Consider the following 72,089-nt stretch of genomic DNA (forward strand, 5'->3'; position numbering starts at 1 on the left):
GTATTTGTGACCCTAAGCATGATGTCAGTCTCCCTGGTATTTTTGTTGGAAAAGGGATGCATTCGAATATATCTGAAAAAAGGACTAGAATCTAATTATGGAAGTGCTCTGTGTACATTTGTGCATGGTACTTGCAATGGATGTGAGCAGAAAGACTTGGAAGAAAGACGATGGCATATCCCTGGTGAAGGAATCAGTCAATGCTAAGTTCTTCTTTCTCTGAGCCTTGCTCCTTAAAGATTTTCACTAGCCTGGGATCAGAATGACAACAAAAGAGTTTGACCAATGATGAGCTTTGGATACTGAAACTTCAAGGGTCACAGAGACTACGAATAGTCTGTCTATGACCACACACTCAATAGCCTTGCCCAGGTCAGTAGGTAGCACACCTAAAAAGAAGAGATCATCATTTCTTCACAAAAGCCTGGTCTTTCTGCGCTCCTTGAGTACAGCACTTCCATTTTTATCCTTTAATCTCTGGAGAACTTAATCTCACTCCTTAGTGCTAGCACCCAGGTAATCTGAAGATCCCTAGTTTATGTTTTCCAAATTGGGAGAGATCTTTGTCTAACAGTCCATTTGGGGGCAGCTGTAAGGTAGGTATTCGCAGGAGATGAACAGAATGGAGTCACTTGTGAGACACATGCCTAATTGTCCATCCTCTTTACATACTTCTTTGTACCTTTGCACCAGTACTTGAACAGCTCTCATTATGCTAATATCCTACCCTGACCCTAAAATTCCTGGAACTTGCCCTTGTTCAATTTTGAACGTTCTAGATTTTTCCAAAATTTCCTTTAATGTTTTTTGAGAGCAGAGTTGTACGCTGATCTTCTTCTTACTTTTTTATATATGATTCTTAATATTCCTTTTGGTTTTCACTCTGTTACCTGGTTATGAGAACTATGTGAGAAGAAGTGTGTCTTAGACATCTAGTGCTGCTATAACAGAAATACCACAAGTAGATGGCTTTAACAAAGAGAAACTTATTGTCTCACAGTCTGATTGACTAGAAGTCTGAATTCAGGGTGCTAACTCCAGGGGAAGGCTTTCTGTCTGTGATGCATCTGGAGGAAGGTCCTTGTCATCAGTCTTCCCTTGGTCTGGGAGAATCTCAGCACAGGAACTTCAGGTCCAAAGGACACACTCTGCTCTTGGTGCTGCTTTCTTGGTGGTATGAGGTCCCCGGTTCTCTGCTTGCTTCCCTTTCCATTTACCTTTTGAGAGACAAAAAGTGGTGCAGACCACACCCCAGGGAAACTCCATTTACATTGGATCAGGGATGTGACCTGGTAAATGTGTTACAATCCCACTCTAATCCTTTTTGACATAAAATTGCAATCACAAAATGGAGAATACTGGGATTCATGGCCTAACCAAGTTAATACACACATTTTTTGGTAGGGGGACATAATTCTATCCATGACAAAGTGGAAAACTATGCAGATTAAAAAAAAAAACAACTTTTTTTTATACGCAGATATCACAGGCTAAATCAGCCATTTACCTGTTTCCCTTTATTGATCGATGAACTATTTTAACAGGCACAAAAGCACAGAACAATAGGAGAAATACCCACATATATGTTTCCAGAATTTAAAAAATGCTGATATTTTGTCATAACAACTATCTTCTTAAATTAATACAATAGTATGCATAAAGAGGATTTTTTTTTTTATTCCTGCCCATTCTTCTCCTTTGCTTCCCAGAGGCAGCTATAGTCTTGAATTTGGTGATTTTCTAGGCAGTAGGATATTCAATAATTAAAATTTGAGGAATGAGGTAGTGGAGGAGAGAGGAGGCCTGAGAGAAAAAGAGTGAAAGAGGAAAGGAAGAAGGAAGTGGAAGAGAAAGAGAGAAAAACAGAGAGAGCATAGAGAAAGGTTTGTGATATTCATTTTGTTTCACAAGATAGATGTGAGACTTCCTCTAAATAAGCACTCCTTGCATATCTATTACGTGTATCATCACCTCTATTTTTCTCCATCAGACTCATCAGCAACATGGAATCAGAACACTGAACATGGGAAAACCAAGCAAGATTCCTCCCACCTGGTCCTCTCAGAGAATCCAGTATGGCAGCCCCTCCTCTTTAGGCTGTTCCCATCCATGTACCCTGTCGTTGATCTTGAGAACCTGGTCTTCATCCTGGACATCAAGTTGAATCTTACCTCTGCTCAGTAGTAGCTGTTTGACATTCGACAATTTCCTTCCAAGCTCAGTATCATCATCTATAAAGTTGGCATAAACATATTAGTTCATGTGTTAGAGAAGGTTTGAGACACCTCAGCTTTATCAGTGACACAAACAGGGTCAAGCATTAAAAACAATTATCACTCCTAACAAGAGTCTCAGAGGTAGAATAGGTTCAGGCACAGAACTACAGTGTTGCATTTTCTCTCTTCACACGTTGGCTTCTTGCTGAGGTTGTTCTCCTCATGATCACCAAAGGCTGCAGCAGCACATAGGTCATCTCAGAAACAATAAAAGGACAGAAAACTGACTGCCTCTATTTGGTCTCTTTGTAACAGAGAAATAATCTTCCCAAGGAATCATTTAGAAGACAGCCTATACTATCAGCCTGGTATGGGACATATGAACCTTCCAAAACTAATTACCAGCAAGAGAAATTTCATCACTATGGGAGGCTTAGACTAAACCTCTTATTGGGAAAGTCTGATGTGGAGTCAAGCATCATAGTGACTACAAGTGCTTACTGTAATGTCACTACCTGTCTGTCATTTTGTTGTACTGTGATGGCTTGCATGTTGCAACAATGCTGAAAGTTATGCCACCAGTATTTCAAACATCAGCAGGGTCACCCATCATGAACAGGTTTTAGTGCTGTCATTTTGATGCCTTTTTATGTGTGTTGTTGACAATTTCATTTTTCCACATACTTTTTTGTGCTGAGACGTTTTTCTTAGTAAATTGTGAGATCCTCATTTTCATAGTGTTTGACTTTATGTTAGTTGAGTCGTTACGTTTTTCTTGGCTTTTATCTTGAGTTATAGAGTTGTTATACCTTTTTGTGCTTACCTTATTATTTACCCCTATTTTTCTAAGTAAAAGCCTAACTTGTATTGTTCTATATCGCCTTGTATCACTCTCCATATGGCAGTTCAATGCCTCCTGTATTTAGTCCCTCTTTTTGATTATTGTGATCTTTTACCTATTGACTTCCATGATTCCCTGTTATGTGTATTTTTTTTTAATTAATCTAAATTTGTTTGTTTTTGTGATTTCCCTATTTGAGTTGATATCAGGACGTTCTGTTTTGTGTCCTTGTGTTGTGCTGATATCTGATATTATTGGTTTTCTGACCCAACAATATCCTTTAGTATTTCTTGTAGCTTTGGTTTGGTTTTTGGAAATTCTCTAAACTTGTGTTTGTAAATATCTTAATTTCGCCTTCATATTTCAGAGAGAGTTTTGCTGGATATATGATCCTTGGCTGGCAGTTTTTCTCCTTCAGTATTCTGTATATGTCGTCCCATTCCCTTCTTGCCTGCATGGTTTCTGCTGAGTAGTCTGAACTTATTCTTATTGATTCTCCCTTAAAGGAAACCTTTCTTTTCTCCCTGGCTGCTTTTAAAATTTTCTGTTTATCTTTGGTTTTGGCGAGTTTGATGATAATATGTCTTGGTGATTTTCTTTTTGTATCAATCTTAAATGGGGTTCGATGAGCATCTTGGATAGATATCCTTTCGTCTTTCATGATGTCAGGGAAGTTTTCTATCAGGAGTTCTTCAACTATTTTCTCTGTGTTTTCTGTCCCCCCTCCCTGTTCTGGGACTCCAATCACCCACAGGTTATCCTTCTTAATAGAATCCCACATGATTCTTAGGGTTTCTTCATTTTTTTAAATTCTTTTATCTGATTTTTTTTCAGCTATGTTGGTGTTGATTCCCTGGTCCTCCAGATGTCCCAGTCTGCATTCTAATTGCTCGAGTCTGCTCCTCTGACTTCCTATTGCGTTGTCTAATTCTGTAATTTTATTGTTAATCTTTTGGATTTCTACATGCTGTCTCTCTATGGATTCTTGCAACTTATTAATTTTTCCACTATGTTCTTGAATAATCTTTTTGAGTTCTTCAACAGTTTTATCAGTGTGTTCCTTGGCTTTTTCTGCAGTTTGCCTTATTTCATTTGTGATGTCTTGAAGCATTGTGTAAATTAGTTTTTTATATTCTGTATCTGATAATTCCAGGATTGTATCTTCATTTGGGAAAGATTTTGATTCTTTTGTTTGGGAGGTTGGAGAAGCTGTCATGGTCTGCTTCTTTAAGTGGTTTGATATGGATTGTTGTCTCCGAGCCATCACTGGGAAACTAGTTTTTCCAGAAAATCCGCTAGAAAAAAAAATGCAGTCAGATGCTTATCAGAGTTCTCCCTCTGGCTCAGGCTATTCGGATGTTAATGAAGCCGCCTTGGGAGGGTGGGGGAGGGAACAGAGATATAGGAGAGTAGTACCTCAGAATATAGCCAGAGTTGCTTGTCTTGCTTGGAATGACTATTATATCTGAGGTTCCCACGGGGCGCGTCACCTATGTGTGCTGGCTGTGTGGAGATTGCCCCCGGGGGGTCTGGCCCGCTGGCATCACGGTCAGATCCTCCGCTTCCAGCCCCACGCCCAGCGTCAAGGCTCCCCTACTGGGACGGTGCACTCTCGACTCCAAAATCAGTCGCTGCCTCCCGGGGACTTCTCGTCCCTCTAGCCGCGTTGCTGTGCCGCCCCCGAGAACCGGTTGGGCCCCCTCCCGGGGTTAGTTCAGGTGGGTGGAGCAGCTCCCTGTGCTTGTGCCGTGACCGAGTGTCCCGGCTGGGACGCTGTTCTCCCCGCTCCAATACCAGTCGCTGCCTCCCGGGGACTTCTCCTACCAGCTGCGTCCCACGCCACCTGCGGAACTGGCTGGTCCCCCTCCCGGGGTTAGTTCAGGGGGGTGGAGCAGCTCTCTGTGCTTGTGCCGTACCTGACTGGTACGCTGGCTCCAGGCTCTGAAAACAATCGCTGCTTCCCTGTATTAGTTCGTTCTCTGTCTCTAAATCTGTGTTTGTTGTTCAGGGTTCGTAGATTGTTATGTATGTGATCGATTCACCTGTTTTTCCGTGTCTTTGTTGTAAGAGGGATCCGAGGTAGCATCTGCCTAGTCTGCCATCTTGGCTCCGCCAACCACATATTCATATTTTATATTGTGCAAATTATCAAACAATATCATTAATATACTCAAGTAAAATTTTGCTGAAGATGACTCAAAAGTGCTTGCAGCAGTACATCAACAGGGACCTGCCAGAAATTCAAGCTGGATTCAGAAGAGGGCATTGAACAAGGGATATCATTGCTGAGGTCAGATGGATCATGGTTGAAAGCAGAGTCTGCCGGAAGGATGTTTACCTGTGTTTTATGGAGTATGCAAAGGCATTCTGCTGTGTGGATCATAACAAATTATGGATAACATTGTGAAAAATGGAATTCCAGAATACTTCATTGTGCTTATCAGGAACTTATACTGATATCAAGAGCCAGTCTTTCAAACAGAACAAGGGGATACTGTGTGACTTAAAGTCAGGAAAGGTGTGTGTCAGGGTGGTATCTTTCACCATACTTATTCAATCTGTATGCTGAGGAAATAATCCAAGAAGCTGGACTATATAAAGAAGATGACATCAGAATTGGAGAAAGACTCATTAACAATCTGTGTTTTGCAGTTAACACAACCTTCCTTGCTGAAAGTGAAGAGGACTTGAAGTACATACTGATGAAGATCAATGACTACAGCCTTCAGTATGAATTACACCTCAACATAATGAAAATAAAAATCCTCACAAATGGACCAATAAGGAACATCATGAGAAATGGAGAAAAGATTGAAGTTGTCAAGGATTTCATTTTACTTGGATTTAGATAAACACCCACAGAAGCAGCACTTAAGAAATCAAATGACGCATTCCATTGATCAAATCTGCTGCAAAAGACTTGTTTTTAGTTTTTATTTTGCTTTAAGTGAAAGTTTACAAATCAGTCAGTCTCTCATACAAAAATATATACACACCTTGCTATATACTCCTAATTGCTCTCCCCGTAATGAGACAGCACACTCCTTCCCTCCACTCTCTCTTTTTTGTCCATTCGGACACCTTCTGACTCCCTCTGCCCTCTCTTCTCCCCTCCAGACAGGAGATGCCAACATAGTCTCATGTGTCAACTTGATCCGAGAAGTTCATTCTTCACCAGAATAGTTTTCTATCCTGTAGTCCAGTCCAACCTTGTCTGAAGAGTTGGCTTTGGGAATAGTTCCTGTCTTGGGTCAACAGAAGGTCTCCAGTCCAATCTTGTCTGAAGAGTTGGCTTTGGGAATAGTTCCTGTCTTGAGTTAACAGAAGGTCTCAGGACCATGACCTCTGGAGTCATTCTAGTCTCAGTCAGACCACTAAGTCCAGTCTTTTTTTTGTGAATTTGGGGTCTGCATCCCACTGCTCTCCTGCTCCTTCAGGGGTTCTCTGTTGTGTTGGCTGTCAGAGTAATCATCGGTTGTAGCTGGGCACCGTCTAGTTCTTCTGGTCTCAGGCTGATGTAGTCTCTGGTTTTTGTGGTCCTTTCTGTCTCTTGGGCTCATATTTATCTTATTGCTTAGTGTTCTTCGCTCTCCTTTGCTCCAGCTGGGCTGAGACCCATTGATGCATTTCAGATGGCCATTTGCTAGCATTTAAGATCCCAGAAGCCATTCCCCAAAGTGGAACGCAGAATGTTTTCTTAATAGATCTGACTCTGGGCCTTTGTTAAATGTGAGCTTCTCATGTGCAGATGGATTTAAGTCTGGATCCTCAATTCTGTTCCATTGGTCTATGTATCTGTTTTTATACAAGTACCAGGCAGTTGTCACTATTGTGGCAGTATAATAGGCTCAAAATCAGAAAGAGTGAGGCCTCCTACCTTTTTCTTCATTTTCAGCAATGCTTTACTTCTCCGGGGCCTCTTTCCCTTCCATATGAAGTTGGTGATTTGCTTCTCCACCTCATTAAAAAATGTCGTGGGTATTTCAATTGGAATTGCATTGTATGTACAGGTCGTTTTTGTAGAATAGACATTTTTAAAATGTTAAATGTTCCTATCCATATGCATGTGAAAGCTGAACAATGAATAAGGAAGACTGAGGAACTGATGCCTTTGAATTGTAGTGTTGGCAAGAAATACTGAATACACCATGGACTGCCAAAAGAACAAAGAAATCTGTCTTGGAAGAAGTACAGCCAGAATGCTCGTTAGAAGCAAGGATGGTGAGACTGCGTCTTACATCCTTTGGACATGTTGTCAGGAGGAATCAGTTCCTGGAGAAGGACATCATGCTTGGCAGAGTACAGGGTCAGTGGAAAAGAGGAAGACCCTCAACGAGGTGGATTCACACAGCGCGGATGCAACACTGAGCTCGAGCATAACAATGATTGTAAGGATGGCTCAGGACCAGGCAGTGTTTTGTTCTGTTGTGCGTAGGATCACTATGAGTCAGAACCGACTCGATGGCACCTAACGACAACAACATATCAAGAGAAATAAATTACAAGTGATTGGGGTAGCAGAACAGAGGAAGATAACACAGAATACAGACAGAATTGTTGAATGTTTGTTGGCAGAAAGCTTCTCTGATATCAAAAAAGATGAGATGATACCTATACAAAAACCTCACCAAACCCCACACTAGGTAGATTCCAAAAGAAAGTCATAAAGACATGTTATAATCAAATTTGTCAAAACCAAAGATAAAGAGAAAATTTTAAAAGTGGCTAGGAAAAAGCAAAAAGTAACCTACAAAGGAGAGTCCATAAGACTAGCCTCTGACTATTTGTCAGAAACCATGTAGGCAAGAAGGCAAAGAGATGACATATATAAAGCCTTGAAGGAAAAAAAAAAAAAATTGCCAGCCAAGACTTACATATCCAGCAAAACTGTGTCTCAAACATGATGGTGAAATTAAGGCATTTCCAGATAAAGAAAAGTTTAGGGAATTTGCAAAAGCCAAACCAAATTACAAGAAATACTGAAGGGAGTCCTCCAACTAGAAAATCAATAACATCGGATAACAACTCAAGAGTAGAACATAGGAAAGGATAACTAGTTATCAACTCAGATAGGGAAGTCATAAAAATAAATCAAAGCAAAACACTAAAAATACGGAAACAGAGATGGCAGTACATAAGAGATGACAACATTCAAACAAAAAAGAGTGACTAAACAATGTAGTCTTGGATCTTTCATATAGAGAGAAAGTCAAGGTGATATAAAGAAATAAAAGATTGGTTTAAACTTAGAAAAACAGGGGTAAATATTAAGGTAAACACCAAGGAGACTAACAATCCTACACATCAAAATAGAAGAAATTAAAAAGAACAAGAAAAACATAAAGACTCAGCAAATAAAAATGAACAAAAATGAAAAAGATGAAAAGAAAATACATAAAGAAAAATGACTCAACACAGAAAATTAAGTGGAATCGACTCGATGGCAACCAGTTTGGTTTTCGGTTTTAGCAAGGTGTGTGTAAATTTTTGTATGAGAGACTGACCTGATTTGTAAACTTTCACTTAAAGCACAATAAAAATTAATTAAAAAAAAAAAGTGGGCAAAGGATATGAACAGGCACTTCACCAAGGAAGACATTCAGGTGGCTAACAGGTACATGAGGAAATGCTCAGGATCATTAGCCATTAAAAAAAAAAAAAAATGCAAATCAAAACTACAATGAGAAACCATCTCACTCTAGCAAGGCTAGCATTAGTCCAAAAAACACAACATAATGAATACTGGAGAGGTTATAGAGAGATTGGAACACTTATGCACTGCTGCTGGGAATGTAAAATGGTACAACTACTTTGGAAATCGATTTGGCACTTCCTTAAAAAGCTACAAATAGAAGTACCATACAATCCAGCAATCCTATTTCTTGGAATGTATCCTGGAGAAGTAAGAGCCCTCACATGAGTAGATATATGCACACCCATTTTCATTGCAGCACTGTTCACAATATCAAAAAGATAAGAACAACCAAGGTGCCCAACAATGGATGAATGGATAAACAAATTATAGTATATTCATACAATGGGATATTACACAAAGATAAAGAATAATAAATCTGTGAAATACTTCATGGATGAATCTGGAAGGCATTATGCTGAGTGAAGTTAGTCAGTCACATAAGAACAAATATTGCAGGAGACCACTATTATAAAAACTTGACTAAAGGTTTAAACACACAAAAATACATTCTTTGATGGTTACGAGGTTGGGGAGGGGGGAGAGGGGTATTCACTAACTAGATAGATAGCACACAAGAATTATTTTCACTGAAGGGAAGGACAATACACAATACAGGGGCAGTCAGCACAATTGGACTAAACCCAGAGCTGAGAAGTTTTTTGAATACAACCAAACACTTTGAAGGACAGAATAACAGGGACAGGGGTCTGGGGACCATGGTTTCAGGGGACATCTAGGTCAATTGGCATAACAAAGTGTATTAAGAAAACATTCTGCATACTACTTTGGTGAGTGGCCTCCGGGGTTTTAAAAGCTAGTGGGCAGCCATCTAAAATGCATCAATTGTTCCCAGCCAACCTGGAGCAAAGGAGAGTGAAGAACATCAAAGACACAGAGAAATATGAGCCGAAGAGACAGAAAGGGCCACATAAACCAGAAACTCCATCAGCCTGAGACCAGAACTAGATGGTGCCTGGCTACCTCCAATGACTGGTCTGACAAGGAACACAACAGAGAGTCCCTGAAGGAGCAGGAGAAAAATGGAATGCAGAGCTAAAATTCTAGTGAAAAAAAAAACAAAACCAGACTTAATAGTCTGATTGAGACTGGAGAGACCCCAGAAGACATGGCCCCCAACTCTCTGTTAACCCAGAACTGAAACGATTCCAAAGCCAACTCTGCAGATAAAGATTAGATTTGACGATAAGACATAAAATACTACTCGTGAAGAGAGTGCTTCTAAGCTCAAGTAGACACATGATATGAAATGGGCAGATCCTGTCGAGAGAAGGAGATGACAAGACAAAAAGGGACAAGAGCTGGTTGAATGGATACGGGAAATCCAGGGTGGAAAGGAGGAGTGTGCTGTCGCATTACAGGGAGAGCAGCTAGCGTCACATGACAATGTGTGTATAAATATTTGTATGAGAAACTAACTTGAACTGCAAACTTTCACTTAAAACACAATAAAAAGGGGGGAGGGGACTATGACTGGCAGATTCTACTTGAATGGAAGTTTTCAGTAGAAGTTTACATTCTTCTTTTTGAAGCCACTATGACTTCTTATTTTTTTATTATGTCATATGTTTGAAGTGAATGAGTTTAAGATGGTGAAGAGTGACATAACACCATCTTATCTCAAATTGTTTTTCATATAATATATTGAGAACACAGTAGATTAGCAACCAGAATTCATATGGAAACAACATGTAGTAAAATAAATTGATAAACACATGAAAATATTGAATTCATTAAAGCCTTTTAAGTGAATATTCACATGGAACACCATCTTCGTCTATTAAATAATGGTTGTCTTCTAGCTAAATCTACTCAGAGTATAGATAAACCTGCATACTATTGCCTAGCCAGTGATATTGTGATTTCTCACAACTCCATTAAAAATCAAGAGCCAAAATATCAACCCACATTCCACGAATGTGAAGAAAAATGTGTATCAAAATGATAGGGACACAACAAGAAAAAAGCTGATTATGAAACCCTAAAAAGGGAGTAACAACTCTATCTATACTGATCACAGTCAGAAGTTATCACAGAGAATAGCTTAAAATATGCTCCATGAAAATACATAGAATAAAGATTAAGGATCAAGGGATATTCAATGCCAGTTAGAAAGTAACAATGCTACGTATTTGCATTTTACTATAATGCAAATTGAATCAGACTTTCTAACATCATTGGTAAGATAGAGATGCTTTCGGTTGTACTCAAAGAAGACTGCAATGCTATTAGAGAAGTATGGTATATCCATGTCTGCAAGGTATGTGACTTGGAGGTGAGAGAAACAGGTAGAGAGAGGTAAATGGCTTGCAGCTGGTCTGCTAGGGGCTGGGAACCAGCTACCCTGCATTCTACCTTCTATTTTCTTAGTCTTTAAAGATTTGCAGTGTCCTAGGATCAGAATGACAGTAGAAGTATTTGGTTAATGAGGAACTTCGGATATTGAGCCCCCAGGGACACAGAGGCTACAAATAGTCTACCTGTAACCACCTCACTCACTTTAATAGCCAAATAATATGCATGCAGACATGACCATTTTGTATTCCTCTCCCATCAAGAAGCAGTACTCCACCCACAGATGATCCTCTTGCCGGGAAGCCTGGTGCCTCACTTGGTCCCTCTGCCTTTTCTAAGGAAAGCTCTTCCATCTACATCATCCAACATCCAGGACAGATGTCAAGCATCATTCCTTAGTGATACCAGCCAGGTAACCTAAATGCCTTAGTTAATGCTTGGAAATGAGGACAGGTGTTTTAATACAGGTTCATCCAGGGGAATGATGCATGTGAAGATAGTATGAGCATGAAATGATTGGAATCAAGTCACCCTTGAACTTCTGCCTGTCTCCCATCTCCCTGACATGTTTCCTTGTATCTTTGAACTGATAGTAAGGAGTTGTCATTCTGCTAGTGTCCTCTCTCTCCACAATGGCAAGGATCATTTTCCTCCTGAATAGAAGCTTGCCCTTTCTCAAGCAGGACGACTGTTTTAAAGTTCTGACATTTACTAACATTCTTGTGGTGGTGAAGAAGGTTTATCAACATCACCTTATCTTCCCACCCCTGCTTCTTAACACACATTTGTATTACAGGTTTTCCCTGCTATCCGAAAGTATTCCTATGAATCCTTTCATAAGCCAAAATGGCGCAAAGTGAAGAAGCAATTACCATTAATTTATACAGGAAAAATTTTTGAAGGTTCCAGGACTCAAAACATAACCCACTAAGTCATGCCAAATAACACATATAACCTAAAGTAATGCTAACATATAGTGTTGACATGCACATTTCAAAGCTATCGCAGTTTAATGCCGAGTGTATTTTTCAAAGAAGGAGCTTTGGGACAGACTCTCGTCACTAGGAGCTCTGCAATGCCTCCTTAAAGGCTCACTGCAAAACACTGGACGCTAGTTTGGATTTTCACCTTTTTCTGCAAAAGTGAAATCCAACTTAAATGTCTTTCACTTAGTGAAGAAAACAATTACTGATGTGGGTATTTTGTAAAAGCAAAGTGCTAAAACGTGAACATTTCTGTTGCCCAGCTCTAATTTCTGAGGAAAGCAGTGGAATCCAAGACAGTCTCACCAGGCTGCCTCCAGAGTCTATTTTTCTCTACAAAATTACCAAGTATTTAAAACGACAAAGAGAGCAGAAGGAGTATAATTAAAAAAAAAATGACCACCCTCTCACCCTTTCCAAAATAAATAAATGTTGATTCTCTGCTCTATCAGCTTCTGCATTTTTAAATAATAACCAAATAAAATGCATGCAGACGGTACCACCTTTGTGTTATCCCCTCCCATTCCTCTCATTCTCATCCCAAGGTGCTGCTTGCCGACCTTTGAATGCAGTTACCTCATCCTTTCCTTCAGATTCATCAGCAATATGGGACCTAGAAACCAAACAGGTGTTTCAGAGTTTATTCTCCTGGCACTGACAGAGGATCCAGAACTGCGGTCCCTCCTCTTTATCCTGTTTCTGTCCATAAATCTGCTCACAGTCCTGGGAAACCTGCTCATCATTCTGACTGTCAGCTCTGACCCCCACCTCCACACCCCCATGTACTTCTTTCTTTCCATTCTCTCCTTTACTGACATCTGTTTCAGCACCACCACGATCCCAAAGATGCTGGTGAACCTCCAAGCACAGAATCAGAGCATCACTTATGAAGGATGCCTCACCCAGACCTGCTTTGTGTTGGTTTTTGCTAGTTTGGAAAGTTTTCTCCTTTCAGTAATGGCCTATGACCACTATGTGGCCATTTGTCACCCACTGAGATACACAGCTATCATATATCTCCGCCTCTGTGGCCTGCTGACTCTAGTCTCCTTGCTCATTAGCATTTTGGATGCCCTGTTCCTCAGTCTGATGTTGTTGTGACTGTCCTGCTGCACAGATCTGGAAATTCCTTACTTCTTCTGTGAAGTTGTTCAGGTCATCAAAGTTGCCTGTTCTGAAACCCTCATCAATAATATCATCTTATATTTTGCAGCTAGCATACTGGGTGCTCTTCCTTTCTCTGGAATCATTTTCTCTTATACTCAAATTGTCTCCTCCATTTTGAGAATACCTTCAGCAGGTGGAAAGTAGAAAGCTTTTTCTACCTGTGGGTCTCACCTTTCAGTTGTTTCCTTATTCTACGTGTCAGCTTTTGGCGCAACATTTACACACTCTTCTAGAAAGACTGCAGTAGCTTCAATGCTGTACACTGTAGTTACTCCCATGACGAACCCCTTCATCTATAGCCTGATAAACAGGGACATAAAGGGAGCCTTGGGGAACGTTATCAGGTGCACACCTGCTTTTCAGTGATTGTATTATGTACTTTGGGTTGGATTTCTAGATTGAATCAAAGTGACAGAGTCACAGATGGCTACCACACACTCAGCTATCATATTCGGACATCGTGCTTGGAGACACAAAACTGACTGTCCGAGGACCTGTTGTTAATAGATCTTTCCATAGAATCATACAGAAGACATCTCCTTCCATTTTATCACTGAGAATAACATCATATATCCCTTTCTAATGAAAGTTTTGTTTGGGGAAAAGAATTGCTATGAGAGCTTTAGACTGACCATGTAAAGAATATTTTCTGTTGGGAAGTTAATTCCTATAACCACTAAAAGCACTTAATCCAATGCCTGGCACAGGATACTCAATCAAATTTAGGTAGGACCATTGTGTTCTGTATGTTGCTGTAATTTATACGGCGTATTATTCCTTGTTCTCATGTATTTTACACTTTCTTCAGCAGTTTTACTGGTTTACCATTATTCTAATATCCATTAGCACGTTTTACTCATCTTCGTAATTAAATCAAATGAATGAATATTTGTTGAGTAGGCAGGGTAGAGTTGGTAGTCTTTTTTGGAACCACATTTGCTTTGATCCTTAAAAAACCAAAAACAAAAAATACTGATGAGAGTGTACATGAGATTTTCCTTTTCTCATTCGTCACCTTATGTTGCAGTTTTTCTTTCTCAACTCTGGTGAGTCCACACAGAGGCTGGTTAAAATTAATTTAATCATTAAAGTCTTAGTGGGTTGTCTGCACTCTTAGGAATCTCATGCAAAACTTTGTAATGTTTTCTTACGAAGAAAACAATTTTTCTACAGACATGGACTTTATTCAAGGAAGAAAGAGAGTAAAATGAAATGGGACCAAAGGCTAGTTGGCAAACTTAAGAAGGTTAGTTTCCCCACAATCACAAAGAAGCAGGGCCATCAGTCAGAATCATCTCTTTGGTGTTGGGATGACAACAAGACAGATCTTGTAGAAGAATTAATGCAGTGCCGGAGATCCTTCTGTTCTGGTCATCATTAACGGTGGCTGTGGGATTGCAATCAGCACTAAACCAGGAGGTCAGCTCCTCACCAGGCGTATTGTAGTGCAAAGCTGTCTCCATGTACGTTCATAAAGCACTTGCAGAGATGAGTCACCTGAGACCTTGTTTGTAGTGCTGTTTTCCATACCTCACCTAAGAACTACTGACTTTGATATCTGGGGAGACATCTGAAGGATGAACATTCTAAATAATTACTTCTTTGAGATTTTGATGCAGGCTGAAGTTTGAGAAGAATGACTTTAATATTAGAAGATGAAAGAATGGATTTAGAATCTAGAATATGAAAGAATCTGGGAAGTGAAATCTTTTAAATTTTACATATTATTAAAATATCACGTGCAAAGTACTGTATGAAATGTATCAGTAGTTCTTAAAGAATAGTAATATAATGAGAACTCATATACCCATGTCCCAGGTTATGAAATAAAGTAATGACATCACCATATAATCCAATGAATACTCTCCCTGTACCCTCCCAGTGGCAAACACTATCCTGAATTCTATATTTATCTTTTTCTCTGAAGTTCTGTTTTGTTGAATCTTATTGTTATGGATTTAATTATGCCTCCTAAAAAGATAGGTTGAAGTCCTAACTCCTGTAAGTGTGACTTCATTTAGAAATAATACCTTTGAAGATACTATCTGTTAAGATGAGGTCACACTGGAGTATGTTTGAACAGAGCAAGGGGATACTGAGTGATATAAAGTCAGGGAAGTTGTGTGTCAGGGTTGTGTCTTTCACCACATTTATTCAATCTGTATGCTGAGCAAATAATCCAAGAAGCTGGACTATAGGAAGAAAAGCATGGCATGACCTTAGGGTTGGAGGAAGACTCATGAACAACCTGTGCTGTGCAGATGACACAACCTTTCTTGCTGAAACTGAAGAGGACTTGAAGTGCTTATATGCATACATACATACGTACATACATATATATATGTACTCTATACCATCCTAGTGGGAATGAAGTGGTGTCTCATTGTTGTTTTTAATTTTTTTTATTGTGGTAAAATATATATAACAGAAGTATACCATTTAATCTTAAGTTGTAAAATTCATGACATTAATTACATGCATTATGTTGTACTAACATCATTAATCATTTCCAAAAGATTTGCATTACCCAAAAGAGAAACTCAGTACACCTTCAGCAATAACTCTCAGCTTCATTTCCTCCCATCTACTGGTAACCACTAATAGACTTTGCTTCCTAGGCATTTGTATGACTAGGTGTTTTATATAAGTGGGATATAAGGAGCCCTAGTAGATCATAGGAAACCCTGGTGGCTTAGAGATTAAGAGCTACAGCTGTTAAGGAATAGTTCAGCAGTTTGAATCCCACCAGGTGATCCTTGAAACTCTATGGGGCAGTTATACTCTGTCCTATAGGAAGTATAACAATTCCTACGAGTTGGAATTAACTTGACCATAAGGGGTTTGATTTTCTTTTTGTGGTGGATCATAAAATATTTATCCCTTTGTGCCTGACTTATTTCATTCAGCATAAAGATTTCAAGCTTCATCTATGTTTCAGTATGTATCAAGACTTCATTTCTCTTTATGACTAAATAGCATTCCATTGTATGAATACACAAAATTTTGCTTATCCATTCTTCTGTTGACTATGCAAAGGCATTTGACTGAGTAGATCATAACAAGTTATGGATAACATTGGGAAGACTGAGAATTTTGGAACACTTAATTGTGCTCATGAGAAACCTGTACTTAGATCAAGAGGCAACCATTCGAACAGAACAAGGGGATGCTTTGTGGTTTATAGACAAGAAAGGTGTGCATCAGGGTTGCATCCTTTCACTGTACCTATTCAATCTGTATGCCGAGCAAATAATCCAAGAAGCTGGACTGTATGAAGAAGAACTGGGCATCAGGATTGGTGGAAGACTCACAAACAACCTGGTACTTTTGTGGGAAGAGGGATGTCTTTGAATATACAATCAAATTACATAAGTGTTCTGTGTCCACGTGTGCATGGAACTTACAATGGATGTGAGCAGAAAGACTTGGAGGAAAGTGGATGACATATTCTTGGGGTAGGAATCAGCCAGTGCTAAACTCTTTCTTTGAGCCTTGCTTCTCAACAATTTTCTCTGCCCTGAGATCAGAATGACAACAAAAGACTTTGACTAATAAGGAGCTTTGGATATTGAAACCTCAAGGGCCACGGAGACTACAAATAGTCTGTCTATAACCACACACTCAACAGCCTTGCCCAGGTCAGTAAGCAGCACAACTAAGAAGAAAAGACCTGGTCTTTATGTTTTTCTGTGCTCCCTGAGTACAGCACTTTCATTTCTATAATTCAGTGTCCAAGGAGAACTTAATGTCACTTCTTAGTGCTAGCACCTAGGTAATCTGAAGTTCCCTAACTTATGTTTTGCAAATAGGGAGAGATCTTTGTCTAACAGTCCATCTAGGGGCAGCTGTGAAACAAGTACTTGCAGAAGATGAGCAGAATGGAGTCATGTGTGAGATTCCTGCCTAATTGTCGATCCTTTTGACATGTTTCCTTGTACCTTTACACCAATACTTGAACAACTGTCATTCTGCTGACATCCTACTCTGACCCTAAAATTCCAGAGGCTTTTCCCATCTCAAGACAAACTTGTCCTTGCTCAATTTTGATGAATGTTGTAGATTTTTCCAAAAAAATTTTAATATTGTTTTGAGAGAGCAGGGGTGTATGGTGATCTGTTCTTACATTTCTATATATGATTCTTAATACTGCTTTGTAGGGAAGATCATTGGTATTCATTCTATTATCTGTTTATAAGAACTCTGTGGGAGGAGGTGGAAAATTAGGCAGAACCCACAGGCTAAATCAGCCATTTACCTATTTCCTTTCATTGATCAATGAAGTATTCTAACAGGCACAACAGCACAGAAGAACAGGAGAAATACCCATGTATTTATGTTTCCAGAATTAATAAATTGTGATATTTTGCCATAACAACTATCTTCTTAAATGAACACAATAGTATGCATAAAGATGACGTACTCTTTTTATTCCTGTCCATTTCCCTCCTTTGTTTCTCAGAGGCAACTATAGTCTTGAATTTGGTAAGCCTCTAGGCATTAGGTTATTCAATAATTAAAATTTGAAGAAGGAGGTAGTGGAGGAGAGAGGAGGGCTGAGAGAAAAAGAGTGAAAGAGGAAGGAAAAAAGGAAGAGGAGGAAAAAGGAAAAAGAGTGAGCATAGAGAAGGATTTGTAATATCCATTTTGTTTCACAGTATAGATGTGAGGCTTCCTCTAAAATGACGGATCCTTGTATATCTATTATGTGTCTCATCACATCTATTTTTTCCATCAGACTCATCAAGAACATGAAATCAGAAAACAAAACGTGAAAAACAAGCAGGATTCCTCTCTCTCATACTCCAGCACTGCAGCCCCTCCTTTTTAGGCTGTTCCCATCCATGTACCTAGTCAATGATCTCAGGAACCTGATCTTCATCCTGGACTTCAAGTTGAATCCTACCTCTGCTCTGTAGTAGCTGTCTGACCTTTGACAATTTGCTTCAAGCTCAGTTTCAACATCTATAAAGTTAAAAAAAAAAAAAAAAAAAAGTTGGCATAAGTATATTAGTTCATGTGTTGGGTAATGTTGGAGTTGCCCCAACTTTAGAAGTGATACAAACAGGGTCAAACATTAAAAACAATTATCACTCCTAACAAAGTTTTCAGAGATTGGGAAGTCCAGGTATGCAGCTATAATGTTGCATTTTCACTCTTCATATGTTGGTTCCTCCCTAAGGTTGTTTTCCTTATGGTCACCAAAGGTTGCAGTAGTACATAGATCATTTCAGAAAGAACAATAGGAACAGAAACCTGACTGCCTCTATTTGGTCTCTTTGTAGTGGAGAGATAGTCTTCCCAAGGAATCATTTAGAAGACAGCCCATATTATCAGCCTGGTATGGTACATATGCACCTCCCAAATCTAATTACTTTTAAGAGAAATTTCATTACCTTGGGAGGCTTAGACTAATTCTTTTATTAGGAAAGTCTGATGTGGAGTCAAGCACCATAGTGACTACAAGTGCGTACTTTAATGTCAATTCGTATTACTGTGGTGGCTTGTATGTTGCTGTAATGCTGGAAGCTATACCACCAGTATTTCAAACATCAGCAGGGTCACCTATTGTGGACAGGTTTCAGTAGAACTTCCAGACTAAGGCAGACTGGGAAGAAAGTCCTAGCAATCTACTTCTAAAAATCAGCCGATGAAAACATGATGGAGAACAGAATATGGTTCTGGATCTTCAACTCACTTACTTTGAATGCCTCATCAGAAGGGATCAATCACTAGAAAGACATCATGTTTTATAAAGCTGAGGAACAGCAAAGGCCAGGGAAATCTTCAAGGAGATGGATTGACAACAGCCACTACAATGAACACAAACATACCAAAAACTGTGAAGGTGGCACAATATCAAGGAGGATTTCATTTGGTTATACATGGGGTCCAATTAGTTGGTGCTGACTCAGTAGCAACTAACAGCAACAAATACAATGCCTGCCACCTAAGAAGTATTCAATGTGCTCAATGAATGTGAGCCAACACAACTTTATTCCAGGTCTGGCTTTCTCATTCTGCTCCTTTCTTTTCTTTCCTGCTTTTTTTTTATTTTCACATATTAGAAGCACTTGCTTCAGCACTTAGCCTAGCAGAGCAACTTTAACTGTTAATCCCATTTGGAAGTGCCTCAGAAGAAGAGCACTTCTGTACCCAAAGCCAAGCCTCCTCCTAGGTTGCAACCAATGACGCATCAACACACCTTTTAAAGGCCTGACCCTCTTCCTCAAACTAGGATAACTCAAAAGGGCCATTTCAGTTCCAGAGCTCCCTGCAGGGTCAGCAGAGGCTAATCTTCCTCTGCCCAATTCTTCTCCCTTCCTTTCTCTTTCACACGTGCTGATCCAAGAAGTACTCCCTAAGAAATCTTTGGCATCCTAATCTTCTTCCCAGGAAACCTAACCTGATGCACTAAGAAAAGCATGACTGGAGGAGGTGAAGCCAAGATGACGGAGTAGTCAGATACTTCTTGTGGTCCCTCTTCAACAAAGACACACACACACACAAAAAGTAAAGTGAATATATATGAAAATCTAAGAGTCCTGAACATCAAAGACAAAGTTGAGAAACCGGACTGAGCAGCAGGGGGACAGACAGTTCAGAAGTAGCTATGAGTTGCCAGTCCTGACCTGGCTGGAAATGGCACCCTGCAGGCTGAGTCAACAGGCACAAGTGGAGAGGCAAGCAGTGACACTTGGGACGCGTTTTCCACATCAGAAGAGAGTGCTCAAACCTCCAGAATCAGCAAGAAAAGGTGATAAGTTGGCAAAAGATAAGTACAAGATTTAACCAACTGTATGATTTTAAAAAAAGCTTTTTGGGAAGTACCTCTTTCCCGTTTATCTGCCCTTTCTCCACTCTGCTCTGGGTCCCCGGCCAACTTCAGCTATCACTGCACTCCTTGGGCCAGAAGTAGGACTCGTTACGCACCCCAGCCATTCTCCTGGCTTTGGAGAGGGAACAAATTAACAAACAGGAAAAATTAATCTACCAGTTCCCCTAAGCTGGGAACTTGGGGCAGACATAGCCCTTTACCTAGGCACAGGCATAAGGGGTCCAAAGACTTTGAATGCCTTTCACCACTACATAGAGCTGTGTGGGCCCATTTCAACAGCGTAAGCCCTCATAAGCACAGTATAACAGGGTGTATTACTGAAGTCTACTTTCATCTGTATCTGTCATAAGGGGGAGTGGTAGGTTCATGACATTTGACACCGCCCTGCCCTTTAAGCACAGTCCTCACCTACCAACATCAGGGGCCTGAGTACTGGTGGCTCCACTCACTCTACTGAACCACCCATGACAGGGATGCAAGACTAAGTGGTAACTCCTAGCCCTTACAGCCAGTAGTCTTGAGTGCCCATAGTCTGGCTGCAAAACCCACCTACCTACATACTCTAGGGAACAGGAACACACCTTCCACACAGACACTCAGCAGCAGCAGTCAGCCCCCTGCCTTGATGAGCATATGACCCTTTACTACAGCCAGATACCTGTGCCTGCTCCACCCACTCCTGCCCATCTAGGACTGTAGGTGAGAATCTGCACTACACACTCGGTGACCAACGACAAGAAACCTAGCTGAATCCACCCAAGATAAGTAAATGGACTCCTGGGCTTACATATCTAGTAATAGCACCAGCCACCTGGAGACAGGATATGAGAGTTTCAAAGGTGCCAATAATCAAACTAGCTCACATGAACAGCCTATGTGGGTATATGAAAACAAAACAAGAAGCTAGGATGCAGTAAACAAACATAAAAAGCATAAATATAGTAACTTATTGATAGCTCAGGGATAACAGTCAATATAAAAATCACAGAAAGAGGCAGACCTTGATGACTTCAGCAAGCCACCAAAACAAGGAATCAAGAAACCCTCCAGACAAAGAAAATTTCTTGGAATTACCAGAGGTAGAATTCAAAAGACTAATATGCTAAAATCTTCAAGAGATCAGGAAGATCAAGCAAAATGCAGAACAAGCCAAGAAACACAGAGACAAAGCCATAGAGGAACTTAAGAAGCTTATACAAGAGCATAATGACAAATATAACAGGCTGCAAGAATCCATAGAGAGACGTCAAACAGAAATCCAAAAGATTAACAATAAAATTTCAGAATTAGACAACTCAATAGAAAGCCATAGGAGCAGAATTGAGGCAATGGAAGTCAGAATTAGCGAGACTGAAGACAAAGCACTTGACACCAACTTATTTGAGGAAGAATCAGATAAAAGATTTTTTTAAAAAAATGAAGATGCCCTAAGGATTATGTGAGACTCTATCAAGAGGAAAACCTACGAGTGGTTGGAGTACCAGAACAGGGGTGAATAACAAAGAATACAGAGAGAATTTTTGAAGATTTGTTGGCAGAAAGCTTCACTGAAATCATGAAAAATGAGAAGATATCTATCCAAGGAGCTCACCAAACCCATAAAAGATAGATTACAAAAGAAAGTCACCAAGCCAAAAAAAGTCACCAAGACATATTATAATCAAACTTGCCAAAACCAAAGATAAAGAGAGAATTTTAAAAGTGGCTAAAGATAAACAAGAAGTTACACAGAAGAATCCATAAGACTAAGCTCAGACTACTCAGCAGAGACCATGCAGGCAAGAAGGCAATGCAATGATACATATAAAGCCTTGAAGGAAAAAAAATTGCCAGCCAAGATTTATATATCCAGCAAAACTGTCTCTCAAATATGATGGCAAAATTAGGACATTCTCAGATAAATAGAAGTTTAGGGAATTGGCAAAAACCAAACCAAAATTACGAGAAATACTAAAGGGAGTCCTCCAGTTAGAAAATCAATAACAGCAGATAACAACCGAAGACTAGAACACAGGACGGAGCAACCGGATATCAACCCAGATAAGGAAGTCACAAAATAAATCAAAGCAAAACACAGAAAATAGGGAAACAGAGGTGTCAATATGTAAAAGACAACAACACTAAAACAGAAAAGAGGGACTTAAAAATGTGGTCATTGATCTTTCATTTGGATAGGAAGGCAAGGCAATATAAAGAAATAAAAGATTGGTTTAAACTTAGAAAAATAGGGGTAAATATTAAGGTAACCACAAAAGAAACTAACGATCCTATCAAAAAACAAGAAAAACATAAGACTCAGCAAATAAAAAATCAACAACAATGAAAAAGGTGAAAAGAAAATGCATAAAAACAACTCAGCACAGAAAATGAAGTGAAACAAAGAAACTACCAACAAACAACGCACCAAAAAAGACATGAAATGACAGCACTAAACTCACACCTGTCAATACTTACTCTGGATGTAAATAGACTAAATGCACCAATGAAGAGACAGAGTGGCAGAATGGATAAAAAACACGATCCATCTATATGCTGCCTACAAGAGACACACCTTAAAGACACAAACTAAAACTCAAAAGATGGAAAAAAATCTATCAAGCAAACATCACAGAAGGAACAGGAGGTGGTTGAATGGACACGGGAACTCCAGGGTGGAAAGGAGGAGTGTGCTATCACATTATAGGGAGAGACTAGGGTCACATAACAATGTGTGTGTAGATATTTGTATGAGAAACTAACTTAAACTGTAAACTTTAACTTAAAACACAGTAAAAAAAATATGACTGGCCAATTCTATTTGAATAGAAGGTTTCAGTAGAAATTTACATTCTTCTTTTTGAACCCACTATGCCTTCTTATTTTTTAATTATGTCATATGTTTGAAGTGAATGAGGTTAGGACGGTGAAGGGTGACGTTATAATGCCATCTTGTCTCCAATTGTTTCTCATACAACATATATTGAGAATACTGTAGATTAGCAAATAAAATTCATATGGAAACTACGTGTAGTAAAATCAATGGATAAGCATATGAAAACATTGTATTCATTAAAGATGAAGGTTTTTAAGTGAATATTCACATGGGACACCATCTTCATCTATTAAATAATTTTTGTCATCTAACTAAATCTACTGAATATGGATAAACCTACATACTAATGCCTAGCCAGTGACCTTGTGATTTCTCACAGCTCCATTAAAAATCAAAAGCCAAAATATCAACCCACATTCAACTGTGAAGAGAAATGTGTATCAAAATTATTGGGACACAACAAAAAAAAAGCTAAATATGAAACCATAAAAAGGGAGTAACAGGTCTATCTATAGTGATCACAGCCAGAATTGATCACAGAGAATAGCTTAAAATATGCTCTGTATAAATATACAGAATGAAGAGTGAGGATCACGGGATATTCAAATGACACGAACAATGCTACAGATTTACATTTTATCATAGCCTAGCTATATTTCTCAAGATATTATCTCTACCATCATATATAAATTATATTTTCACACCTAAAATTGGAATCAGGCTTTTTAATACCATTGGTGAGATGGATATGCTTTCGGTTGTACTTAAAAAGGCAGCAATGCAATTAGAGAAGGATGGTGTACCCACATGTGCGAGGTATGTGACATGAAGGTAAGAGAAACAGGTAGAGAGAAGTAAATGGCAAACAGCTGGTCCCCCAGGGACTGGGAATCAGCTTTCCTGAATTCTACCTTCTATTGTCCTGGCCCATAAAGATATTCACTGTCCTGCCATCAGAATGACAAGAAAAGTGTTTGGTTAATGAGGAGCTTTGGATATTGAGCCCCCAGGGACCTAGAGAGTACAAATAGTCTACCTGTGATGACCTCACTCAATATTCCTCCCCCAGCCAGGAAACAGCACACCTGGGAATCCTCCCACAGATGAGCCTCTTGCTCAGGGGCCTGATGCCTCACTTGGTCCTTCTGCATTTCCTGAGCAAAGCTCTTCCACCTGCATCATCCAACATCCAGGGCAGATGTCAAGCATCATTCCTCACTGATGCCAGCCAGGTAACCTAAATCCCTTAGTTAATGTTTGGAAACGGAGACAGGTGTTTTAATAGTTTCATCCAAGGGAGTGATGCACGTGAAGATAGTATGTGCATGAAATGACTGGAATCAAGTCACCCCTGAACTCCTGCCTAACTATCTCCCATCTTTCCGACATGTTTCCTTGTATCTTTGCACTGATGTCAAGGAGCTGTCATTCTACTAGTGTCCTCCTCCCTCTCCACAATGACAAGGACCATTTTCCTCCTGAACAGCCCCTTCTCTAGCATGATGACTGCTTTCAAATTCTCTGTAATTTCAACATTCTTGTGGTGATGAAACAGGGCTCATTAATATCACCTTATCTTCCCATTCCTGGCTCTCAACATACCTTTACATTACAAGTTTCTCCCACTACCTGAAAGTAGAACATTCCTATGAAATATTTCATAAGCCGAAATGGTGTAAAGCGAAGAAAATTATCATTAATGTATATGGGAAAATTTTGTGAGCATTCCCAGACCCAAAAAATAACTCACCAAATCATACTAAGTAACACATACGAACTTAAAATGACACTAACGTACAGCGTTAACAGACAGTTCAAAACTATGCCATTTTACACTGAGATGCTGAGTGTAGGTCCCAGGGAAGGGACTTGTCCAAAAGACACTGACTTCTCAGGGTGTGAGCTGCTTCTTAGATGGCTTTCTGTAGAATGAACGCTAAACGCTAGTTTCCCTCTTCCCCTTTTTTTATAAATGTGAAAAGTCTCTTCGGATACCTTTTAGTTAATGGAGAAAACAAGTATTAATGTGGATCTTTCATAAAAGTAAAGTGGAATAAAGTGAACTTTCGAAAAGCGGGAGATATATTTATTTCTGTTGCCCAGTTCTGACCTCTGGAGAAAGAGGTCGTGTCCAAGACAGACTCATCACCTGCCTCCCAGTCTGTTTTTTCCAAATTGCCAAATATTTAAAATGAACAAAAATAGTGTAATAAAAAAAGACCACCCTTTCATCCTTTTCCAAAATAAATAAATATTGACACTCTGCTATATCAGCTTCTTTTTTTTTTTTTAACTAAATAACATGCACACATATGGCTCTACCTTTGTATTCCCCTCCATTCTTCTCATTCTCATCCCAAGATGGTGTTTGCTGACATTTGATTGTAAGTCACCTCATCTTTTCCATTAGATTCATTGACAATATGGAACCTAGAAACCAAACAGGTGTTTCAGAATTCCTTCTCCTGGCACTGACAGAGGATCCTGAAATGCAGCCTCTCTTCTTCAGCCTGTTCCTGTCCATATATCTGGTCACTGTCCTGGGAAACCTGCTCATCACCCTGGCCGTCAGCTCTGACCCCCACCTCCACATCCCCATGTACTCCTTTCTTTCCACTCTCTCCTTTACTGACATCTGTTTCAGCACCACCACGATCCCAAAGATGCTGGTGAACCTCCAAGCACAGAATCAGAGCATCACTTATGCAGGATGCCTCACCCAGGTCTGCTTTGTCATGATTTTTGCTAGTTTGGAAAATTTTCTTCTTGGAGTGATGGCCTATGACCGCTATGTGGCCATTTGTCACCCACTGAGGTACATGGTCATCATGAACACCCGCTTCTGTGGCCTGCTTATTCTAGTCTCCTTGCTCGTTAGCATTGTGGATGCCCTGCTCCACAGTCTGATGTTGTTGAGACTGTCCTTCTGTACAGACCTGGAAACCCTTTACTTATTTTGCGAAGTTTTTCAGGTCGTCAAAGTTGCCTGTTCTGAAATCCTCACCAATAACATCATCTTATATTTTGCAGCTAGCATACTGGGTGTTGTTCCCTTCTCTGGAATCATTTTCTCATATACTCAAATTGTCTCCTCCACTTTGAGAATGCCATCAGCAGGTGGAAAGTATAAAGCTTTTTCTACCTGTGGGTCTCACCTCTTAGTTGTTTCCTTATTCTATGGGACAGCTTTTGGTGCATATGTAAGTACGACATTTACACACTCTTCTTGGAAGACCGCAGTAGCTTCAGTGGTGTACACTATGGTAACTCCCATGATGAATCCCTTCATCTATAGCCTGAGAAACAGGGACGTGAAAGGAGCCACAAGAAACCTTATCAGGTACACAATTGCTTTTCAGTGATTATATTATCTGCTTTGGGTTTGGATTTCTGGATTGAGTCAAAGTGACAAAGTACCCTTGAGCCAGAATGCCTGACTTTTCCATTACCATATTCTTCTAAAATGAAGAGATAACATAATGGCTAAGTGTAATTAAACTTGGGGTTGAAATCTGACTTCACTCTTTGTGTAGCTCTGTGCTGTTTGACAAATTATTTCAACTCTGTAAAATCAATTTCATTAGGTTCCATAGAAGCAGAGCCTGAGGTAGGTTTTGTTATAGTGATTTTGGGGAAACATTCTCAGAAGAAAGAATGAGAAAGTGGAATGGGCTGGTGAAGGATGTAAGCAAACCATAACTTCAGCTTTATCCACTGATAGATTCATGTGAATGGCACCCCAGGGTTAGTCTCACTGAGTGACAAGGCATCTGACCTTTCATGCCCCAATTTAGAAATTATTACGACTGTCATTGGTAAGCTGCATGTGCCCCTGGTGTCATCAACATTCATCACATTCAACTTGATCCTGTATAAAATTGGCTGATTAGATTATTGCTGTGGCTTCAGGTGATTGTGAGATAATTGAAACTTATCACCGAGGAAGGCTTTGGTATTACGAAGAAAACAACAACCCTGACTCTAAATGCTCAAACAATAAAGAGAGTTATCTTTCATTACAAGGACATCAGGGATTGGAAATGCATAGAAACAGGACAGTAGGACTTCATTCATTTCCCCACGAGGTGCCTTCATCCTAGGAATGGTCTCCCTCATGGTCACAGATGGCTGCAAGAGAGTCACGTGTCATAGCCAGACATCATGCTGAGACACAAAACTGACTCTTCATGGACCTACTGTGAATAGAGGACCTATTGTTAATACACCTTTCCATAGAATCATACAAAAGACATCTCCTCCCATCTGATTGCTGAGAATAGCATCATATATCCCTTTCTAATCAAACTTCCATTTGTTGTTATTCTTAGGTGCCGTTCCGTCAGTTCTGACCCATAGCTATCCTACACACAACACAACGAAACACTGCCTGGTTCTGAGCCATCCTTACAATCTTTGTTATGCTTAAGCTCATTGTTGCAGCCATTGTGTCAATCCACCTCATTGAAGGTCTTCCTCTTTTTTGCTGACCCTGTACTTTGCCAAGCATGACATCCGTCTCCAGGGACTGATCCCTCCTGACAACATTTCTGAAGTATTTAAGATGCAGTCTCACTATCCTTGCTTCTTAGGAGCATCCTGGCTCTAATTCTTCCAAGACAGATTTCTTCACTCTTTTGGCAGTCCATGGTATATTCAATATTCTTCACCAACACCATAATTTAAAGGCGTAAATTCTTCTTCGGTCTTCCTTATTCATTGTCCAGCTTTCACATGCACATGATGCGACTGAAAATACCACGGCTTGTGTCAGGCACTCCTTAGTCTTCAAGGTGATATCTTTACTTTTCAACATTTTGAAAAGGCCCTTTGCAGCAGATTTGCCCAATGCAATGCGTCTTTTGATTTCTTGACTGCTGATTCCATGGCTGTTGATTGCGGATCCAAGTAAAATGAAATCCTTGACAACTTCAATCTTTTCTCTGTTTATCATAATGTTGCCCGTTGGTCCAGGTGTGAGGATTTTTTTTTCTTTATGTTTAGGTGCAATCCATACTGAAGGCTGTGGTCTTTGATCTTCATCAGTATGTGCTTCAAGTCCTTTTCACTTTCAGCAAGGAAGGTTGTGTCATCTGCATAATGCAGGTTGTTAATGAGTCTTCCTCCAATCCTGATGCCCTGTTCTTCTTCATATAGTCTAGCTTATCAGATTATTTGCTCAGCATACAGATTGAAGAGGTATGGTGAAAGAATACAACCCTGACCCACAACTTTCTTGACTTTAAACAAATCAATATCCCCTTGTTCTGTCCAAACAACTGCCTCTTGATTTATGTAAAGGTCCCTCATGAGCACAATTAAGTCTTCTGGAATTCCCATTCTTTGTGATGTTATGCATAATTTGTTATGATCCACACAGTCCAATGTCTTTGCATAGTCAATAAAACACAGGTAAACATCCTTCTGGTATTCTCTGCTTTCAGCCAGATCCATCTGACATCAGCAATGACATCCCTGTTTCTACGTGCTCTTCTGAAACTGGCCTGAATTTCTGGCAGTTCCTTGTCGATATACTGCTGCAGCTATTTTTGAATGATCTTCAGCAAAATTTTGCTCGCGTGTGATATTAATGATATTGTTCTATAATTTCCACATTCAGTTGGATCACCTTTATAGGCATAAATATGGATCTCTTCCAGTCAGTTGGCCAGGAAGCTGTCTTCCATATTTCTTGGCATAGATAAGTGAGCACCTCCAGGGATGCATCTGTTTGTTGAAACAAATCAATTGATATTCCATCAATTCCTGGAGCCTTGTTTTTCACCAATGCCTTCAAAGCAGCTTGGACTTCTTCTTTCAGTACCATCGGTTCCTGATCATATGCTACCTCTTGAAATGGTTGAAAGTTGACTAATTCTTTTTGGTATACTGACTCTGTGTATTCTTTCCATCTTCTTTTGATGCTTCCCCTGTCATTTAATATTTTCCACACAGAATCCTTCAAAATTGCAACACAAGGCTTGAATTTTTTTCTTCAGTTCTTTCAGCTTGAGAAATGCCGAGGATGTTCTTCCCGTTTGGTTTTCTATCTCTAGCTCTTGCACACATCATTATAATACTTTTTCTTCTCGAGCTGCCCTTTGAAATCTTCTGTTCAGTTCTTTTATTTCATCGTTTCTTCCTTTTGCTTTAGCTGCTCAACGTTCATGAGCAAGTTTCTGAGCCTCCTCTGACATCCATCTTGGTCTTTTCTTTCTTTCCTGTCTTTTCAATGACCTCTCGCTTTCTTCATGTATGATGTCCTTGATGTTATGCTACAACTCATCTGGTCTCCAGTTACTAGTGTTCAACGTGTCAAATCTATTCTTGAGGTGGTCTCTAAATTCAGGTGGGATATACTGAAGGTCTGTCAGTTTGTCACACTGTAGGGCCTTGCATGCTGCTGTGATGCTGGAAGCTATGCCACTAGTATTCAGGTTCCAGCAGAGTCACCCATAGAAGACAGGTTTGAGCTGAGCTTCCAGACTAAGACAGACTAGGAAGAAGGGTCCAGCTGTCTACTCTGAAAAGAATTAGCCAGTGAAAACCTTAAGAATAGCAGTGGAACATTGTCTGATATACTGCCGGAAGATGAGCCCCGCAGGCTGGAAGACACTCAAAAGGAGACTAGGGAAGAGCTGCCTCCTCAAAGTAGAGTCGACCTTAATGATGTGGAGGGAGTTAAGCTTTCGGGACCTTCTTTTGCTGATGTGGCATGACTCAAAATGAGAAGAAACAGCTGTAAACATCCATTACAGATTGGGGCCTGGAATGTATGAAGTATGAATCTAGGAAAATTCGAAATCTTCAAAAACGAAATGGAATGCATAAACATTGATATCCTAGGCATTAGTGAGCTGAAATGGACTGATATTGGCCATTTTGAATTGGACAATCATATAGTCCACTATGCTGGGGATGACAACTTGAAGAGGGATGGTGTTGCATTCATCGTCAAAAAGAAAATTACAAGATCTACCCTGAAGTACAACGCTGTCAGTGATAGGATAATATCCATACACCTACAAGGAAGACCAATTAATATGACTATTATTCAAATCTACAGTCCAACCACTAAGGCCAAACAGGAAGAAATTGAAGATTGTTGTCAGCTGCTGCAGTCTGAATTTGATCAAACATGCAATCAGGATGATAATTACTGGTGATTGGAATGCGAAAGTTGGAAACAAAGAAAAAGGATTAGTAGCTGGAAAATATGGACTTGCTGATAGAAAAATGCCAGAGATGGAAGGATAGAATTTTACAAGATCCATGACTTCTGCATTGCAAATACCTTCTTTCACCAACATAAACAGCTACTATACACATGGACCTCGCCAGATGGAACACACAGGAATCAAATCGACTACATCTGTGGAAAGAGACAATGGAAAAACTCAATATCATCGGTCAGAACAAAGCCAGGGGGCCGACTGTGGAAGAGACCATCAATTGCACATACGTAAGTTCAAGCTGAAACTGAAGAAAATTAGAGCAAGTCTACAAGAGCCAAAATATAACCTTGAGTGTACCCCACCTGATTTTAGACACCATCTCTAGATTAGATTTGACGTGTTGAACACTAGTGATATTAAAGTTCTGTTTGGGGGAAAATAATATAATTGCTCTGAGAGCCTTAGACTGACCATGTAGAGTATATTTTCTGTTGGGAAGTTAATTCCTATACCTACTACAAGCACTTAGTACAATGCCTGGCACATAATACTCAAAAAAATTTAACTGAGACCATTGTCTTCTATATGTTGCCACAATTAATAAAAAATAAAAAAAACAAACCAGTTGCTGCAGAGCCCATTCTGACTCATAGTGACCCTACAGAACAGAGAAGAATTGCCCCAAAGGGTTTCCAAGGAGCAGCTGGTAGATATGAACTGTCGGCCTTTTGGTTAGTAGCCAAGATCTTAACAACTGTGCCACCAGAACTTCAAATTTATAAGGCTTATTTATTCCTTGCTCTCACATATTTTCACTACTTTCTTCAGCAGTTTTATTAGTTTACCAGTATTGTAATATCTATTAACAGGTTTGAAAATCAAAGGAATAATTACTGAGTAGACAGGTTAGAGCTGGCAATCTTTTTCGGAGCCATATTTGTTTTGATTCTTATTCACTGATTTTTTAAATTTTTATTGTGCTTTAAGTGAAAGTTTACAAATCAAGTCAGTCTCACACAAAAACTTGTACACACCTTGCTACATACTCCCAATTGCTCTCCTGCAAATGAGACAGCCTGCTCCCTCCCTCCACTCTCTTTTTTCATGTCCATTTCCCCAACTTCTAACTCCTTCTATCCCCTCATCTCCCCTCCAGGCAGGAGATGCCAACGTAGTGTCCACCTGAGCCATGAAGCTCACTCCTCACCAGCATCCCTCTCCAACACATTGTCCAGTCTAATCTCTGTCTGAAGAGTTGGCTTTGGGAATGGTTCCTGTCCTGAGCCGAAAGAAGGTCTGGGGTCCATGACCGCTGGGGTACTTCTAGTCTCAGTCAGACCATTAAGTCTGGTCTTATGAGAATTTGAGATCTGCATTCCACTGCTCTCCTGCTCCATCAGGGGTTCTCTGTTGAGTTCCCTGTCAGGGCAGTCACTGGTTGTAGCTGGGCACCATCTAGTTCTTCTGGTCTCAGGGTGATGTAGTCTCCGGTTTATGTGGCCCTTTCTGTCTCTTGGGCTCATAATTACCTTGTGTTCTTCGTGTTCTTCATTCTCCTTTGATCCAGGTGGGTTGAGACCAATTGATGCATCTTAGATGGCCGCTTACTAGCATTTAAGACCACAGACACCACTCTCCAAAGTGGGATGCAGAATGTTTTCTTAATAGATCTTATTATGCCAATTGACTTAGATGTCCCCTGAAACCATGGTCCCCAAACCCCTGCCACTGTTACACTGGACTTTGAAGCATTCTGTTTATTCAGGAAACTTCTTTCTTTTGGTAAGAAGCAGGGCCATCAGTCAGAAACATCTCTGTGGCGTTGGGATGACAACAAAGCATATCTTGTGGTCTTCTTTGATGGTGGTGGTGGGATTGTGTTCAGTATCAAAACTTGAGCCAGCTCCTCACCAGGCACACCATGTGTATCGTAGTGTAAAACTGTCTCCATTTATGCCCATAAAACACTTGCAGAGATGAATCACCTGAGGCATTGTTCATACTGCTAGTTTCCATACCTCACCCAAGACCTACTGACTTTTATATATAGGAAACATCTGAAGGATTAATATTCAAAATAATTACTTTTTTGAGATTTTGATGTGTGCTGAAGTTTGAGAAACATGACTTTAACATTAGAAGATGAGGGAATGTATTTAGAATCTAGAATATGAAAGAATCTGGAAAGTGAAATCTTTTCATTTTTACTCATTAAAATGTCATATGAAAAGTAGTGTATGGAATGTATCTGTAGTTCTTAAAGAATAGTAATCTAATCCAAATTCATATACCTCTGACCTGGGTGTCTTAGCTAACTGGTGCTGCTATAGCAGAAATACCACAGGTGGATGGCTTTAACAAGCAGATATTTATTCTCCCACTGTCTAGGAGGCTAAAAAACAGGAATTCAAGGTACCAGCTTCAGAGGAAGGCTTTTTCTTTCTGTCAACTCTGGGGGGAGGACCTTGTCATCAAACTCCCCCTGGGATTGGAGTTTCTAAACTCAGGGACACTGAGTCCAAAGAACAAGCTCTGCTCTCAGCTCTTCTTTCCTGATGGCATGAGGTTCCTCTCCTCTCTGCTCACTTCTCTTTTGTATCTCAAAAGACTCAGTGTATAGTCCTAATATACATTTTGGAGGGACACAATTCAATCCAAATCACTAGGTTATGAAATAAAGTAATGACATAAGCGTAGAATCTAATGAAGAGTCTCCCATTCTTATTGTTCTCTATCTTTCCAGTGGCAAACACTATCCCAAATTCTGTATTTATCATTTTCTCTGGAGTTCCTTTATTTCGTTGAATCTTATTTTTATAGATTGAATTATGCCTCCTAAAAAGACAGGTTGAAGTCCTAACTCCTGGTATGTGTGAATGTGACCTTGTTTAGAAATAAGATCTTTGAAGATGTTGTAAACTAAGTTAACATGAGGTCATACTGGAGCAGGGTCGGCCCTAAACCAGAAGGAGGATATCCTGTGAAGACAAAGAAAGAGATGGAGTTATGCTGCAGCTGCAAGCTAAAGAGTTCATAGGGATAGCAGGAGTTGGGAGAGACAAGAAAGGATCTTCCCCCACAAACTTCAGAGGGATCATAGCCCTGTCGACAATCTGAATTTCGACTTCCAGTCTCTAGAACTTTAAGAAAGTAATTTTCTCTCATTTTAAACCACTGACTTAGTGGTGGTTTGACATTGCAGCCCTATGTAATTACTGTTGTTGTTGGGTGTCATTGAGTCGATTCAAACTCACAGTGACCGCATGTAACAAAGCGGAACTGCCCAATAGGGTTTTCTAGCCTGTAATCTTTATAGGAACAGATCATCAGGTCTTCCTCTGGCAGGACCACTGGATGGTTTTGAACCACCAGCCTTTTAGCTAGCAGCCAAGTATTTAGTAATTGAGCCACCAGGGTTTCATTGATACACCCGTGAAATTGCCAGTATTCGATCATCTGTACTCTACAAAACTGGCAATAAAATTCAACGTCATCGACATATTAGGCCATAAAGCAAGCCTTAGCAGAATCCAAAACATTGAAATATTACAAAGCATCTTCTCTGACCATAAGCCCATAAAAGTGGAAATCAATAACAGGAAAAGCAGGGAAAAGAAATCAAACACTTGGAAACTGAACAACACACTGCTCAGAAAAGACTGAATTATAGAAGACATTAAGGACGGAATAAAGAAATTCATAGAATCCGATGAGAATGAAAACAATTCCTAGCAGAACCTTTGGGACACAGCAAAAGCGGTGCTCAGAGGCCAATATACCAATAAATGCACATGTTCAAAAAGAAGAAAGGGCCAAAATCAAAGAATTATCCCTACAACCTGAACAAATAGAAAGAGAGCAACAAAAGAAACCCACAGGCACCAGCAGAAAACAAATAATAAAAATTAGAGCTGAACTAAATGACATGGAAAACAGGAAAAGAATTGAAAGAATTACCAAGACCAAAAGCTGGTTTTTTGAAAAAATCAACAAAATTGATAAACCAGTGGCCAAACTGACAAAAGAAAAACAGGAGAGGAAGCAAATAACCTGAATAAGAAATGAAAGGGGCAATATTACAACAGACCCAACTGAAATTAAATGAATCATACCAGATTACTATGAAAAACTATACTCAAACAAATTTGAAAACCTAGAAGAAATGGATGAATTCCTAGAAACACACTACCTACCTAAACTAACACAAACAGAGGTAGAACAACTAAATAGACTCATAACAAAAGAAGAGACTGAAAAGGTAATCAACCCCCCGCCCCAACCAAAAAAAAAAGCCCTGGTCTGGATGGCTTCACTGCAGAGTTCTCCAAAACTTTCAGAGAAGAGTTAACACCACTACTACTAAAGGTATTTGAGGGCATAGAAAAGGACGGAATACTACCAAACTCATTCCATGAAGCCACCATATCCCTGATACCAAAACCAGGTAAAGGCACCACAAGAAAAGAAATTATAGACCTATATCCCTCATGAATGTAGATGCAAAAATCCTCAACAAAATTCTAGCCAATAGAATTCAACAACATATCCAAAAAAGAATTCACCATGACCAAGTGGAATATATACTAGGTATGCAGGGATGCTTCAACATTAGAAAAACAATGCAATCCAACACATAAATAAAACAAAGAATAAGAATCACATGATTTTATCAATTGATGCAGAAAAGGCATGTGACAAAGTTCAACACTCATTCATGATAAAAACTCTCAGCAAAATAGGAATAAAAGGAAAATTCCTCAACATAATAGAGGGGATTTATACAAAGCCAACAGCCAACATCACCCTAAATGGAGAGAGCCTGAAAATATTCCCACTGAGATCAGGAACCAGACAAGGATGCCCTTTATCACCACTCTTCTTCAACATTGTGCTGGAAGTCCTAGCCAGAGCAATTAGAAAATGAAGTAAAGGGCAACCAGATTGGCAAGGAAGAAGTCAAAGTATCTCTACTTACAGATAACACGATCTTATACACAGAAAACCCTAAGGAATCCTCAAAAAAACTACTGAAACTAATAGTTCAGCAGAGTATCGGGATACAAGATAAACATACAAAAATCAGTTGAATTCCTCTACACCAACAAAAAGAACATCAAAGAGGAAATCACCAAATCAATGCCATTTACAGTAGGCCCCCAAAAGATAAAATACTTAGGAATAAATCTTACCAGAGATGTAAAAGACTTATACAAAGAAAACTACAGTACACTGCTGCAAGAAACCAAAAGAGACTTACATAAGTGGAAGAACATACCTTGCTTGTGGATAGGAAGGCTTATCATTATAAAAATGTCTATTCTACCAAAAGTGATCTATACATTTAATGCAATTCCAATGCAAATCCCAATGCCATTCTTTAATGAGATGGAGAAACAAATCACCAACTTCATATGGAAGGGAAAGAGGCCCCGGATAAATAAGGCATTACTGAAAAAGAAGAACAACGTGGGAGGCCTTACTTTACCTGATTTTAGAACCTGTTATACCGCCGAAGTAGTCAAAAGAGCCCGGTACTGGTACAACAACAGATACATGGACCAATGCAACAGAATTGAGAAACCACACATAAATCCATCCACATATGAGCAGTTGATATTTGACAAAGGCCCCAAAAGAGTTAAATGAGGAAAAGTCAGTCTTTTCAACAAATGGTGCTGGCGTAACTGGATATCCACCTGCAAAAAAATGAAACAAGACCCATACCTCACTGCGTGCACAAAAACGAACTCAAAATGGATCAAAGACCTAAATATAAAATCTAAAATGATAAAGATCATGGAGGAAAAATCGGGACAACGTTAGGAGCCCTAATACATGGCATAAACACTGTACAAAACATTATAAAGAATGTAGAAGAGAAACTAGATAACTGGGAGCTCCTAAAAATCAAACACCTATGCTCATCCAAAGACTTCACCAAAAGAATAAAAAGACTACCTACAGACTGGGAAAAAATTTTTAGCTATGACATATCTGATCAGCACCTGATCTCTAAAAAATCTACATGGTACTGCAAAAAGACAAATAACCCAATTAAAAAATGGGCAAAAGATATGAATAGACACTTCACTAAAGAAGACATTCAGGTAGCTGACAGATATATGAGGAAATGTTCATGATCGTTAGCCATTAGAGAAATGCAGATCAAAACTACGATGAGATTTCATCTTACTCCAACAAGGCTGGTATTAATCCAAAAAAAAAAAAAAAAAAAGCACAAAATAATAAACGTTGGAGAGGTTGTGGAGAGATTGGAACACTTAAACACTGCTGGTGGGAATGTCAAATGGTATAACCACTTTGGAAATTGATTTGGCACTTCCTTAAAAAGCTAGAAATAGAACTACCATAGGATCCAGCAATCCCACTCCTTGGAATATATCCCAGAGAAATGAGTCTTTACAGGAACAGATATATGCACGCCCATGTTTATTGCAGCACTGTTTACAATAGCAAAAACATGGAAGCAACCAAGGTGCCAATCAATGGATGAATGGATAAATAAATTATGGTATATTCACACAGTGGAATATTAGGCATTGATAAAGAACAGTGAGGAATCTGTGAAACATTTCATAACATGAAGGAATCTGGACGGCATTATGCTGAGTGAAATTAGTCAGTTGCAAAAGGACAAATATTGTATAAGACCACTATTATAAGAACTTGAGAAATAGTTTAAACTGAGAAGAAAACATTCTTTTGTGGTTACAAGAGGGGGGAGGGAGGGATGGTGGGAGAGAGGCATTCACTCATTAGATAGTAGATAACTACTTTAAGTGAAGGGAAAGACAGCACACAATACAGTGGATGTCAGCACAATTGGACTAAACCAAAAGCAAAGAAGTTTCCTGAATAAACTGAATGCTTCAAAGGCCAGCATAGCAGGGGCAGGGGTCTGGGGACCATGGTTTCAGGGGACATCTAAGTCAATTGGCATAATAAGATCTATTAAGAAAACATTCTGCATCCCACTTTGAAGAGTGGCGTCTGGGGTCTTAAATGTTCGCAAGCAGCCATCTAAGATGCATCAATTGGTCTCAACCCACCTGGATCAAAGGAGAATGAAGAACACCAAGGACACAAGGCGATTATGAGCCCAAGAGACAGAAAGCACCACATGAACCAGCGACTACATCATCCTGAGACCAGAAGAACTAGATGGCGCCTGGCTACAACCGATGACTGTCCTGACAAGGAACACAACAGAGAACCCCTGAGGGAGCAGGAGAGCAGTGGGATGCAGACCCCATATTCTCATAAGACCAGACTTAATGGTCTGACTGAGACTAGAAGGACCCCGGTGGTCATGACCCCCAGACCTTCTGTTGGCCCAGGACAGGAACCATTTCCGAAGCCAACTCTTCAGACACGAATTTCACTGGACAATGGGTTGGAGAGGGATGGTGGTGAGGAGTGAGCTTCTTGGATCAGGTGGACACTTGAGACTACGTTGGCATCTCTGGCCTGGAGGGGAGATGAGAGGGTGGAGGGGGTTAGAAGCTGACGAAATGGACACTAAAAGAGAGAGTGGAGAGAGAGAGTGGGTTGTTACTTTAGCGGGCATAATTGGGAGGGTTTAGCAAGGTGTATGTGGGTTTTTGTGTGAGAGATTGACTTTATTTGTAAACTTGCACTTAAAGCACAATAAAAATTATACTAAAAAAAAAAAGTTTGGCAATGAACAAAGACCGAAGAAGAATTGAAGCCTTTGAGTTATGGTGTTGGTGAAGAATACTGAACATACTATGGACTGCCAGGAGTACAAACAAATCTGTCTTAGAACAGCCAGAATACTCCTTAGAAGTGAGGGTGGCTAGAGTTCATCTCATGGACTTTGGACATTTTATCTGGAGGGAATGTTACCTGGAGAAGGACATCATGCTTGGTAAAGTAGAGGGTCAGTGAAAAAGAGGAATGCCCTCGTTGAGATGGATTAACTCAGTTGCTGCAACAAAGGGCTCAAACGGAATTGATTGTGAGGATGGCTCAGGACTGGGCAGTATTTCGTTCTACTAGACACAGGATAGTTCTACTATGCAAGGGAGAAACTTGATGCCAACTCCCAACAACACACACTAAGAACTCCCAAATTTATATCTCCAGAAAGGAACACTCCTCTGGATTGAAGACTTGTGTAGTTATCTGTCCACTTGATATCTCTATGTGGCTGCCTAAGAGGCACCTCAAACTAAACATATTCCAAAATACAGCCCTGATATTGAGACTATTAGCCCATGGTCACAATGGTTGTCAACTCCATTCTTTTAGGTGCTGAGCAGTTTTCTCCACTGATCATTATCTTTGATTTCTCTCTTTTTCTTATACCTTCTGTCCACCCCTTCAGGAAACTATGTTGTCTATCCAATGCAAATATATTCAGAATCCCATCAGATTTCGCCACCTTCACTGTTAATCACCATGATCCAAGGCACCGTCATTGTGTTGTTGTTGCTGTTACCATACTTTTAGGATTATTAAAAAAAAAAAAAAATCTCTGTACCTGGTCATTCTTCATCTTCCCTTTCCATTTGGTGAAGTTTGTATAATCTGCCCAACACTATGTCTTTGATCTCATCTTTTCTATTCTCCCAGCACTTATTCCATTACAACGTCTGCTGGCCTCTATGATTTGATTATTTTTGATGTTATTGATTCTGCTTGTGTTGTTTTTCTTCATGGTTATTTAAATTAAAACTTACATATTTCATTTGAATGGCAAGGTTATTTTCCCCTCTCTCTTTTGCAATTATGTGCTCCCTCTTTCTTGTCCTACAGGTTCACCAATCACCACTCCTCCAATCCTGAATTCCATTTCCTGACTCCCCAACTTGGTAGTACTGAGAGTATCACAAATTCAGCCACCAAGAGAGCTGGTAACTTGAGTTATTTCCTCCATGGAGGCTTTTCTGAAACTTGCAGCTGTTATATGCACCACTTTATGTTTGAGTATCTTGTTGTTGTTGTTTGTTTTTCTTTTTTATACTACCTAGAAAACTTAACTTGTATTTTTTTATACTTCAGGTGTTTCTGTGAGACCAGGAAAAGTTTATTTATTTATTTTATGGCCAGCTGTGTCTTGTTCTATTTTATCTCTTATTTCATGCATTTGAAGTGAATGGAGTTAAGATGGCAAAGGGTAACATCACAATGCCGTCTTGTCTCAAGCTGGGTTTTTAAGTAATATATGTAGAAAATTATAGGTTAAAAAATTTATATAGAAATAGATGTGCTAAAATAAACTGATGAACCCATGAAAATAGTGAGTTCATTAAAGGTAAAGGTATTTGAGTGAATACTAAATTGGAGCACCATCTTCACCTCTTAAATAATGGCTGTTATCTATCTAAATCTACTGAGATTATGGATAAACAGCATACTAGTGCCTATACTGTGAATTCTCATAACTCCATTAAAAATCAGGAACCAAAATATCAACCTCTTTCCACTAATGTGAATAAAATTTTACATAGAAACTACGGCCATGAAATTGGATATTCTGGCTACAGAACCCTAAAAAAGAAGTAACAAGTCTATCTATCGTTATCACAGTCAGAATTGATCACAGAGACTAGCTTAGAATATCTCTATGTAAAATATACAGAACGAAGATTAAGGTTCAGGGGACATTCAATGACTTTTAGAAAAAAACTGCACTGAATATTTATATTTTACAGAATCTTAGCTATATTTCTAAATATCATATCCATATATGTAAACGATATCTTCACACCTAAAGTAGGAGTCGGGCTTTCTAATGTCTTTGGAAAGACAGAGATGCTTTCAGTTGGAATTAGAAAAAGAAGACTGAAACACATTTAGAGAAGGATAATGCATTCACAAGTACAAGGTATGTGACGTGGAGGTGAACAGGAACAGGTGAAGAGGGGCGAATGGCATGTAGCTGCCTTTACAGGGTCACGAAATCAACCATCATGAATTTTGCTTTTTGAAGTCTTTGTCTTTAAGGATTTGCGCTGCCCTGGGATCAGAATGACACTAAAAGTGAGTGATTAATGAGGAGCTTTTTTGGCTATTTATCCCCCAGAGAGACAGAGAACGCAAATAGTATGCCTATGACCACCTCACTCAACAGCCCTCCCCCAGTCAGGAAGCAGTGCCCCTGAGACTCCGCCCACAGTTGATCCTCATATGGAGGAGCCTTGTCCCTCACTTGTCCCTCCGCCTTTCCTGAGGACACATCTTCTACATTCAGGGAAGATGTCAAGCATCATTCCTCAGTGATACCAGCCAGGTAACCTGTCGTTCCTTAGTTAATGTTTAAAAATGAAGACAGGTGTTTCACTACAGGTTCATCCAGGGGAAGCTGTGAAGAGAGTACATGCATGAAATGATTTGAACCAAGTCTGCCAATAACTCATACCTAACCGTCTTCCATCTCCCTTACATGTTTCCTTATATCTTTGTACCAATATCAGGAAACTTTTATTCTACCAGTCTTTTAATTGTCTTTACAATGGCATGGACCATTTTCCTCCTGAGCAGAAATCTGCCCCTTCTTATACAGCATGACTTTAAAAATTCTCTATCATTTACTTGCATTCTTGTGATGGTGAAGGATGAGGGTTATCAGCTTCCCCTTAAGTTTCCATTCCTGGTTCTTAACACAAATTTTTAGTATCTCTGTGGCTTGGTACTAGTCTCTGGAGGGAGAGGTAGAGCCTGAGGCAAACTCTTCAGGCTGCCTCCGTAGTCTACTTGTTTCTCTTTAAAATTACCAAACATTTAAAATGATCGTAACAGCACAGATGTTGTTGTTATGTGCCATTGAGTTAGTTCTGACTCATAGTGACCCTATAGGACAGAGTAGAACGGCTCCATAGGGTTTCCAACGAGAAGCTGGTGGATTCAAACTGCCGACATTTGGGTTAGTGGCCAAGGTCTTAACCGCAGCACAACCAGGGCTCCAACAGCACAGATAGTGTAATTAAAAATATATATATATATAGCACCTTACCCTTTTCTTATTAAATAAATGTTTACGCCCGGCTACATCAGCTTCTGGTCTTTTTTTTAAATTAAATGAATAATGGGCATACAGAAGATACCCCCTCTGTATTTCCCACCATTCCTCTCTTACCTTTCCCCCAGATGGCATTTGTTTCTGGTGCTGCTGCTTTTGGTCTAGGGCGCATACATTTGATTGTCTTGTCACACCATTTTTTCCATCAGATACATCAACAATATGGAAACTAGAAACCAAACAAGTGTTTCCGAATTCCTTCTCTTGGGACTAACAGAGGATCTGGAACTGCAGTTCCTCCTCTTTATCCTGTTTTTGTCCATATACCTGGTCACTGTCTTTGGAAACCTGCTTATCATTCTGGCTGTTGGGTCTGACTCCCACCTCCACACTCCCATGTACTTCTTTCTTTCCAATCTCTCCTTCACTGACATCTGTTTCAGCAAAACCACGATCCCAAAGATGTTGGTGAACCTCAAAGCACAGAATCAGAGCTGCCTCACCCAGGTCTGCTTTGTCCTGGTTTTTGCTGCTTTGGAAAATTTTCTTCTTGCAGCAATGGCTTATGACCGCTATGTGGCCATTTGTCACCCACTGAGGTACAAGGTCATCATGAACCCCCGCCTTTGTGGCCTGCTGACTCTACTCTCTCTGTTCATTAGCACTGAGGATGCCCTGATCCACAGCCTGTTGGTGTTGCGCCTGTCTTTCTGTATAGACCTGGAAATCCCCTACCTCTTCTGTGAAGTTATTCAGGTCATCAAGGTTGCGTGCTCTGATACCCTCATCAATAACATCTTCATATATTTTGCAGCTAGCATGTTGGCTGGCATTCCTCTGTTTGGGATTATTTTCTCTTATACCCAAATTGTGTCCTCCATTTTGAAAATGCCATCAGCTGGTGGAAAGCATAAAGCTTTTTCTACCTGTGGATCTCACCTGTCAGTTGTTTTCTTATTTTATGGGACAGCTTTTGGTGCATATATTAGTGCTGCATTTATCCACTCATCCAGAAAGACTGCAGTTGTTTCAATGATGTACACTATGGTCGCTCCCATGATGAACCCCTTCGTCTATAGCCTGAGAAACAAGGAATAAAGGGATCCTTGAGGAAATTGGTCAGGAGCATATCTGCTTTTCATTGATTATATTACCTCCTTTGGACTTGGGTTTTTAGATTTTGTCAAAGTAAAAGAATGCTCATGAGGTGGGATACTTGACTCTTCCATCTCTGTGTTTGTCTAAAAGGACTAGACAACATAATGGCTAAATGCAATTCGATTTGGTGTTTAAACCTGACTTTGCTTCTTGTGTACTGTGTGATGCTTGACAAATAATTTCAACTCTCTAAACTCGGTTTCTTTAGTCAGGGTCTATAGAATCAGAGCCTGAGCCAGGATTCTTTATTAACTGATTTGGGGGGAACATTCTTAGAATTTAAAAAGCAGGAAAAGGTGGATAGGGTAAGTAAAGAATGTAGGCAAATCTGTAGGCATAGCTAGAGACTAGCTTCAGCCTGATACCATGAATAGAGCCATGAGAATGGAAACCCAGTTAATCCCAATGACAGTCAAGGGAGCTGAATTTTTGTGTCAATATAGTTCTTACCAATACACGTCACTGGTAAACTATATGTGTTTAAGATAACATCGGCATCCACCATGCTCCATTTTATTGTCTATTGTTGTTGTTCATTTTATATGCTGCTAAGTTAGCCATCAACTCATGACACAACAGGATCATAGCATTATTATCCATACTGTCTTTTTTGGCCGATTTTTTATGAGCAGATTACAAGGCCTTTCTTCCTTGTTTATCTTAGTTGGAAGCTTTGCTGAAAAATTTTCAGTTTCACTGCAACACACAAGTCTCCAGTAACAATGCCTGAGGTGCACTGGCCAAAAATCAAGCATGGATCTTTCACATGGAAGGCGAGAATTCTACCACTGAACCACCGCTGTTCCCCTTCATAATCTATAAAATTGGCATAATTAGATTATCTCAGTGGTTTCTAATGATTGTGATATAATTAAACCTTATCAGTGAGGAAGCCATCAGTTCTAATTAGAAAATATAAACACTGACTTTAATATGCTCCCACAATAAAGAGCATTATCTTTCATTATAAAGACTTCAGAGTTAAGAAATGTACTGGAACATTACAGTAGGGATTCATTCATTCCCCTTGAGATGGTTTCACCTAGCAATGGTTCCCCTCGTGGTGACAAATGGCTGCAACAGTCAGGTATCATATCCACACGTGATACTCAGAGCCACAAAACTGACCATTTGTCCCTGAACCTATTGTTGATAGTAGATCTATTGTTAATAGACCTTTCCATACAGAAGATGTCTCCTCCCATCTCATCACTGAGAATAGCATCATATATCTCTTCTTAATCAAATTTCTGTTTGGGGAACAAATAATTACTATGAGAGCCTTAGCCTGTTGGAAGGATAACCCCTGTAACTATTACAAGCATTTAATACAATGCCTGGCATATAAGATTCAATAAAATTTAACTAAGACACATGTGTTCCATATGTTGCCATTATTTATAAGGCTTGTTATTTCTTGCTCTCACATATTTCTACACCTTACCTCAGAAGTTTTGCAGGTTTACATTTCTCATAATATCCATCAGCAGCTTTTACTTGTCTTAGTAATATAATGAAATGATAAATTATTGAATAAGCAGGGAAAAGGGAAATAATGTTTCTGAAACCTTATTTGCTTTGATTCCTTCTCACTGATGTATTGATAAGAGTGTATGGAAGCTTTTAGTTTTCTCCTTACTTACCTTATTTTGCAATTTTTCTTTGTCATCTCTAGTGGAGTCATTGTTTGATACAGTAGAGCCAATACAAAGAAATACAGTTGAGTAAAATTAATTAAATCATTGAATTAAATCATTGAAGTCATAGTGGGCTGGCCATACTATTAGGGATCTCATATAAAACTTTTTAAAGTGTGTTTGTGAGGAAAAGTTTTTTTGCAGAGATGGACTTTATTTTGAGGAAGACATTTTGTATAAAATAGGACAGTGGAAAAGGAGAGTTGGCAGGCTTAGGGACTTTAATAGTAGAAGAATATGGGAGAACGTATTTAGAACCTGGAATATGAAAGAATCTGGACATTGAAATACTTCCAATTTTATTTATTAAAATACAATATGTAAAACAGTGTGTAAAACGTATCTGTAGTTCTTAAAGAATAGTAATATAATGAAAACTCATATGCCTGTGACCTAGTTTAAAAAATAAAGCAATGACATCACCATACAAACCATTTGAAAGGTCTCCCTGTGTTCTTGCCTTCTACCCTCCTGATGGCAAACACTATCTTGAATTCCGTATTTATCATTTTCTCTGATGTTCTTCAATTTGTTGAATCTTTTTATTATGGACTGAATTACATCCTCCAAAAAGCCCTAATTCCCTAGTACCTTTGAAGGGGATCTTGTTCAGAAATAGGTTCTTCAAAGCTGTTATCAGTTAAGGTAACATGAGGTCATAATGGAATAGAGTGGGTTCAAACCTGATAAGTGGTATCCTTATAAAAGAGACAGAGACAGAGGAAGGATGGTCATCTGAACACAGAGGAAGAGTTATGGTGCAGCTGCAAGCCAAAGAATGCCTGGGGATACCAGAAACTGTGAGAAACAAGAAAGAATGACAAATTGAACAGGAATGATGTCATGTTCGTCATGAAAAAGAATATTTCAAGATCTATCCTGAAGTACAATGCTGTCAGTGATAGGATAATATTCATACCCCTACAAGGAGGTCCAGTTAAGACCACTGTTATTCAAATTTACGCACCAACCACTAATGCCAAAGATGAGAAAATTGAAGATTTTTACCAACTTCTGCAGTCTGAAATTGATCTAACATGCAATCAAGATGCATTGATAATTATAGGTGACTGGAATGCAAAAGTTGGAAACAAAGAAAAAAGATCTTTAGTTGGAAAATACGGCCTTGGTGGCAGAAATATTGCCAGATTTGCATGATAGAATTTTGCAAGACCAATGACTTATTCATTGCAAATACCTTTTTTCCAGCAACATAAAAGCAACTATGCTCGTGAACTTCACTGAATATAATACACAGGAATCAAATCGACTACATCTATAGAAAGAGATGATGGAAAAGCTCAATGTCATCAGTAAGAACAAGGCCAGAGGCTGACTGCAGAATAGACCATCAATTGCTCATATGCAAGTTTAAGCTGAAGCCGAAGAAAATTAGAACAAGTCTGTGGCAGCCAAATTACAACCTTGAGAATAGCCCACCTGAATTTAGAGACCATCTCAAATAGATTTGATGAATTGAACACTAATGACCAAAGGCCAGACGAGCTGTGGAATGACATCATACATGAAGAAAGCAAAAAGTCATTAAAAACACAGGAAAGACAGAAAGGACCAAAATGGATGTCAGAAGAGACTCTGAAACTTGCTCTTGAATGTAGAGCAGCTAGCGTGAATAGAAGCTGAACTTTGTCTTTTGAGAAGACAAAGTAAAGTATTACAATGAAATGTGCAAACACCTGGAGTTAGAAAACTAAAAGAGAAGAACACGCTCAGCATTTCTCAAACTCAAAGAACTGAGGAAAAAAGTCAAGCCTCAAGGTGCAATTTTGAAGGACTCCATGGGCAAAATATTGAAGGATACAGGAAGCATCAAAAGAAGATGGAAGGAATATAGAGAGTTACTGTACCCAAAAGAATTAGTTGATATTCAACCATTTCAGGAGGTGGCATATGATAAAGAATGAGTGGTATTGAAGGAAGAAGTCCAAGGTGCACTAAAAGCTTTGGTGAAGAACAAGGCTCCAGGAATTGACGGACTACCAACTGAGATGTTTCAACAAATGGATGCAGCACTGCAGATGTTCACTTGTCTATGCCAGGAAATCCGGAAGACAGTTACCTGGCCAACTGACTGGAAGAGATCCATATTTGTGCCGATCTCAAAGAAAAGTGATCCAACAGAATGTGGAAATTATCAAACTATGTCATTCATATCACATGCAAGTAAAATTTTGCTGAAATCATTCAGAAACGGTTGCAGGGGATACTGAATGGTTTTAAATCTGGAAAGGTATGTGCCAAGGTTGTATCCTTTCACCATATTTATTCAGTGTGTTTGCTGAGCAAATACTCCGGGATGCTGGACTATATGAAGAAGAATGTGGCATCAGGATTGGAGGAAGACTCATTAACAACCTGCATTATGCAGATGACACAACCTTGCTTGCTGAAAGTGAAGAGGACTTGAAACACTTACTGATGAAGATCAAAGACCACAGCCTTCAGTATGGATTGCACCTCAACATAAGGAAAACAAAAATCCTCACAAGTGGACCGATAAACAAGATAATGAGAAATGGAGAAAAGATCGAAGTTGTCAAGGACTTCATTTTACTTGGATCCACAATCAACAACCGTGGAAGCAGCAGTCAAAAAATCAAAGGATGCATTGCATTGGGCAAATCTGCTGCAAAAGACCTCTTCAAAGTGTTAAAAAGCAAAGATGTCACTTTGAGGACTAAGGTGTGCCTTACCCAAGCACGATATTTTCAGTTGTCTCATACGCAGTGTGAAAGCCGTATTATGAATAAAGAAGACCAAAGAAGAATTGATGCCTTTGAATTACGATGTTGGCAAAGAATACTAAATATACCATGGACTGCCAGGAGAATGAATAAGTCTGCCCTGGAAGAAGTGCAGCCAGAGTGCTCCTTGGAAGCAAGGATGGTGAGACTGTCTCTTGTACTTTGGACATTTTATCAGGAGGGATCAGTCTCTGGAGAGGGACGTCATGCTTGGTAAGGTCAGAGAAAAAAATGAAGACCCTTGATGAGATGGATTGACACAGTGGCTGCATCGATTTGGCTCAAATACAGCAACTGTTGTGTGGATGGTGCAGGACCAGGCAGTGTTTCGTTCTGTTGTACATAGGGTCGCTGTGAGTCAGAACCAACTCGACGGGCACCTGACAACAACAAATGATCAATGGATCAAAGATGAAGCCAAGAGAGAAATAGAAAAATACTTGGAGTCAAAGGAGAATGAAAAGCAACATACCAAAATCTATGGGATACAGCCAGGGCAGTCATTGAGGGAAATTTATAGCAATAAATACCTGTGTTAAAAAAAAAAAAACTCAAAGATCTGAAATCAATAACCTGGCCTCATGTATGGTGAGTTTGTACCTTTAGAAGTGAGATACGCCCCCACTGAAATACAAGAAGAGGCTATAGAAAGGTTTTTTAAAGTTTTTGTGAAGTGTGAGTCAGCCAAAGGGCCTTGAATTAAGAAAATAAAACCTGAGGCAGAAAGGAGACCCTTTTAGAGATCCATTTGTCATTTTGTAAATTACACAGGAGTTGTAAGAGGACACCATTTTGTCTCTCAAAACACTGACTGTCTGGGACTGATCAGGGAGATCAAAGTTCTACAGCATGCCCCTTTCAAGAGGCCAGCACTGTATATTTTGAGAAGTGATATGTGTGCCTTGGTTACTATCAGTCTGGCACTCTGAAGAGCAGGAGTGTCCTGATGAGTCTTTGCATTGTGGTCTTCGTTTATATAGATATGTGTGACCTTGATTTATATTTCAGATATCTGTGAGGCAAGACATCCCCAGAGATTTTTAACCTGAAGACAACAACTCCCAGGCTGTGACCTAAGGATTTGTAGAAAATATGTACACTGGGCCATCTGTTGGCCAGGGCATCCAGTGCTAAGGTGATTTCCTAAAGTTTGGCCAATTGTGCGGACCCCTGGGTCTCGTCCTTGATCAGGAACATCCTGATTAAGGAATGGAAAACAGCACCATTCCATCAAGCTGTATATCACGTGTGTGGGAATTGTACCATCTGTACCGTCTATGAACTCCCATTGCTGTTCAGTCAGTTAATCCCAAGGGGCCGCCCAGGTAGTCAAGGCATCTGGGGGAGGGGAGGCCTCCTCCAGTAACATGGCATCTGGCAAGGGACTGAGGTCAGGGGAGGCCTCCACATCCTGCAGGTTGAATATGTCAGAGACCCCAGGTTTGGCTCCATCCTGTTTCAAGGAAGTCTTGGCCACCATGCCAAGCTTGTGGGGTGCTGTTTCCATGATCTCAGGCATAATGGTCAGATGAGCATGTAGAGCCACAGCCTCAGGTTGTGTGAGAACCTCTGTTTCCAAGAAAGCCCAGAATGCAGTCAGCAGTTGTTGCTCTAATGGTACGTGGCATGGGATCCAGGACAGTTTCTTGAATCAGGAACTCATGGGCAACTTATGGCCATGATAGGTGGTCCAGAGACTCCAAGAGGCATGAAAGGAAGTTGTTAAAGCTCTACAGAGATGGATTATCTGTGGGCACTAGCTGGAGTGTCTATGAGTTTTAATTTGGACAGGGTTTAGAGCCTTCTGTTGGAGGAGCCCCATTCAAGGTGGGCTGCTTTGTAAACAGCAGCATCTGTGAGTTCAAGTAAACATTGTAAACGAGCAATATGTTGCCTTCAGAACTCAAAAAAGGACAAAAAGATATTGGGTTTACATGTTCTTAATTAGTGTGTTAAATGCATCTCCTCAGGGGACGCTATCGTTAATGTCACACCTGTGCTCCTAGAGAAAGCGGGTGCAGTTAAAATCTTGTCTGCAAAGACTGTGTGCCATGGCAAGGCTGCTGAGGTGCCCTGTGTATGGTGTGGCAAAGGTGCATCGTGTCCTTTCAGAGGCGAAGGCCGAGAAGCTGTTGAAATAGGCACTGGATAGAATATATTAGTTAAAATCATAAAAGAGAAATATTTACTGGTTGCTGATTGGATGGAAAAAAATTTTAATAATATCAGGTATTAGGAATCGGGACCACAGCATTAAGATTTCTGTAACCCACTGTGAGGGGCCAGTTACTTCTTTCTAGGTTTATGAATGGGCAAAATTGGGTTGCTAGGCAGTGAGGATAATCACCCCTTTACTGATTAGATTATATGATAAGTTTTAATCCTTGAAGGCCATGTTTTAACACATATTGGCCATCTTATTACAACCGAGGGTCTGTGGGGTCCCATTTTGTCAAGACAATTTGTACATGTCAAGAGACTTAATTTCATGTCATTTATTACTTATTGCATCTGAGTGTCCATGCCAACTATGGGATATTTTAGGGCAATAAGTGCTATGACTCCAGGAAGTTTAGGCAAGGCAACAATTTTGATGATTAAGATGAGGCATATTTGTTTCTTCTTCATTTTATATTCAGTAACTCCCCTAGATTATAGAGGATACCATGTTTAAACTTAGCAGGATTCCCAGGAATAACTGTAATTTCAGTCCCAGTATTAATTCAAGATGGTTTTCAATTGGTGTTTTTTGGCAGATACTGAAGTTAATTTAGAAGTTACATCGTAGAGGCACAAGAGCCAATCAGTACCTTTTTTTCTTTTGCTGTATAAATTATCTTAACAACAATAATATAATAAGAAAAATATTTTCATCAATTTTGGCTATCTGAGTGGATCAAATCATGAACTTTTGTTTTAATTTACATCATGTATATATATGTATATATATACATATGTCAGATTTCCTCCCCTTGTTTTTGTATTCAGATTTTTTTCTCTTTTATTCTGTCACTAGATATGCTATGGGAGGGGCTCTTTCTCTTTCTCCTGCCATATTTATAATATTCTTTTTTCTTCTAGAGAGCTTCTCATCAGTATAGTCGGGCTTATGGATCTCCCCCATGGCAATGGTTCATGGTTTAAGAACCCTGGGCTTAGGTTGAGTTGAATTCCTTCCTCTGCTGGGCCACAGGGTGGCATGGGTGTTTTCCCTAGAACCCTGAGGAGTAGGCTTTTCTTGTAGCAGAGCCACAACTAGCAGAGTGGCAGGGGTGGAAGAGTGGTCACTCCAAATCCAAACTATCTTTCATCAGTCCCTGGTGCTGCTTGGCTTTTAACTTTCTTTCCTCTCTGGTTTGGGTTTTCATAAGTCTCCACATTGAGAATCTTGAGCTTCTCCTAAAACTAAATTCGTGAAAGGATTGTAAACAAGGGAGTGATTTGATCTTTTATGTATTTTTGCAAGGATATCCTGGTGAGAGCGTGGGGAATTAAATGGAGAGCGAGGTCAGGATTGATGTGGCTAGAAACGCAGGCCAAAACTGAAATAGTTGGAGGAGGGGAAGAGAATGCAGTGATTGTTTTTCTGTCGTATAACTCAAACCCCAGTTCATGACAGGTTCTCTTGCTATGGATGATTCGTTTCTGGACTCTTACTTCTCTTAAATTCCTTCCTGTATTTCTACACATGATACTAACACAATTAAAAATATTTTTGTGTCTTACAACAATTATAGCAATAAGATATATACGCCAATGGAATTATAACAAACTTTGAACATTAGTATTTTTACTTGTGCTTAGAAATTTTAGCAATAAAATGTAATACTACTGAAATTTTTTAAACACACAAAAAATGATAAATATAGCAACAGGAGGCCTGTAACTGTGTAAATATTCTACTCTAAATTCAAACCACCTGTCATTAGTAGCTGCTGCCTCTTACCTTTTAACCTTTTTTTCCCTTCTCAGGTTTTCATTTAGGCTCTGCCCCTTCTCTAGAGTGGGATTTTCTTTTCCAGGATAGCCTGCTGGAACAGGAGGCTCCCTTTTCATTAATCTTTTTGAACAAAATCTTTTAATAGGTTGTATTTTTAGCCCAGTAAAATCTTACTATTTAACTCTTAAGCTTTTCAATCTCTTGCTTGTCCCCAACCTTTTTTCCTGTAGGTGTTTTCCGAGTAAATTTCTGGTGGTCCCTCGTGGCTCTGATCATAGGCAGCTGTTTGTTTTTTCCCTCCAATTTGCATCATCGGGGCTGAGTTCAGACTCCACTAACAATATGGCGACAAGGTTGTCTTTGGGGCCTGGGCCTCTACTCTGCAAGAGCAGAGAACCAGCTCTTTGGCATGTTGATAGGCCTCAGTTCATCATATAGAAGCTCCGCATTTCTTTCGCAGTTTACTGATTTCCTCAGGAGTTTCCAGAGGAGCCTGCACAAAGTGTTCTTGGCCCTTAAATTGACTCACGAGGTCCCTTTCCACCAAATGCCAACCGTTAGACCCACAATGGGGTCAGGAGACAAAAAGCGACAGAAGCAAGGTATGCAGCAACAGAGGGGTTGTACACCCCTGCAGGATTGACTCTTAGAAGGCACACTTACTTCCCAGGGGTGGGGATGTCCTCTCACTGATTAGGATGCCAGAGGATAAATTAAGGGGAAAGGAGTCTTACGCACCGGCTACCAGTCCCGCCACCACCCCTGGACTCAAGGGACAATGTCAGGGAAGAGACTCCCACTCTACTCCATCACTGGGGTCACACCACACCTAGACCGAGCAGCTGTCCGCTGGTGGGGCTTGTCGACCACCTGACCCCATTCATAGGAATTAATTTAAACTAGTTTGCAGGGACCCTTTGTTATTGATCCAGCCAATCGCACTCAGAGCCAGGATGTTCCTCCTGGGGAGCACTGGGGGAATTTTTTCTTTCTTTCCTCCTTGTGCCAGGTTAGGGCTGGTCAGTGCAGTCCAGGGAGGACTCAAACTTGTGGGATCCACACTTTGGGGAGGGAAGCCTTGGCAGCACCCAAAAGAGACCACAAAAAGCAGCTGCCAGGAGCTCAGACAAATGCCAGGAAGACGGAGAGCTACCCAGCTAGTGTTGTCAGTCTGGCGGAGCCAGTTAGTGAGCCAGGAGTAGTCCAGTAGCAGTCCTGTGGGCCATCCCATCCTCGTCACTAATTGTCTTATAATTTTTATCCAAAGGAGGTCTGTGGGTGTCATAGACGGTCTGTCAGGTACGCCCAAGGAAGTGAACCTCACGCAGGAGGGCCAGAGAACAAATATAGAATTTAGTGCTCACAGGTCAGAGAGGAGACAACAGCACATCTGCGTGCAGAGCCACACAGGGCATGACAAGATAGGAATGACCATGTCAGAGAGTGGGTGGGAGGGCAGCTAGGAGGGATTAATGGACGCTGAGGCAACAAGCTGCGTAGATCACAAACGGGCCTATGACAATGCATCTGTAGGCACATTAGCCCTATACGCCATTGGAAACCTCTACGTGATTGCACAAATAATTATTTGACCTGTGATAAGGAGTACAGAGAGAATCCCAGATGGCATGAGGAAGTATAGTAATGGCCCCTCAGTATAATTTCTGAGGAAGTTACATTTGATCAGAGACCTGAAAGATGGGTAAAATGTAGTTAGCAGTGGGGATTGGGGCGAGAGGATTTAGGATGAGTGAACAGTAGAGACGACAGGATATTTGCAGTTTCACTTGACTGTAGTTGAGAGAGTGAGGGGGGAAAGTAGTAACAAGTGCACTGAAGTTTTAGGGGCCAGATAACATAAGACTCAATAAGCTGCATTCAGAATTTTGAATTTCTCCTAAAACTAGTGAGAATTCATGAAAGGATTGGAAACGAGGAAGTGATTTGATTCATTTTTGCAAGGATATTCTGGTTAGAGTGTGATGAATTGAATGGAGAGAAAGGTCAAGATGGAGTGGCAAGATGCAGGCCAATGTCAGGATTCCTGGAGGAAGGGAAGAGAATGTGAATATTCATTCACTGTTTGTTTTTCTGTCTTATGACTCGTGCCCCAGGTTCATGACAGAGTTTGAGATCTCATGCTTTAGATTATTCATTTCTGAACTCTCATTTCTCTTAATTCCTCCCCCAAATACTACACATAAAACTAGTAAAATAAAAATTATTTTTGAGTCTTAGAATTGCTGTGGTAATAAAATATATATGCCAATGGAATTATAACAAATTTCCAACATTACCATTTTTACTTGTGTTGAGAAATTTTGCAATAAAATTTAATACCACTGCAATTTTTTTTAACATGCAAAAATGATAGATATAGCAACAGGAGACCTGTAATTGTGTAAATATTCTATTCAGAGAAGGTTGGCTTTTGAATTCTGTCTTAGTCATCTAGTGCTGCTATAACAGAAATGCCACAAGTAGATGGTTTTAACTGACAGAAATGTGTTCTCTCACAGCTTAGGAGGCCAGAAGTCTGAATTCAGGGTGCCAGCTCCAAGGGAAGGCTTTCTCTCTCTGTTGGCTCTAGGGAAGGTCCTTACCATCAATCTTCCCCTGGGTCCATGAGCCTCTCAGCACAGTGACTCTGGTGTAAAGGGGGCACTCTGCTCCTATCTCTCATTGCTTGGTGGTAATGACATTCCTGTGGACTAAATTATGACGTAAACTGGAGAGTTGATATACCTCTGAGGTAGGAGAAATAAAAAAAAGAGGTAGGAGAGTGAATGTATATTGCTGGCCTTGCCACCTGAAGGCAAACTTCTTCCAAGGGTCCTTTGAAACAAGTATGGAGAAAAAGGCATTAGCCAGATCAATAGCTGCATTCCAGGTACCAGGAGACATTAATTTGCTCCAGCTATGAAACCACATCTGGAACAGCAGCTGCAATTGGAGTCACTTCCTAGTTAAGTTTTTGATAATCCACTGGCATTCTCCAAGATCCACCTGTTTTTTGCACAGGCCAAATAGGCAAGTCGAATGGGGATGTGGTGGGAATCAACACTCCTGTATCCTTCAAGTCCTTGATGGTGGCAGTAATCACAATCCTTCCAGGAACGCAGTATTGCTTTGGTTTACTATTTTCCTAGGTAGGGGCAGTTCTAATGGCTCCCACTTAGCCTTTCCCACCATAATAGTCCTTACTCCACATGTCAGGGATCTAGTGTGTGGGTTCCGCCAGATGTTGACTATGTCTATTCCAATTACACATTCTGGAACTGGGGAAATCACTACAGAATGAGTTTGGGGGTCCACTGGACCCACTGTGAGATGGACATATGCTAACATTCCATTAATAAACTGACTTCCATATGCCCCCACTCTGACTGGTGGCTGTGCCTCCACACCCACTGAATCTAATTTCAGGTCAGCCTCCAGATCCACACCCGAATTCAAACTCAACCAAGCCTTGGCTTCCTCTCCCACACATTGCTTCAGTAGGGGTGGCTTGGCTTCAGGTTCCAATTTGGACTGGCCAGAATCTGAGCTTAGTTTCTCTTACTCTTATTTTAATCTCACAGATTAAAAGCCTTTACCCATTGCTGTCTAGTCGATTCCAACTTATAAGGATGCCATAGAACAGAGGAGAACTGCCCCACACAGTATCCAAGGCTTTAATCTTTATGAAAGCAAACTACCACATCTTATCACAATGGAGGGGCTGATGGATTCAAACTGCGAACATTTTGGTTAGCAGCTGAATGCTTAACTACTGCACCACCAGGGATCCTTAAAGTCTTTACAGAGGCCTCAATTATGGTAAAGAATATTGAATATACCATGGACTGCCAGAATGGACAAATATGTCGTACAGCCAGAATGCTCCTTAAAGGGGAGGATAGAAAGACTTTGCCTCACTTACTTTGGACAGGTCACCAGGAAGGACCAATCCTTGGAGAAGGACATCATGTTTGGTAAAGTAGAAGGTCAGCGAAAAAGAGGAAGACCCTCAGCAAGAGGGATTGACACAGTGGCATCAACAATGGGCTGAAACACAGGTTGTACTGAAGACCTTGGTGAAAAACAAGGCTCTACAAATTGACAGAATACCAACCGAGATGTTTCAACAAAATGGATGCAGCGCTGGAGGTACTCGCTCCTCTGCCAAGAAATTTGAAAGACAGCTACCTGGCCCACTGACTGGAAGAGATCCATATTTGTGCCCATTCCAAAGAATGGTGATCCAACAGAATGTGGAAATTATCAAACAATATTAATATCACATGCAAGTAAAATTTTGCTGAAGGGTGGGGATGGATCCACAGCCCAAAGGTGAGGGGGCAGGGCTGCTGTGCCCAAAGGGCAGAAGAATGGGGCCTGTCAAGGACAGCAGGTGAAGCTGCCACTAAGATGGACTAGGAGAATGGAGCAGCCCAAAGCTGATGGAGCAGAATTGCCGTCCCAGTGGGCCTGGAAGGTAGAGCTGAAATCTAGGGCTGAGGAGCCTCTGTCCAGAATCCAGAAAGTGTGGCCACCACTCGGAGTCTGGAGGACAGGGCTGTTGTCCAGGTGGTCTTAGAAGACAGAGGGTTATTTTCAAGCCTTCAGAGCTAACGTGAATTGTTCTTGATGCCCATTATCCCCTCATTCTCTCCAGTTTCTACGATTTGTAATGGAAATATCTACCTTGTGCCTCTTCCACCATTCTACTTGGAAGCAGATAACTTGTATTCTAGATTTCACAGATGAAGAAAAATTTTCCCCAGGATAGAATTTGGACTTGACTTAAGACTTTTGGGATGATATGGTGGGGTGAAAGTGTTTTACATGTTGTGAGGACCTGATTTTTGAGAGCCAGAGGCTGGAATGTCGTGGATTGAATTGTAAAGGATGCAACACCTTTACTCAGGTCACAACCCTGATCCTATGTAAGGGGAGTTTCCCTGGGATGTGGCCTGCATCACCTTTTATATCCCAAGACATAAACGGAGAGAGAAGCAATCAGAGAGATACAGGGACCTCATACCATCAGGAAAGAGGTGCCAGAAGCAGAGCACAACCTTTAGACCCAGGGACACTGTGCTGAGAAGCTCCTAGACCAGGAGAAGATTGATGACAAGGGCCTTCCCCAGAAGCAACAGAGAACGAAGGCATTTCTAGGGAGCTGGTGCCCTGAATTTGGATTTCTAGTCTCCTAGACTGTGAGAGAATAAATTTGTTTGGTAAAGCCATCTACTTGTAATATTTGTTATAGAAGCACTAGATAACTAAGACACTTGGTAAAGTAGACAGTCAGTGAAAAAGAGGAAGACCCTCAACAAGATAGATGGACACAGTGGCTACAACAGGCTCAAACATAGCGACGATTATAAGGATGGCACAGGACTGGCCAGTGTTTCGTTCTGTTGTACCTAGGGTCACTATGAGTTAGAATCAACTCGACAGCACCTAACAACACAACAGCAACTATGGATAGCAGTTTGGTATTTCCTCAAAAGACTGAACTTAGAACTACCATACAACCCAGCAATCCCAATTCCAGAAGTGAGGGTAGGGAGGTAAACAGAACTCTGTACAACAATATTCACTGTAGCACTTTTCACTATAGGCAAAAGATGGAAACCAAAATGTCCACCAAGAGATGAACACACAAAATCTTCTACATACACACAATGGAGCAGAACTGCTCCATAGGGTTTTCAGAGCTGTGACTTTTCAGAAGCAGGTCGCTGGGCCTGTCTTGTGAGAAGGCTCTGGGTGGGTTTGAACCTGAAACCTCGTAGATGAGCACTTACTGTTGCTGCAAGCCAGGGACTCCCAATAGAATATCACAGACCCCCGCCCCCCCCCCCCCCGCAAAAAATGAAGTCCTGATGTATACAAAAACATGAAGCCTGAAAACACCAACCTAAGCAAAATAATTCAGGACATGAGCAAATATGCACAAGACAAAGGTTATTAGTGGTTACCAGGGGTGACAAGGAGGGGAAAAGGAAGAGTTTTTGATGAGGGGCACTGAGTTTCTGTTAAAGGTAGTGGAATGATTTGGAAAATAACAGCGAGAATGCTTGCACAACTTGAAGAATATAATCAATGTAACTGAAATGTACATGTAGAAATTGTTGAAATGGCATGTTTTGTTATGTATATTTTCAACACAATAAAAAATATGAAAATCAATCAAAAAAGAAAGAAAAGCTCTGTGGCATTCTCTCCCTATATACAATACACACACACACACATTTTTCTTTTTGAAAAAATGGGTATTTTTGAGACCAAAAAGTGAAGGCACAGTGAATTATCCCCAGTCTTGACTGGTCCATTTCTTGCGGCAACCTCATAAAGAGTCAATTGTTTGGGGCTCCAAGCCGGTGTATAAGTCCCTGGAAACCTAAATTTGTGGTCCTTCTAGCTCAGGAAGCTGTTTCAGTGACCTGAGAGACTGTGATCGAACTTAGCTTGTATTCTCTTCAAATTGTGGGGTTTGTGTCTATTTCATTATTAGCTTTTCTTATTTTGTCCTTACTCTTTTCTGTTTCTACTTTTCCTTGTTTTCCTTCATTCCTTTGTTATTTTTTCATTTATTTTCCTTTCCCTTTATTTCCTCAATTTTTCATTCCACTTTTTCTATGTACTTATTTTTTCTTCATCATTTTACTATTATTTTACTTTTGTCATTTTATATCTGCTCTTATCCTTTTTTAATTGTTTATTGCCTTTTTCTTGACCCTTTATTTATTGTTTTGTGTTTATATATAGCATTTATCTTGCTTACAATTTTTTACCTTTTGCCATTTTAATCTTAATTTTCCATTTCCTCCTTTTGCTGTTCTCATTTACCTTTTTCATATATATCTTATGTTTTTATCTTTTTTCTTTATCCTTTTCTTTATTGCTTTATTTTCCATTTACCATTTTTTCTCATTTCTGTATTCTTTGATATTCACATTTAATCTTTTTTTTTTTTTAGTTTTGTCATATTATTCCTTTTTAATTTATTCTTTTCATTTCTATATTTTTCTCTTGTTTATCCTTTTTCATTCAGTTCTTTTGTTTTTCTATCTTTTCAATATATTTTTAAATTTCCCATTTTATTAATTTTCTTGTTTTAATTTTCATTACCTCTTTTGTTTTACATCACTTCGCACTTGTAGATGATTATTTTTCTGATTACTGAGTTTTCATTTTATTTTTATTCTTTTATTTTGGTCACTTTCATTCGATCTATTTGATTTTTTCTAGTTATGTTTTTAGCTTTCACAAGTTTTTTCTTTTAAAGTTTTAATTTTTTCTCCTTTTATCTTTTTTATTACATTTTAACTTATTTTTCTCATTTTTTCCATATTTCATTAGGTTTTTAGTCATCTCTTTTCCATTTTTAATACTACCACAAGGGCATCTCTTATCCCAAAGCCCACTAGGCCTTGACTGCACATCCAACATGCTATGGAGCCACTTAGCCTTCTCTGCTGAGAAGGAAACCCATGTGGGACATTACCACCTCCTCAGAACCATTGGCAATGGGACATGTGCCAGGACCAAGTTGGCCCAGCACATCAACACTGGCAAAGAGGTACTGATTAAAACAGCTGACAAGATCCAACAGACGTCCTCCAACCTGGGGACTATGCCAAAAAATAAAAATTATGAAGGCTCTCCATCATCCAAATATCGTAAAGCTGTTTCAAGTGATAGAGAATGAGAATACCCTCAATATAGTGATGGAATATGCAAGTGGAGGGGATATGTTTTATCACCTAGTGATTCATGGTTTGATGAGTGAAAAAGAGGCCCAAAGAAAATTTCACTAAATAGTGTTGGTGATGTAGTATTGTCACAACAAGGGTATTGTTCATAGGGATCTGAGAACAGCAAGCCTGCTATTGGATGAGGAAATGAACATCAAACTTGCAGACTTTGGCTTTGGAACTGAATTCACCACGGGAAACAAGCTGGATATCTTCTGTGGCAGTCCCCCTTATTCCCTTACAAGAGTATAAGTTCCCCTTATACTCTTTCAGGGAGAAAAGTATGACAGACCCCCAGTGGATGTGTGGAGCCTGGGAGTCATCCTGTACTTCATGGTAAGTGTATCTCTGCCTTTTGGTGGAAAGACCTTATTGAAGCTGTGAGAGCAGGTACTGGAGGGACAATATGATATTCCTTTCCACATGTCTACACAGTGTTAATAACTGCTGAGCAAAATTTTCATTCGTGACCCAAGAAAGAGAGCCACATTAGAGGAGATCCCAGGACATCTATGGGTGAAGGTGGGCCATAAAGAAAAACAGGCTATATGTCTAGCCACTCCCAGACTATGATGACCCCTGGTGCATTGAGGTGATGGTGAACATGGGTTACGCACAGGAAGAGATTCATGACTCCCTGTTGAACCAAAAGTACAATGACGTGATGGCCACCTATCTGCTTCTGGGTCACAACACATCTGAGACGGAGAGCCACACCAGCACCCTGGAACCCCAAGCTGCAGCCCATTGCACCAATAGCCACACTTCTTCCTCACCCCATGAGGTGCATCCTACCACCTGTGCTAAACCCAAACAGTGTAGTTCCACCAAGCCTGCCATTCCCACCTATGATTACTACATCCACAATTCTTTGAACGGTTTATCTAATGGCCATGTCCCACCTGCACCAGGAATCCAGGACAGCCTAAGCACAGCCCAACCAGACCTCTGGACTGTGTGCCAAGGTGAGAAACAGTGAGGTGCCACAGCCCAGTACAGCCCCCCAATGTCTTTCTGTGGCTCCTCCTCAGCCCACACCATCGACAAGAGTAGTGGAGCCCCAGAGGGAACCAGTTTCTCCCAGGGAGTGTTAAAATTAAGCTCATTAAATGATGAGCGGGTGCAGGAGGTACCTGACCAGCCGAAAATGCCCCAGGCTGTGACCCCAGCCTCTCCCTTTGTAAGCAGCCAGGGCCAGCAGGGGGCCACTGGGAGGTTCTTTAAGATCAGGAGAAGGTATCTTCGTTTTATGTGTGTCAAAAAGGACCCGAAGGTATCTGAGAGCAAAGCTGTAGAGACGATGCTCAACCCCTGAGAGGCCAAGCCTCACTCTCTCAAGTTTACGTGGAAGATGAAGATCATCAGCTCCATGGAACCCAAGGAGATGAGGCAGGAGATCTGCCGAGTGCTGGATGCCAATGGCTGTGAGTGGGATCTCACCCACAAATACACGCTGCTATGTTTGAATGGCACACCAGGACAGGAAGACTTCATTCAGTGGAGGATGGAGGTGTGCACACTGCCTCGGCAGACTCTCAATGGGGTGAAACTGAAGAGAATTTCAGGCACGTCTGAAGCCTTCGATAGCATTGCCTCAAAATTTTCCAGGGAACTTGTACTTTAACATGGTGCCAGCAGCTGCCTAGGAGAACAGAGAAGTTCATAGGTTAAGCTCCTTGGTAATTTTGGGAGGCAAAGTTCTTAAAGGCCACAGAGGTGCCTAAAATTCTCTTCACTCGAATCTTGTTGAAAAATCACCAACCAGTGGCTCCACCACTCTTGTGCACACCTTCAACCTCCACTGCACAAAGTCCTCTTGGCCTGTGTGCCATGTGTGCACAGCAGCACGTATGTCTGGGTGAGATTCCACTCACAGCTACTGGCATCCCGCACTTGGCAGATCATCCACATCATCTCATCAGGGTTCATGGAGCTAGTTCTTCCCTGTAAACTTCACTGAGAATGGCTTGGCCTTTCCAGGTTTGAGCATCTCCACCACATCTTTTCTCTCAGGTTCATGCAGGTCCCTTCTACCACACGTGAAGAAAACATTCCTTCAAACCACAACAGACACTCCCAGGGGAGTGCAGCCAAGATGATGGAATAGTCAGACACTGCCTGTTGTTCCTCTTAGAACAAAGACCCGAAAAAACAAGTGAATCAATTATATACGACAATCTAGGCACCCTAATCATCAAAGACAAAGCTGAAGAATCGAACTGAGCAGCAGGGGGAAGGTTAGACAATCCAAAAGCAGCAGAGAAGTACCGATAGCAAGATTGCCAGTGCCCCGTTAGCTAAGTCAGTGTAGCTCACACAGGCTGAGACAAGGAACAACATTTAAAGACAAGCGTCATCACAGCGGGTGTAGCCAAGCAGCAGCTCATCTGCAAATGCCTCTAGAGCCCAGTAGGAATGACACCAGACCTGTAACAGTTAAGGGCAAGCCTCTAACCTAGTGCACTGGGGCAAAACAATCCCTCCCCCTCCCGGAGTTTCACAGAGAAGAAGTGATTCCTTCCCCTTATTCACCCTCAACCCCACTCCTCTCTGACACCAATCCCACAATACTAAAAAATGCCACACCCCCTATGCTGGGAACTTAGGGCTCTCTGCTCCCACACCAGTCTCACAGCCACTTCGCCCAGCCACTGGCATAGGGGGTCCACGGATTTACAGCACCCTTCACACTTGCCCATAACTATGTTGGCCGGTTCAACACCACATGCCCTCATTACCATAAAACAGCAGGGCATACACCTGAAGCACATTTTCAACAATGGCAGCCAAGGTGGAGCTGCAAATTTGTGACATTTCATACCACCCTACCCCCTAAGCAGGTGCTTCAGCCACCCACACCAGGGGTCTGAGGGCTGGTGGTACCACCAATCTATCTAACTTCCCACAACAGGGGTCTGAGAATAAGAGGTGCCTCCCAGTCCCTCCAGCCAGCAGCCCTGGGTACCCAAGGACGAGCTCCAATACCCTCCCCTCCACACTATGCACTCTAGGGGACAGGGACATGCCCTCCACCTAGGCACCCAAGAGGAGCCATCAGCACCCTGTCTTGCTCTGCACATAGCCCCCTCCTGCCGTCAGAAACCTGTGCTTGCTCCCAACACCCCTATGCAGTCCTGCCCATCTAGGACTATAGGCGAGAGTCTGCACCACAGACTTGATGAACAACAGCCTGGACACCTATGCCCATTCCTACAAGAAAAGTGAACAGACTCCTGGGCTTACATACCTAGTAGCTGCTCTGACCACCTGGAGACGTGATGTGAGACCTTCAAAGATGCCAACAAAGTAGCTCACACACCCAGCCTACCTCGGAAAATCAAAACAAAACAAAAAGGACATGGTAAACAAATACACAATAAATAAAAATAATAACTTAATAACAGTCACATAAAGAAGTAGGTCAAGATGGCTCCAGCAAGCGTCCAAAATAAAGAACCAGGAAACTTTCTGGAGGAACATAAGGCAATGAAATCACCTGAGAAAGAATTAAAAAGGCTAATATACAGAGCTCTCCAAGAGAATGAGATCAACCAAAACTCAGATCAAGCGAAGGAGCACACAGACAAAGAAACAGAGGAATTCAGGAAGACAATACAAGAACAGGAGAACAAAATTAACAGGATGATAGAAATCACAGAGACAGCAACTAGAAATCCAAAAGATTAACAATAAAATTTCAGAATTAGACAACTCAACAGAACATCATAGGAACAGAATTGAGACAATGAAAGTCAGAATTAGTGAGACTGAAGATAAATTTATCTTGATATCAATTTATTTAAGGAAAAATCAGAAAAAAAGAATTAAAAAAAAATGAAGAAAGCCTAAGAATTATGTGGGGCACTCTCAAGAGGAAAAACTTACAAGTGATCATAGTACCAGAATGGGGGATAACAGAAAATACAGAATTGTTCAAGATTTGCTGGCAGACAACTTCCCTGATATCATAAAAGATGAGAAAATATCTATCCAAGAAGCTCAATGAACCCCATATAGAGTAGACCCCAAAAGAAAGTCACCAACACATATCATAATCAAATTTGCCAAAACCAAAGACAAAGAATGTGGAGAGTGGGTACGGATAAACCAAAAGTCACCTACAAATGAGAACCAGTAAGAATAAACTCTGACTACTCAGCAGAAACCATGCAGCCAACAAGGCAATGGGGTGACATATATTAAGCCTTGAAGGAAGAACACTGCCAGCCAAGAATTACATATAGAGCAAATCAGTCTTTCAAATACGATGGCAAATTAGGTCATTTCCAGATAAACAGAACTTAAGGGAATTTGTAAAAACCAAATCAAAATTGTAAGAAATGTTAAAGAGAGTCCAAGACTAGAACACAGAATAGTTCTATCAGTTATCAACCCAGACAGTCCTCTTGGCCTGCATGCCATGTGTGCACCGCAACATGTATATCTGGGTGAGATCCCACTTAGCAGATCTTCTACAACATCCTCGTCAGGCTCCATGAAGCTGGTTCCCCCACTGAAATGTCACTGAGCAGGGCTTGGCCTCTCAGGGTTTTAGCATCTCTACCACATCTCTGCTCTCAGGTTCACTCAGGTCCCCTCTAGCACATGTGAAGCAAACATTTCTTCAAAACAAAACAGACACTCCCAACTTTATCTGTTCAGGGTCAGAGGAGGGGAAGCTTGTGATAGGGGAAGCATTTTGATTCACTAACAGGGCCATCAAGCTCCTTCTGGTGTCCCTTCGGATGCAAATGGTCAATGAGCTCAACAGCAAACCAAAAAGTTGCTGGTTCAACTCCACCCAGAGATGCCTTAGAAGAAAGGCCTGTAGTCTATTTCTGAAACATCTCGAAGCTGAAGAAAATTAGAACAAGTCCACAAGAGCCAAAGTACGACCTTGAGTATATCCCACCTGAATTTAGAGACCATTTCAGGAATAGATTTGATGCATTGAACACTAATGACCGAAGACCAGACGAGTTGTGGGATGACATCAAGGACATTATACAGGAAGAAAGCAAAACGTCATTAAAAAGACAGGAAAGAACGAAAAGACCAAAATGGATGTCAGAAGAAACCATTAAACTTCTTCTTGAATGTTGAGTAGCTAAAGCAAAAGGAAGAAATGATGAAGTCAAAGAGCTGAACAGAAGATTTCATAGGGCACCTCCAGAAGACAAAGTAATATAATGAAATGTGAGAAGAACTGGAGATAGAAAACCAAAAGGGAAGAACATGCTCAGCATTTCTCAAGTTGAAAGAACTGAAGAAAAAATTCGAGCCTCAAGTTGCAATATTGAAGGATTATAGGGGGAAAATATTAAAACAATGCAGGAAGCATCAAAAGAAGATGGAAGGAAAGCAGAGTCACTGTACCAAAAAGAATTGGTTGACGTTCAACCATTTCAGGAGGTAGCATATGATCAAGAATCGATGGTTCCCAAGAGGTCCAAGGTGCACTAAAGGCACTGGCGAAAAACAAGGCTCCAGGAACTGATGGAATACCAGTTGAGATGTTTCAACAAATGGATGCAGCACTGGAAGCGCTCTCTCATCTCTACCAAAAAATTTGGAAGACAGCTACCTGGCCAACTGACTGGAAGAGATCCTTATTTATGCCCATTCCAAAAAAAGGTGATCCAACAGAATGCAGAAATTATTGAACAATAATCATTAATATCACACACAAGTAAAATTCTGCTGAAGGTCATTCAGAAGCGGTTGCAGCAGTACATTGACAAAGAGCTGCCAGAAATTCAAGCCAGATTCAGAAGAGGACGTGGAACAAGGGATATCACTGCTGATGTTGTACGGATCTTGGCTGAAAGCAGAGAATATCATAAAGATGTTTACCTGTGTTTTATTGACTATGCAAAGGCATTCGACTCTGTGCATCACAACAAATTATGGATAACATTTCAAAGACTGGGAATTCCAGAATACTTGATTGTGCTCATAAGGAATCTATACATAGATCAAGAGGCAGTCATTTGAACAGAACAAGGGGATACTGCATGGTTTAAAGTCACGAAAGGTGTGTGTCAGAGTTGTATTCTTTCACCATACTTATTCAATCTGTATGCTAAGGAAATAATCCAAGAAGCTGGACTATATGAAGAACAGTGCATCAGGACTGGTGAAAGGCTCATTAACAACCCGTGATATGCAGATGACACAACCCTACTTGCTGAAAGTGAAGAGGACTTGAAGCACTTGCTGACGAAGATCAAACACTACAGCCTTCAGTATGGATTATACCTCAACATAAAGAAAACAAAAATCTTCACAAATAGACCAATAAGCGACATTATGATAAATGGAGAAAATAACGAAGTTGTCAAGGATTTCATTTTACTGAATCCACAATCAATGCCCATGGAAGCAGCAGTCAAGGAAACAAACGTGCATTGCATTGGGCAAATCTACTGCAAAAGACCTCTTTAAAGTGTTAAAAAAAAGCAAAGATGTCACTTTGAGGACTAAGGTGTGCCTGACCCAAGCCACTGTGTTTTCAATCGCCTCACATGCATGTGAGAGCTGGACAATGAATAAGGAAGACTGAAGAGGAATTCATGCCTTAGAATTATGGCGTTGGCCAAGAATATTGAATATACCACGGACGGCCAGAAGAACAAACGAATCATTCTTGGAAGAAGTACAACCAAAATGCTCCTTAGAAGCAAAGATGGCAAGACTTCGTCTCACATACTTTGGACATGTTATCAGAAGGGACCATCCTTGAAAAAGGGCATTATGCTTGGTAGAGGGTCAGCGAAAAAGAGGAAGGCCCTCGGTGAGATACACTGACACAGTGGCTGCAAAAATGGGCTCAAGCATAACAACCATTACGAGGTTGGCACAGGACCAAGCAGTGTTTCATTCTGTTGAACACAGGGTCCGTATTAGTGGGAACTGACCTGATGGCACCTAACAACAGCAATAACAAATTTCGATGCTGAACGTGACTTTTATGCAAGTGACTTTTAAGGAAGGTCTCCCTACCCGGTTGTGTATTCAAGGGGCTGAACATTGTCTTCTAAAATACTTTCCACTGCATTGGTCTTTCTTGCTCCAATAGACCACTCAGGAGTGTCCAGGCATAGTGGCTACTGTTCTCACATTGCACCTGGCTTACTGAGTTGCATGTTTTCATTTCCCCCTTTACACTGGGCAAAGTATTTAGTCTTTCATCATTAAGTATGAAGGTAGATGTAGGCTTTGTGGATATGCAAACCCAAACCCAACTAAACCTGTTGCCATTGACTCAATTTCTACTCACCGGGACCCTATAGGACAAAGTAGAACTGCCCTGTAGGGTTTCCAAAGATCAGCGGGTGATTACCTGCAGAGCTCTTAACCACTTTGGCACTAGGGCACTACATGCAAATCAACCTTGGGAAAAACAAAAATTTTTGAATATTTTCTGTAATGCTGCAGTAATGAAGAAAGTGTTGTATTGATGTAAGGATAATCAAGTAGATCAAGGAATGAACAAGAGTCCAGAAACTGATGGACACTAACGTTGTTGTTGGGTGCCTTAGAATCCATTCTGGCTCATAGTGACTCTATATGTAACAGAATGAAGCACACTTCCCAGTCCTGCGCCATCCTCACAATCCTTGTTATGTTTGAGCCCACTGTTGCAGCCCCTGTCAATCCATGTCATGGTGTGTCTTTCCCTTTTTCGCTGACTCTCTACCTACCCAAGCATGACGTCCTTCTCCAATGACTGGTCCCTTCTGGTAACATGTCCAAAGTACATGTGAGGAACTCTCGCCATCCTGCTTTCCAAGTCTGACATCACTTATCCCAGCAGAACCTCACCCGGGCCAGCTTTGAGGTCCTGACTTGGGTGCCAGGGCAAAAGCAGAGGGAGGAGAAAGGGGCGCGAGCGTCTGTAGTCACCCTCTTCCCAGGCCTAGGGGATTCCCGCTGACCACTCAGCAAAGCCTGGAGTCTGGTGCTTTGAGGAGCCCGCCAGCCCCGCAGGCCTCCAGCTCCAGTGAACTATGGGTGGGGCGGCCAAAACCTCCAAGGTCAGCTGGAGGGTCAGGAGTCAAAAGGCCGGGTCGCGAGCCCGGAGGCTGAGAGGAGGTCCTGGAGTCCAGGCCACGCCCGCCCTCCGGACGCGGGCCTCTCCTCCCTGCTCAGGGCAGCCGGGAAAGGCTAGAGCCACTGCCAGAGAGGCCCGACGCCCAGCGCCTGTTCCCCGCCCTCCGCTCGCTTCCCGGACCAATTGCAACGGCAGACCCACCGCCCCACTTCCCGCGCCCGCGCCCGCGCGCACCTCAGGGTTTCGTGGCGGGGGAGGGTCTGCGGGAGCCGTTGGGGGAGGGGTGGCGCCTGTGGGCGGGCGGGGAGAGGAGCAGTGACTCCTGGGGCCAGGATCACAGCAAGTCAGGTGGGTGTGGGAGGAGGAGGGGGGTGTGAAGTGGGAGGATCTGGGAACCAGAGCTCTCTGCCCATTTTGAAATTGTCCTTTTTGTTGGTCACTTTGAGGAGCTCTTTAGATATTTTATGTATTTTGGATATTGAACCCTTATCCCCCAAATAGTTGCCAAATACTTTCTCCCGTTCTGTCTGTTGTCTTTTCACTTTCTTGATAATGTTCTTTGACGCACAAGCGTTTTTCATTTTGTCAAAGTCCAACTTACCTTTACCTTTCTTTTGTTGCTCATCCTTTGGTGTCATCAAAGACTCTGCTTAAGAATCAGCCGTTGAAATCCCCCCGGAGCACAGTTGTACTCCAACACACATAGGATCGCCATGGTCAGAATACCCTGGATGGCAACTGATATTTTCTAGGCTGACTCTACTGCCTGTGTTTTCTGTCTCCCTTTTTTTTATAAAGGTAAGTTTGTGTGGCTTACTACAATTCCAGGTGGTGGTAGTAGGAGTATATAATGTTATAGCCAAAAAAGCTGTGAATTCTCAGCCTTGTTTCCGGTATCTGGGTCAACGAATTGGTCATGGGTTCAGACCATCATTGTGCATTTATTAATGTGAGACTAGCCTCTTGAAAGATGTAAATGGTTAAGGAACTACGGTCATATGTGAGATTTATGGAGGAGGCTGGCCAGGAGAGGGAAGTTATAGTCTGTGTACTAAAATTACATTGCCAGAGCAAGCTAAACAGAGATTGATCGTCTCATGCAGCGCTGTGGCTAATGTCATAGGCAAATTTGGGCTGGTTAGTGATTGTATGTTCCTCCTTGTTCTGATTGGGGTGCACTGGTGGCTGAGTTTCTTGCCAGTTGTCAATATTAAATGGCACTGATGTGTTTCCATAGGATTTTCAGGTGTTCTGTGTGGTTTGTGAAAACCTGTGCTAGTTTAGTCCTCAAGTTAGATCCTGGACTAGGGGGAACTCAGCATGGGATCATTTCAGATGGACCTGGGTATTTTGAGAATAGACAGCAATTGCATTATACATTTGATCCTTTTCTGTCCCTGCTTATTGTTTTCAGTGGGGACCACCTGCTCTATCATCTCCATCCTTGGAGAAATTTTTCTAGCACAGCCATTGATTTAACTTTAACAGCCTTGGAGGTGGCATGCCAATATATTTTGCCCAAGTTGACTTTGGTTCTCAGCTTTTCGTGGTTGGCTCTAGCTCCTGTATGGTGTGGTATCTATATTTTTTAAGGATGCCCCAGAAGAGTAACATTGGGCATCAATTTCCAACAAATATCTCCATTTCCATATTAATGGTTTTGGTAGGCCCAACAAATATTGTAAGCAAGCATTTGTCAATTTTGGTTAGACTCTCCTGTACAAAGAGCGCTTGAGTAACTCCAGAGATTAAGTATATTTTTCATGAGAAGCTTCTTTGCTGTAACCCCCAGGAGCCATGATTAATTACTGTGGGCATAGCCAGAATAACAATTTATAGAAGCTGCAAATATTGAGTGTTATTAAAAAAAAAAAAAAATCTTGTGTTTTGACAGTGTGAGGTTAGGTTAGGGAAGAACTTCCAAGCTAGTTGTAGTTCCTGTTTTTTAGACATGCTTTTGGCCCACCTAATATTATGCTGTATTCATTGCCTTCCTTGACTGTGTTGATTAGTGAACATTACCCTCGGCCACTTGGTTAGTGAGATTTATCTGCACCTCAATAAAAGGGGCTTGTACTGGAGGGGGAGAGAGATCATTATAATTAGGAGAAAAATAGGCCAGTAGTTGTAAGGCATACATTGTTGGCAGGATTTACATTGTGAAAAATATAGGCTGCAGATCAACAAAGAGCAAGGACTTTCGAAAGTGATGCAGAGGTATTCTAAATATTGAGTTCTAGTCACTTAAGGCTGTCCAGAGTCATTTTCCCAATCGACTCTCCTGCTGAATGCGTGGGCCCCCATATCGAGTTCCTGATCGCTCCCCAAATCTCCCCCTTTTCCTTCTTGCCACTTGTAGTGAGTTAGAAACATTTGGGGCTGAAGTGGCAAACCAAAACGTGTATTTCTGTAAGTAAAGTTGAAGAACATCTCAGTGGCCCCCTGCCATCCCTGGCTGCTGACAGAGGGAGAGGCTGGGGTCCCAATCTGAGGCAAACTCAGCTGGTCAGGCATCTCTTGCAGCTTCTCCCCATGCAAGGAGCATAGTTTTGACACTCCCTGGAGGAAGCTGGTTTCCTCTGGGCTCCATCACTGCTGCTGATGGTGTGGGATGAGGAGGAAGTCTCAGAGACGTCCTGGGAACTGCAGCACGTCACTGTTGCTTACCTTGGAGCACATTCCAGAGTCCTGGTTGGGCTGCACCGAGTCTGTCCTGGATTCGTGGTGCATATGGGACTGGGGTGGGGACACTGAGGTAGAAGCAGATGCCATGGAGGCCCCTGATCCTGAATCAGATAGACTGTCCAAAGCATTGTGGATATTGCTTTGGACGGTCTTCAGAATTGGCACTTTCCTGTTTGCTGGTGAAGACGTTGCTGTTCACAGAGGGCAAGAAGGGTGGTGTTCTTCCTCTCCAGCATGGGTAGAGAGCTGACAGATGTGTCGTTGTGCTGCTTCTCTTCTGCCCTGACTCCTGGTCCTCCTCAGACCACTTATTTTTGGCATAGTTGCAGGAGGAATCACAGGTGGGATTGGGAGGCTTGTTGTAACTCCTCTGCTTGGGTTAGCACTGAGGGTACACTGTACCTCATGGGTTGAAGATCAACTGAAGGCTGATGTCCCAGAGTGCTGGTATGCCCTCTGTCTCAGATGTTTTATGACCCAGGAGCAGATAGGTGGCCATCACATCAGTGTACTTTGGGATCAGCAATGAGTATTCAATTTCTTCCCATGTGTAATACATGTGGACCATCACCTTAATCCGCTGGGGGTCACTGTAATCTGGGAGTGGCTCCATGTACAGCATTTATTTTTAATCTTCATGGCCCACCATCACCCATGGATGTCTCAGAATCTCCTCTAATGTGCCTTTCTTGCTGGGGTCATGAATGAAAATTTTGTTCACCAGATGCTCACATTGCACAAACATACCTGAAGGCGTTTCTACCAAAAGGCAGGGATCCACTCACCACCAAATATAAGATGACTCCCAGGCTCCACACATCCACTGGAGGTCCGTCATACTTTTCTCCCTGGAAGAGTTCTAGGGCAGAATAAAGGAAGGTAGATTGCCACAGAAGGTCTACAGCTCGTTGGCCAGGATGAATTCATTTCCAAAATGAAAGTCTGCAAGTTTGCTGTTCATTTCCATATCCAATAGCAGGTTATCTCTTTTCAGGTCTCTCTAAACCATACCGCTGTTGTGACACTACTACACTGCTGATACTATCTGGTGGAATTTGATGGCTTGAGCCTCTTTTTCCCTCATCCTGCCGGGAGCTGTTGTGTAATGAAACACCTCCCCTGCACACGCATACTCCATCACTATATAGAGTGTTTTCTCATTCCTGATGATTTCAAACAATTTTACAGTACACACTCCCACAGCTCCATGAAGGTTGTTTCCACCAAAAGGCTGGGATCCACTTACCAACAAATACAAGACGACTTCCAGGCTCCACACGTCCAATTGGGGATTCATCGTAGTTTTTCACTGGAAGAGTTCTAGGGCAGAATAAAGGAAGGGAAGGCATGATTGAAAGCCTTCATAATTTTTACCTCTTGGGATCGTCTGTGAATGCTGGAGGAGGTTCCTGGATCTTCCTAATGACCTTACCACTACCTTATCCTCAGTGAGGATGGGCCTAGCCAATTTCACTTTGGTGAGGGTAGCCTTACAGAGGGTTTTGAGGATCTGGTAGCCTCCCACATGGGTCTCCTCCTCAGAAGAGAAGGCTGAGAGGGCCTTGCATCATCTTGGACTTGGGTTAAGTCTTGCTAAGCTTAGGGTTAACTAGTCCCAGGACAGGATTCCAAGTGGTAAAAACTATGACTAAATAAAAACTAGGTCCTTGGGTGGCACAAATCGTTAAGCCCTGGACTACTAGCTGAAAGGTTAGCAGTTCAGACTCACCCAGTGACATCTCGAAAGTAAGGCCTGGTTGCTGCTTCTAAAAGGTCACAACTTTGAAAACCCTATAGAGCAGTTCTACTTTGCACATTGGGATTGCTGTGAGTTGTGATCTACTCAACAGCAACTAGCAACAAGCAAATAAAAAATTAAATGAGAATAAGAATATATAAACTAGAAAAAATAAGTACCAAAAAAAAAAAAAAAAAAGAAATGACAAAGTGACAAAAACATAAATGATTTTTAGTTTGGGGGATAGTCTGTGGAGGTTGGATGAGCTCTGCTGGGTCTTGTCAGTGATCCTAGCTGTGAAGGTGGGCACGTTTGGATTCTGGTCTGTTGAGTTCCCATCTCTCATTCAGAGCCCTATCAAAGGACAAAGTTAAAATGCATCAAGTGGGAAAGTTCAGTAAGGTGGTGAGATAGACTGTTTCAAGCTCTTGTCCCATCACAGAAAAAAAAAAAAAACCTAGAAACTGTTACTGCCTTGTGAGAACCTTGGAAAACAGCACCAGTTTGCATCAACCCAGCAAATGCTGAATCAAGGAAAAGATGACTTCAGAAAGGTAAGAAATCTTTGTGGCATCTTTACTTGCCCTTGCCCCATTCCCTCCCCAGCTAAGCGGTCATCTTATAGCAGCAGCAGCAGTTGCTTCTGATTCCAGCGTGGGACCCTGGTTCCTGGCCCCAGTTGGAGTACAGAAGATTATTGTGTATGTCTGTTCTAATCTTTCTGGAGGATACCTGAAGTACTGGTGCAAGGACTTTGTCTCTGTTTTACCTAACTTGCAACTCAGGCTGGTAGGGTGGCAGGCATTTGCAAAGAAGGATGGCAAGAGAAACTAACAACCCATAGATGGCTGCAGCTAAATGTTATGGTCAAAACATACAGTAGATTGCCTAAGGCCTGGAATCCAAAACTGGGAAGTATTTCCTTGGAAAATCAGCAATTCAAAAGCAACTATGTGTTTGGGAAAATTTAGCAGGCTACACACATCTAGAGCAAAAGTTATATGCAGAAACGACCTGAGACAGACCTATGCTTTCACCTCACTCTTTGAGTGTTTAAGGAGTGCCCCAGCATAGAGTCAATCTGCACAGATTGGGAGAGGTGGCTGTGGGTTTTATGTTGATTTGTTTGTATTTTCTAGCTCCTGGCATTTAATAAAATCACTGTAAAAACACTAGTTGGAGATTTCCAGCTTCCATTCTACTCTAAGATCAGCTTGGATGTCTCTTGCAGCTTCAAAACAAGAGAAAAGCTGAAAAGCAACAACA

General features: G+C 41.0%; 2 protein-coding genes and 1 pseudogene across 2 annotated transcripts; all 3 read left to right on the plus strand.

The window, feature by feature from the left end:
- The first annotated feature begins 12,497 nt into the window (after nucleotides 1–12,497).
- LOC100670206 (olfactory receptor 7G1-like) lies at nucleotides 12,498–17,981 on the plus strand (annotated as a pseudogene).
- A 7,304-nt stretch (nucleotides 17,982–25,285) lies between these two features.
- On the plus strand, nucleotides 25,286–28,312 carry LOC135230630 (olfactory receptor 7G2-like). Its single transcript, XM_064280561.1, has one exon. It carries the CDS (start codon nucleotides 25,286–25,288, stop codon nucleotides 26,222–26,224), a length of 939 nt encoding a protein of 312 aa, XP_064136631.1. The 3' UTR covers nucleotides 26,225–28,312.
- A 12,949-nt stretch (nucleotides 28,313–41,261) lies between these two features.
- Nucleotides 41,262–42,727, plus strand: LOC100673645 (olfactory receptor 7G2-like). Its single transcript, XM_064280563.1, has one exon. The coding sequence runs from the start codon at nucleotides 41,262–41,264 to the stop codon at nucleotides 42,135–42,137; it is 876 nt and encodes a 291-aa protein (XP_064136633.1). The 3' UTR covers nucleotides 42,138–42,727.
- Nucleotides 42,728–72,089: the final 29,362 nt, after the last annotated feature.

This window comes from Loxodonta africana, chromosome 3 (genome assembly GCF_030014295.1).
Source record: "Loxodonta africana isolate mLoxAfr1 chromosome 3, mLoxAfr1.hap2, whole genome shotgun sequence".
NCBI classification, from domain to species: domain Eukaryota; kingdom Metazoa; phylum Chordata; class Mammalia; order Proboscidea; family Elephantidae; genus Loxodonta; species Loxodonta africana.

Excerpts from the sequence above, each read along its gene's own strand:
- LOC135230630 (XM_064280561.1), top strand. The coding sequence starts at position 25,286 with ATGGAACCTAGAAACCAAACAGGTGTTTCAGAATTCCTTCTCCTGGCA.
- LOC100673645 (XM_064280563.1), top strand. The coding sequence starts at position 41,262 with ATGGAAACTAGAAACCAAACAAGTGTTTCCGAATTCCTTCTCTTGGGA.